Genomic DNA, 70,952 nt, shown 5'->3' on the forward strand with positions numbered 1-70,952 from the left:
TTTGAAGGAAAATGTTTTTCTGTTTGTAAGGAAAAGGATTTTTTTTTTTTTTTTTTTGGCAGACGACGGATGAAAAGATTGGAAAGGTCTGCTGCGGCCTGGTCGCTGGTGTCACCGCCCACAGAAGTAGATTCAAAGCGTGGAATCATGCCCGGCAAGACACCCCATTCCGGTTTTGCTATAATTTTTTTTTTTTTTTTAAAAAAGAGGGGATTCCAAGATGCAGGCACGTGGAGATAAATAAATAAATCATGAAAAAAAAAAAAAAGAACGAAAGAAAGAAACAAACGAAGGATAAAAAAAAATAGAAAAGGACGAAAAAGAGAGAGAGAGAAATAATAAGAAGAGAAAAAATAGAAAAAATAAAAAGATTAATGGGAAAATAAAAAAAATATTTAAAAATAAAGGGAAAAAAAAAGAATGATAAGGATCAAAAAGAAAGAAAATAAATAAAAAAATAAATGAAAAAAAAAATACATGTATCTAGAAAGACACCCGATTAAGATGGTTGTGATAATAGGGGGATGGAGGGTCCATTTCATGGAGAGATTAAGATATTTCTATCTTGTGAAATTTAAAATCTTACTCTATTGAAATTAAAAATCTATATATCAAACTATTGTGTGGCATCTCCATCTCTATTTTAGGTTTAGAAAATTATTTTTTGTGAATCCAATTGCTGTGTTAGATAACGATAATAAAGAGAATTATGTCAAATAAAAGATTTTTTATTGAAAAATAATTGGTATATGTTTGGATTCTATAAGATAGCTTTAGTGATAATATCTTTTGTATATTATTCGATCTCGAAAAAAATATAAATTCTATATATTATTTTACTTTTTCAAATAAATCTTACCATTGTAATAGTAAACTCTACCTTAGTTTTTGACTTCACTATATTTTAATAATAAATCATTGATAAAGTTCTACAATACTAAACAAAAAGAAAAAATTTATTTAACCTGCTCAACTTCAAATTAAAAAAAAAATAGTGAAAGTATGGTCCAAGTCTCTTTACTTTTATTGATTTTTTCATTATCCATAAATAGCAATACATACTATGGGTAGAATGTAAATCTTATGCTCTTTATTTTCATTTTCTTTTTTTAAGTTTTGGCTAGTGGAAAGAACAGAATTTGCCGTCTGCTTTCACTTCATCTACTTCTATTTTTTAAAATCATGATATATCTTCTATTTATCGTAGTGAGATCCTTTTAACTTAAGTTAAAGTATTTTCTAATTAAAGAAGAAGAAATTGCAAGTAATTTACTATTTTATAGAGGTTCAGTTAGATTTCTTTTCTAATTAGAAAGGGATAATTTTTTTCCTTTATGCTAGTAAAGTCATGCCCAAATTGGATTGGCTTCCTCTTTTGGTTAGAAAGAATACAAAATATAAAAATGAAAAGTATTTTTAAAATTTTTATTTTGGATGAAAGGGAGGATGTGACTTCTTATTAACTTTGCCTTTAGTTGCATCATTATATTTTTTTCCAATTACAAGTCATGACTTCTCAAAATTTTGGTACTTGGTTGAGTCTAAATATAATGGAACTTATTCCCATACCCACTTCAAACTTACCCATAATAGCCGAAATGATTTATTGTTAGAAACGGAGATAGTTGTATGCATGAATTTCAAAAAAAATTTTGAATGCAGCGGAAACTAGATTAAACCCCTTTAATCCTATCATGTATCAGATCAAATCTAAGAACTATCCGTGCCTGGATATATGATATACATAAACTGAAAAAGAAATATATAGATCATATCTATGTAGCAGATCATATCTACTATATGATTAAGATCAGATCTCACCTTACGTGAGTCGAAATACACCGCAACCAATGATCAATGGATTTGATGAGATTTTTCGAGCCACGCAAAATATCCGGCCTCTATAGGTATCCACACAAGATTCGTTGTCCGATCAGAGATCTGTTGAAGTCTCCAGGATGCTAACTCCCTTGCAAACTTTTTTCCCTTGATTGTTGATCTGAAGTCTTCTTCAGATCTTGTAGACGCTCTAGAGTTGAAGAAAAAATGAAGAAGAAATGATGGAAAATAAGAGAATTCTTTCTCTTACAAAACCCCCATGCCTAGGTCTAGAAACCCTAAAACTTTCTCACATGTCACGGATAAGAGCCCCACTCAAAGCCTCACGCCTAACCAGCCCCTCTTTCTCTCTTTTTCGATAGTGTAGCAGGTTACATGCACAAAAAGATAAGAGCACTTATGGTTGGCATTAAGGGTGGTTAAGATGAGATCATAACTCATCAAAATAAGACTTGGTTTTAAACTTGAATTCAAAATCAATTTGAATTCAAATTAAAATCCAGCTCTATCCATATCTAGAAGGGGCGACAAGGGGCTTTTGGCGTGGATATTTCCTCATGCAAAAGTAAATTAGCATGAAGAGTAATTAGCATGGGAGTAAGGTGGTGCATGGAGAGATGTCCAACTCATTATGGACTCTTAGGTTGTTTCAATTTAGACTCTATCCAAATCTTATTTGGTTAAGCCCTACTAGATTAGTGAACCCAATCATATAAGGCTCCCAAACTCTCAATTAATTCTAATCAAATCAAAAATTAATTGAGCCCAATTTTTAATCAAATCAGGAATTAATCTTCCTTAGCAATTAGGTTTTCTCATAACCTAATTAGGTCAAACTTAATTAAATCCAATTCAATTAGACTTAATCCGAATCTCATCGCTCAATCAATTTGAGTCAATTAGTAATCCAATTGCTAATTAATCCTTCAATGATTTACTAACTATAAACAAATAATTTTATTATAATTTTTGTATAAGGTTAATCATCAATCAAATTGATGATTTTATCCTTTAACGATTCATAATCATTAATCAGCTATCTAATCAAACAGAAACTTCTTTTGTATGTGATTCCGTCAGTTTTATTCTATCTAGTAATGAGATATATTGTGATCTCTATCATAATATCATCGAAATTTCTTTCGATGGATTGAAACAATTTTGACTTTGTCCTTCGAGGATCATTGATCATCAAGACGACACTCGACAAGTCTCACAATCCACTAGTGACACCTAACAGTATGCAGGGACAATCCAGCAGAATAAAAATATTGAACCTTTAGATGCAGTTACCATGTGATTCAGTCCTTCTATCATGAGTCATCATGAAGAACTCGTCAAACTCCAACATCAGTCATATGCTAGATTGGCTCAACTCAAGTTCACTTGTAATTTTCATGAAAATTCTTTTCCGCCATTCATACTTGCTTCAGTCGAAGACTTCCTGAACTCAGTTTTGCGAATCGCATAGGACTACTCTTTTTCTACTAAGATCGATAGATTTCATCTAAGTGTATCCTATTTCTAACAGCGAACTTGAACCCACTGAAGCCAACATATATCGCAAAGATCTGAATGGATAGGGATCAAGTTTAGGTGTAGTCAAACCCAGAGCCTCACTACGAATAGCGAATGCACCGCAGGTCAAAGGATCATTTTCACCACTGTAGCATCGAGAAGATCACTAACGAGTGATAGACATCCAAGTAATTTCTCGTATTGGTCATGCTTAGTGGAAGTTATTTTTTAACAACCACCTGCACCCTAATTTTAGTGTCTCTATACCGCATACTCGAGATTCATTTATCCAGAAAGGAGGTGATCCATACATCGATCTTAAATAGATTGATCACTATCTTCCGTGATGATCTTTCGATCGAGAGCATTTAAAAACTAACTACTAATAATGTATGTCTCAAATTTTCAATATTTTGAGAATATATAAAATCATCTTTGTTAATTTCAAAGATAAATTATGGATACATAAATATGAATAAAAATAAAATATTTTTTATGAATAATAAATATTTTATAAGTACAAGAATAGATCCTGCAATTACAAAATGTGTCAGCCAACAATTAGCTTTTAGAGCACACATCTAATATTTATATCAAGTTTATTGATGCCCCTGAATCAAGTACATCTTTTGTTTTCTTTTTGGTATTGTGGACTATTTTCAAGTCATAGACATTGCACATATGTAATACTTGTGTTGGCTAAAATTGGAGAAAAATAAAAGCCCTAACCTCTCAACCTTCTGAAGTATTTATGAGAAGCATGTTATGTAGCTAGATTACTAATTTGGGATTTGTTTTGACTAGAAGAGAAATGTTTGTAGACACTATTCATATCATAGGGTACACTTGTTTGGAAGTTCGTCCAATGCAAAGTAGAATAAGATATAAACAAATATATCATAATAAATCATGTTTTGTTTTGATGACCCTTTTATTGTCACGTAGCATAGAAGCTTTTAGATCCAACTTAGTGCGGCATCTGATATTATCATGTTTTTCTGATCTAAATCAAGGGACATGCACCTCTTAACACATCCACTTACTCTCTTCTCTATTATGGTTACTCCTATATATCTCCAGTAACTGCATCTCTTGACACATCTACTTACTCTTTTCTCTATTATAGTTTCTCCTCTCCCGAGTAACTACAACGCAATTCATTTGTTTCTTGATCTAGAGCAGAGAAAAATATGTTTTGTAAAATTCCAGAAGTATCTTTATAAAGATATATGAATCATAGCAAGTGTTCTTCAATTCGATAAAGAATTGTATTGGTTCATACTTCCTCTCATGTACATCTTTTGTGCCAACTTTTGCAAAATTCATGATCTTCTTATTTATAATTGTTGCGGCCAATCGCCTCATCGCCCGATCGCCGGGAAGCGTGCACCTGCAAAAGGAAGTCCGCACTGACCGGAGGGGGCTCCGACGGGGACCCTCCGACGGTCAAGTCAGAGAGGTGACTGGGCAACAGTGAAATGCAGACGGAGAGCTCTGAGAAAGAGGGAGAGAGAGAGAGGAGCGAGCCTGCGTATGTGGGAGAGACGGGCGGATCGCTGGGCATTCATGAGGCGTCTGACATCGGATCATCCGACAGTACGGTCGGATCTACACATGCGACAAATCCACTCCCAGTCGTCCGGGATTGCTGCCCGAATGGAAGCCTTGGCCAGCCCGCCACCCGACTTAGGAGTGGAGGGGGGCAACTGTTGGGGAATACCCGCTGTCCGACCGACTGCCGGAGGGCCCGACCGACCGGGGGGCCCGACCGACTGCCGTAGGGCCCGACATACTGCCGGGAGGCCCGACCGACCGGAAGGCCCGATCGACCGGAGGGCCCGACCGACCGGAGGGCCCGACCGACTGCCGTAGGGCCCGACATAATGCCGGGAGGCCCGACCGACCGGAAGGCCCGACCGACCGGAGGGCCCGACCGACCGGACGGCCCGACCGCCCGACCGCCTGGCGGCCTGACCGCCTCCGTTGGACGACTCCGACTGGCCGATAGGCCGACTGATCGTCGGTCGGGGCGACCGACTGACGGGAGCCATCAGCGGCTAACCGCCGGCCGTCCAACGGCCCGTCGCCAACTGGGGGTATGTCGGGCGTGTCCATCCCGACCGACCGAACCCTGAGGTTCGATGGCCGACTTACATGATGCTCGCCGACCAATGGAGGGGCCCGACACCACTTATCTGGCTACCGACTTTGGGTCGGTCGGCTCCTCCAACCACCGTACAGCCGCCAGACGTTGTCAGCTCTGACACGGACATGCGGCACAGTTACCTAGGGACATTGTCCCGCCGAGAGCCGGGTCAACCCTGGTGATTAGATGGCTACACGGCGACATGACGTTTTCACGGCGGCTCTGACAGTCCACAGTGAGTTGACAGTTCCTCACTTGTCTGCGCCATTAATGAAGGCGCCATACCTAGCTCCACTATATATACCGGGGAAGGCAACAGTGCAAGGGATCGATCCGCCCGTCTCTCCCACATACGCAGGCTCGCTCCTCTCTCTCTCTCCCTCTTTCTCAGAGCTCTCCGTCTGCATTTCACTGTTGCCCAGTCACCTCTCTGACTTGACCGTCGGAGGGTCCCCGCCGGAGCCCCCTCCGGTCAGTGCGGACTTCCTTTTGCAGGTGCACGCTTCCCGACGATCAGGCGACGAGGCGATTGGCCGCAACAGATTGGCGCGCCAGGTAGGGGAAGCATGATAAAGACAAGAGCTCAACGATCGAGAGTCACTGGGTCGGCCAGGCGCTCTTCCCGCCGGGAAGAAGCCTCCCCGCCCCCGCCGGCGGCGGAGCCTAGCTCTCCGCACCCTGCAGTGACCACGGAGGCCCAGATTGCGGCCATCGTGCGGCAGATGACCGTACTAACCGATGCAGTCAAAAGCCTCCAGCAACAACCGGCGGCCCGACCTATGCCTTCCAGGAGCAGCCGCCGACGGCCGCGCCGACCCCTGTCGCCTCCATGCGAGCGCTCCCGACAGCGCTCCCACAGAGAGGAGGAGGGGCGACCACGGCGCGACGACCGACGGTCCCAGCGGTCCTCTCCTTCCCCGTTGGAACGGGCAAGGAAGGAAAAGCGGCCGCGCACACTGTCGGCCTCCCTCTCAGAATCTTCCGGAGGCTCCACCCCTGGGGTCTCCCAGCGTCGACGAGCGGACGACTACGAGCGACGGTTCGAGGAAATCGACCGCCGACTCGCCCAACTGCAGATGGACGGTCAGAGGTCTTCGAACGACGTTGACTTCCAGACCGCCCAACCTCTCTCCCGACTGGTCCTCGACGAGCCGATTTCCAGTCGGTTCAAAATGCCGAACGTGGAGCCATACGACGGCTCCACCGACCCAGTCGACCACCTCGAGAGCTATAAAGCTCTCATGACGATTCAAGGGGCAACCGACGCTCTTTTTTGCATCGGCTTCCCCGCCACACTTCGCAAGGCTGCCAGGGCTTGGTACTCCGATCTTCGATCGGGCAGTATCCATTCCTTTGCACAGCTCGAGCACTCGTTCGTGGCCCATTTCAGCACTAGCCGAAAGCCGCCGCGAACGTCGGACAGCCTTTTCTCCCTCAAGCAGGGGGAAAACGAGACGCTCCGACACTTCGTGGCGCGATTCAACGCGGCCACGCTCGAGGTCCGGGACCTCAACGAAGACATGGCTGTCTCAGCCATGAAGCGGGGCCTGAGGTCGTCCCGATTTACTTATTCTCTGGACAAGACCCTCCCCCGAACATATGCGGAGCTACTGGAGCGCGCATACAAGTATATGCGCGCGGACGAAGGAGCGTCCGATCGACGCTTGGTCGAGCCCAGAGGTCCGAAGGAGAAGCGGAGAAAAGGTCGGGAACCCACCGAACCCAGCAAGCCCCCGACCCATAGTCGGCTTTCTCCACCCCGACAGATCCAAAAATCGCCCCGTCGACAGACTCCGAGGCCGGTGCGTCCCAGGTATGACTCCTACACTCCTCTCTCCGCTCTCCGTGCGCAGATCCTGATGGAGATCGAAGGGGAAGAATACCTGCGACGGCCCCCGCCTCTGAAGGCAAAGGGCCTCGACCATCGGAAGTACTGCCGGTTCCATCGGAGCCACGGCCACGACACCGAGCGGTGCATCCAGTTGAAGGATGAGATCGAAAATCTCATCCGCCGGGGGTATCTCGGCAAATTTCGGAGGGGTCCGTCGGCCCAACCGGTTGCCGATCGACGCTCCCAGCCGACTGAAGAGGCGCCGACTAACCAGCCGACGGCCGGAGTCATCAGCATGATCTCCAAGCGGCTGGGATCGGGGACGTCAGCAGGGGGGAGCCGACGAAAAGGCCACGCCCGGACGACGTAATCACTTTCACAGAAGACGACGTTCGGGGCATCCAGACTCCCCACGACGATACTGTTGTTGTGTCGGCGACAATAGCCAATTATGATGTAAAACGAATTTTTGTTGATAATGAAAGTTCGACAAATGTTTTGTTTTACTCGACCTTCTCCCGAATGCGACTGTCAACTGACCGACTTAGGAGGATCCCTGTGCCCCTGATCGGCTTTGCCGGAGACACCGTCACGACAGAGGGAGAAATTACCCTGCCCGTGACGGTCGGCACCGAACCACGGCAAAACACGGTCTCCCTCACTTTCGCGGTCGCCCAAGTTCCTTCGGCCTACAACGCCATACTCGGACGACCCGGATTGAACGTCCTCAAGGCGATCGTCTCGACATACCATCTCCTTGTTCGATTCCCGACCAAGAACGGAGTCGGGGAGATGCGCGGGGATCAACAGCTCGCTCGCCGATGCTTCCAAATCTCCGCTCAAAGCGACGGGACGAAGGATCCTCTGACAATCGACAAACTGGACCAAAGGGAGGAGGAAGAACGGGGTTCGCCCGCCGAGCAGCTCGAGGCAATCCCGATTGGAGAAAATCCCGACAGAAAAGTTTGGGTCGGGTCTCAATTGCCCGACACCGAACGTCACCGACTGGCGGAGCTGCTGACGGCCAATGCCGACATATTCGCTTGGTCGGCAGCAGATATGTCGGGCATCCCTCCAGAAACAATTACTCACCGACTCAACATCGACCCGACAATGAAGCCGGTGAGGCAGAAGAAAAGGTCCTTCGCCCCAGAAAGGCAGAAGGCCATCGACGAGGAAGTGGACAAGCTGCTCGAAGCAGGCTTCATTCGGGAATCTACGTATCCCGACTGGCTCGCCAATGTCGTCATGGTCAAGAAAGCCAACGGGAAGTGGAGGATCTGCATCGACTATACCGACCTCAACCGAGCCTGCTCGAAAGATAGCTTCCCACTTCCGAAGATCGACCAGCTGGTGGATGCGACGTCCGGATTTCGACTGCTCAGCTTCATGGACGCCTTTGCCGGGTACAACCAGATCCGGATGGCGCCTGAAGACGAGGAGCACACCGCGTTCGTGACTCCCAAGGGCCTCTACTGTTATCGGGTGATGCCCTTCGGATTAAAGAATACCGGCGCCACCTACCAGCGACTCGTCAATAAGGTCTTCAAAGACCAGATCGGGTGTAACATGGAGGTGTACGTGGACGACATGCTGGTAAAGAGCACGCAGATCCCGGACCATGTTCAGGATCTCGAGGAGACCTTCCGCACCCTTCGACGACACCGAATGAAGCTCAACCCGACCAAATGTGCTTTCGGGGTGACCTCAGGGAAGTTCCTCGGATTCCTCGTTTCTCAAAGAGGGATCGAGGCCAACCCTGAGAAGATAAAGGCAATCCTCGACATGCATCATCCGAACACCAAGAAGGAGGTCCAACAGCTGAACGGAAGAATCGTCGCTCTTAGCCGATTCATTTCCCGATCAGCTGAAAGGTGCCTCCCGTTCTTCAAGACCCTGCGCCAGGCGAACGGTTTTTCTTGGTCGGATGAGTGCGAACAGGCCTTTGAAGACCTGAAAAGGTACTTGGCTTCCCCGCCGCTGATCGTAAAGCCGCAAGTCGGGGAGACCTTGTATCTCTACTTGGCCACATCTTCCGAGGCGATCAGTTCGGTGCTTGTTCGGGAAAACGAGTGCCGGACTCATCAGCCCGTCTACTACACCAGCAAAGTGCTCCACGGCGCCGAAGCCAGATACTCGGAGACGGAAAAGATGGTTTTTGCCCTGACCGTCTCCGCGCAACGGCTCCGACCATACTTCCAGGCCCACGCCATTGTGGTACTCACCGACCGGCCCCTGAGGGCCATAATGCGCCGACCCGACACATCCGGACGACTCGCTAAGTGGGCGATGAAGCTTAGCGAGTTCGACATTCAGTACCGGCCAAGGCCTGCCTTGAAGGCCCAGGTCTTGGCCGACTTCGTCGCCGAATGCCCGACGACCGACCGAGGGTCGGGAGCTGAAGGCCCGGGATGAGATTCGGTCTCTGAGCCAGACCCGATCTCCACCTGGGTACTCCACATCGACGGAGCCTCCAACGCTCAGGGAAGCGGGGCCGGGCTCCTGCTCACGAATTCGGATGGGGTAGTCGTCGAATACGCCCTCCGGTTCGATTTCAAGGCCTCCAACAATCAAGCCGAATACGAGGCACTCCTCGCGGGCTTGAGGATGGCGAAGGAGCTGCGCATCGACAGTCTCCGGACATTCTCCGACTCTCAGCTGATCGTGGGGCAGGTCAAGGGCAACTTCGAGGCGCGAGATCCGACCATGATCAAGTATCTTCAGAAGGTAAAGGACCTCGTGGCCCGCCTCGAGTATTTCGAGATCTCCCACATCCCCAGGACGAAGAACGCCCGCGCCGATGCTCTCTCCAGGTTGGCAACGTCGGCCTATGATTCTTTGGGTCAGACGTTCGTCGAAAACCTCCAGCAGCCGAGCATCGATCGGGTCGAAGAAGTGCAGCAGCTAACGTCCGAACCAAGCTGGATGGACCCGATCATCCGGTACCTGTCCGACGGGATCGGTCTCGAAGATCCCGCGGAGGCCAAGCGACTCCGATGGTCGGCGTCGCAATATGTGATCATGGACGGCCGACTCTACAAGAGGTCGTTCTCCCTCCCTCTGCTCAGGTGCTTGGGACCAACCGACGCCGACTACGCTCTCCGAGAGGTTCACGAAGGAATTTGTGGGAATCACTTGGGGGGCAAGTCCTTAGCCTTCAAGGTCTTGCGACAAGGCTACTACTGGCCGACTATGAAGAAGGATGCGGCAGAGTTGGTCTGAAGGTGCGAGTCATGCCAAAAGTATGCCAATATTCAGCACCGACCGGCCAGCCAAATCGCTCCTATTGTCGCTCCGTGGCCCTTCGCTCAGTGGGGAGTCGATATTCTCGGCCCATTCCCACCGGCGTCGGGCCAGAGGAAGTTCATCGTTGTCGCCATCGACTACTTCACGAAGTGGGTCGAGGCCGAGCCCTTGGCGCAGATCACCGAGCGGAAGATGGAGGACTTCATCCAAAAGTCCATCATCTTCAGGTTCGGATTGCCGCACACCATCATCACCGATAACGGACGGCAATTCGACAACCAAGACTTCAGAGACTTCTGCACCAGGTTCCACATCCGCCACCGACTAACTTCAGTCGGGCACCCACAGTCCAACGGTGAGGTTGAGGTGACCAACCGAACCTTACTCCATGGACTCAAGACCCGACTGAACGAAGCCAAAGGTCTCTGGGTCGACGAGCTGGGCTCCGTTCTGTGGGCTTACCGAACGACCCCCCGCGTCCCGACCGGGGAGTCGCCGTTCAGTTTAGCTTACGGGACAGAAGCTATGATCCCGCTCGAGATTGGCCTGCCATCTTCAAGGATCGAGCAGTACCAAGAGTCGGACAACTCCGAAAGTCGGAGGGCCGACCTAGACCTCCTCCCCGAGCTGCGAGACGAGGCTCAGATTCGAATGGCCTCGTACCGACAGAAGGTCGCCCGGTACTACAACGCCAAGGTCAGACCAAAGCTCTTCAGGCCTGGCGACCTAGTCTTGAGGAAGGCAGAAGTGTCGAAACCCTTGGACCAAGGAAAGCTGGCTCCCAACTGGGAAGGACCCTACAAGGTTGCTGACACCTTCGGGCCGAGAGCCTATCGACTGGAGACCCTTGAGGGGAAGCCCATTCTCCGGACTTGGAACGCTGACAACTTAAAGCTGTATTACCAGTGAATTCTGTAATTCGATTGTCGGAATACAAGTTCAGTTTGAAAAATCGAAGTTCTAACTCTTCAGCTACTGGTCGGCGCTCAGCCCCGACGCATCGACGCGGACCTGGCACCGACGACACATCGGGCCCTTACACGGACCGATGCATCTACAATAACGGGAGTCAATACCCCTTCGACGACTCGTCGGACCTTCATAAGGGCCGATGGACTCTTATGAACGGGAGTTACCCTCCTTCGACTTTCGGCAACACATCCGCCCCTGACAAAGGCCGATGCAGCTGTTGCGACGGGAGTTCATACTCCTTCTACGGTCGAGTTTTCGGACAGAATCCATCGGCCGACAGGCCGATCGGGCCCCGATCGAGGAAAGGCTAAAAGCCCACGCGACTATTGTCGCGACTTCCGACCAGGCTACGGCCGGTCAAGGGATATTCGGCTTACCACCGTCTATCACACGATGCGACCTTAGTCGCACCCACTACTTGCCGACCGACTTCCGGCCGGCTGAACGACATTCGGCTTGCTAACCGTCTGTCGGAGGATACAGGACCCGACGCAGGAGAGTGGGGACCCGACTTACTATCGTTCCCCGACATTGCGACGCAAATGACCGACTAAACGCATCTACGGAAGTCCGACTCCCCAACTTTTACCAGGTTCGGTCGGCTCCCGACTCAACAGATGGACCCAACTGACAACTTCGACTACCCGAAGCTGACCTAAAGTCGGGACGCTTTCTACCTTCGGGGCTGCACAAATTGTCGAAGTCCTATCGACTTACGAAAGTTGGCGACTTGCTTAAGTTAGTCACTAAGGTTCCACATCGCAGCAATGGTCGGCATTACAAACAGGAAGGAAAAGAAGAAAACTTCATTCATTGATGAAAGGAAATTACAAAGTCAGGGTCGAAGCCCGATTACATGTATTTTCAAAAAGAAACAAAAAGGAAAGACGGTCGGCTGGGCCGATCATTCGTCCTAGTCGATCTCTTCAACCGACGGAGGATCGGGAATGATCGGCGTCTCGACTGAGAGCAGCGCTGGGTCAACGGCAGAAGGATGTCCTTCAGTCGGCAAAGGAGCTTCGGTCGGCCCCTGCTCCGAGACAGCTTCCTCCGCTAGGATGACGCCTCCCGACTACTGGTCGGCTTCTTCTTCGGCTCCTTCCTCGACGAACGGTGGGACGACGCGGCTGACGTCCACCTTCGGGTACAAGGCATGGACGGCGTCCCGACCATCCTCGAACCCGACCCGGTATGAGGCGAAGCCCGATTCGAGCATCTCCTCCCGGTATCGGTCGGAGGACCGGAAGTCCTCCACCGCCCGTTCGGCCGACTCCCTCGCCGACATCGCCTTGTCCTCGGCTCGGGCGAGCTCCTCCCTCGCCGACTCCGCCTCGACCTTCGCCATTTCGGCGTCGATCTGGGCGATGGACAGCTCCTCTTCGGCTTCCGCGAGCTTCTCCAGGCTGACCCGAAGTTGCTCGCGTTCTCCTTTGAGTTCGGCAGTTGCACCATCCCGTTCACGTCGAAGGCGACGTACGGCCCGACCTTTGTGCTTGGCCTCCTTCTTGGCCGACTGTAGTTCGGACCCAAGCCGGGAGACCTCGTCGACTAACTTGGCCTCCCGGTCGGCCGACTCCAGGAGTTGTTCGGCCAACATCGCCCTCTCAGCTTCAGCCGCCGCCGACTTCTCCTTGAAGGCTGCCCGGACGTTGCCGAACCTTCGGTACCCGACCTCAAGTTCGGACATTGTGAAGATCAGCTGCCGATTAGAAAGCTTCGTCAGAATCGCATGATAAGCAAAAATTCCTAAGGAAAATTTTTGAGGAAGAGAGGACCCGAAGCTTACCTCGACCATCGCCGGGTAGAACCGAGACAACATCTCGGACACCTGTCGAGTTCGCAGCAACCCCACGTCGGTTGGGAGGAGGATTCCTTGGCACAACCTCCTCGCAAGATCGTGGTCGGCCAACGCCGACGCACCCTCGGGGTAGTAGGCATTTGGGGGCATCGACCGGCCCCCCGACCTATCCTCCTCCGCGGGCTCCATCGGGGCTTTCCCCCGATCAGCTGCCCCGACTGACGGGACTGGCAGCGACGGGACACTGGAGTTTGACCCGGTGCCTCCCGTCGCGCCAACGGATGCCGTCGGACGATGTTCGGTTTCCCGAACGTCATCCGGCTCCACCCGCGTAGGCAAAGACACCGATACTCCTTCGACCGCCTCCTCAGTCGGCCTCTCCTCGACTTGGACCGTCGGAGCCGCAAGAGCTATGACTGGCTCCGACTGGTCGGTTGCCGACGACTCGACGATCGGCGGGGCTGGGGTTGGCTTCTTTGCAGGACGCGAAGGGCCGGCCCCCGATGCTGGCCTCTTCCTCTTGGCGAACTGCCGAATCTCGGCATCCGTCGGCCTCATCCTCGGTGGTGTCCCTGCAATACCGACAAGAGAGTTAATGGCTGGACCAAAAGCCGACCAAAAGATGGACAAAAAGAAAAGCCGGAGGATCGGGCGATACCTATTCGGGGGACCAGACTCAAGCCGGCGTCATAGAGAGCTTGTTCGGTAACAAGCTCCCTCTGCTTCGGTACCGACATGTCCTTCAGTCGGTGGAAGTCCTCCCGGTCGTCCGCATCCACCCGACTGTTGTCGTTGGCCTCTGTTCGGGGTGTACCCCAACGAGAAGGAAAGCCCCAAGAAGAGGAGGAGGAAACAAAGAAAAACTGGTTCTTCCATCCATGAATGGACGATGGAAGACCAGTTATGAAAGCAAGACCCTTCCGGGGGTTGAAGAGCCACCACCCTCGGGCTTTAGGGTGGGGTCGGAGCACAAAGAAGGCCCGGAAGAGGAAAACGCGGGGGTTGGTCGGCAAGAGCTGACACAACAGTGCGAAAGAAATGATTAGCCGAACAGAGTTCGGCGCCAGTTGCGCCGGACAGAGTCCGTAGTAATCAAGCAGATTCCGGACGAACTCCGGAATCGAAAGTCGAAGACCCGCGCGAAAGTCTTCAACGTACAGCGCCAGATCGCCAGGCGGAGGGTTGTTGACCCGACCGCCGGCCCCTGGAGCGGAGAGCCGAAACTGCTCCGGGATGCGATAGTGCTCCCGAAGCTGATCGACGTTCGGCCCCGAAAGCGAGGAGGCCTCATCTTCCGGAGCCGATCGGGAGTCGTCGGTCGGGTTCCCCGACCGAGCTCCTTGAGTCGGTTTCCTGGTCATTATGCAGGGACCGAAAGAGAAGAAAGGAAGGAAAAAGGAGAAGGGGGACCACGAACCGGATGGACCCTCCGCAGGCGAAGAAGAGCTCTGCCCGCGATGACTGAAAAATCGCCCGGACAGAGTTTCCCCAGCGAAATGTTGCAAATGTGGGTCAGGGTCCGGGAGGTCCTATATATATAGGGCCGACCGACGGTCGAGATCCTTCCGCGCCGACCGAAGACCTGCAGATGCGCGACGCGTGGCGCCCCCCGGTTGGCGGAAGATTCGGCGCGCCCCACCCCGGGACGGCCGCACCGCCCGCATTAAATGTCGGAGGGGGCGCCGGCCAACCACCTTGACACGCGGCACGCGGGGCGCGGCCCTGCATTCACGCGTCCGCGCCGGTTCGCGTTCCCGATGGGACGCCTGACAGCGGCCCTCTCTCCCGCAATCGGCGCCGAATATCCGATCGACTGACGCCGTATCGTCCGGCGCCCGATCACCTGACGCCGACGTGACCTCTGACATCGACTGGACGTCCGGATCGCTGGGCATTCATGAGGCGTCTGACATCGGATCATCCGACAGTACGGTCGGATCTACACATGCGACAAATCCACTCCCAGTCGTCCGAGATTGCTGCCCGAATGGAAGCCTCAGCCAGCCCGCCACCCGACTTAGGAGTGGAGGGGGGCAACTGTTGGGGAATACCCGCTGCCCGACCGACTGCCGGAGGGCCCGACCGACCAGATGGCCCGACCGACTGCCGTAGGGCCCGACATACTGCCGGGAGGCCCGACCGACCGGAGGGCCCGACCGACCGGAGGGCCCGACCGACTGCCGTAGGGCCCGACATACTGCCGGGAGGCCCGACCGACCGGAGGGCCCGACCGACCGGACGGCCCGACCGCCCGACCGCCTGGCGGTCTGACCGCCTCCGTTGGACGACTCCAACTGGCCGATAGGCCGACCGATCGTCGGTCGGGGCGACCGACTGACGGGAGCCATCAGCGGCTAACCGCCGGCCGTCCAACGGCCCGTCGCCGACTGGGGGTATGTCGGGCGTGTCCATCCCGACCGACCGAACCCCGAGGTTCGATGGCCGACTTACATGATGCTCGCCGACCAATGGAGGGGCCCGACACCACTTATCTGGCTACCGACTTTGGGTCGGTCGGCTCCTCCAACCGCCGTACAGCCGCCAGACGTTGTCAGCTCTGACACGGACATGCGGCACAGTTACCTAGGGGCATTGTCCCGCCGAGAGCCGGGTCAACCCTGGTGATTAGACGGCTACACGGCGACATGACGTTTTCACGGCGGCTCTGACAGTCCACAGTGAGTTGACAGTTCCTCACTTGTCCGCGCCATTAATGACGGCGCCATACCTAGCTCCACTATATATACCGGGGAAGGCAACAGTGCAAGGGATCGATCCGTCCGTCTCTCCCACATACGCAGGCTCGCTCCTCTCTCTCTCTCCCTCTTTCTCAGAGCTCTCTGTCTGCATTTCACTGTTGCCCAGTCACCTCTCTGACTTGACCGTCGGAGGGTCCCCGCCGGAGCCCCCTCCGGTCAGTGCGGACTTCCTTTTGCAGGTGCACGCTTCCCGGCGATCGGGCGACGAGGCGATTGGCCGCAACAATAATACATGCTGAGAAAATTAGAAAGTTATTGGTAAATATTTTAGAGATGCTTTAATGGTTTTTTTTTGTTGCATAATAAGGCCTTATTTTCTAATGATTTGAAGGAAAGGAGAAAATAGCTTATAACCATCCCCACAACATCACACCTTGGTAACATTTATACATGCACCCTAATTTTATTATATAGTAGAAAGTTGTAATCATAATTATCCATGAAATAGTTATCTCACACCGGTGGTCTACATGTTCCATGCCTTAAAACATTACATTAATCAGACCTTTCTCTCAAATTGCAAGCAATTAGTCATGAGTTCTTTTCTCACTTAGCTAGGCATACACAACAATTATTTAAGCATCATTTTCTTTACAATAAAATAAGAAGGATAAACCCCTTGCAAAATATCAAAAATGGGGAGCCTCAAGCACTAGCTTGACCATCTTTTACCATCTTAATTTCAAAGAAAAGCCAAAAGTTTATGTAACCTAGAATTATTAGGCCTGTCAGCTTTTCAAATGCACATGATCAATGCCTAAAACATTGTCTTTAATCATAAATCCAGAATTCTTTTGTTTAATTTACAAATAATCATGCATTGTACATCCATATAATATTTATTCTGAATTTTTAAAATAGTTGTAAAATCTTATGTTGTATTTTTTTGATCCGAAATATACAAAAATATTTCATCGACTCTGATAGGACAATCCAAAAATCATAAAATATTAAGAAGACGTATGCAACCAAATGTAACATATTTCTCTAATTGATCATAAATTTTTAAGAATTCATGCAAAAAATAAGTAAAAATGAAATCAAATGAAAGTTGCAGAACCTATAATAATAATAGATAACAGTAATAATAATAATTTATAATTACAAATATATTGTTAAATATGAATTCATGATTTGTATTTGTATATATTTTTAAATGTGCAATAGACATTCTTTATTTTTTTTTAAAAAAAGAAATAGATAAAAAGGACAAAGTTTTGGCTTTTTCATTGTCTGGCAAGAGATCGGCATGTCAAAACTCACAACGGAGAGAGAGGCGATGCGCGAGTTGATGCATCTGCAAAACCCAACCAAAGCTCGTTCAATTCACCCATCCCTCTTCGCTGGGCGCCCGCCCGTTTACGCTGCCAAAACGCGACCAGAGTCTACCCTATCGAGGAACGAAAAAGACACTAACCCTTTCTTGCCCAGTCTCCCCTTATTTCCTCCCTCCCTGATCCCATTTCTCCCATCTCCAAGTCCATTTCTCCTTCGACCCCTCCCATTAGGGTTTCTCCTCCCCCCAAGCAAACCCTAACCCCATCCATGGAGCAATCCAAGAGGAAGAGGGGCCGCAAGCCCAAGAAGCCCGTCGCCGAGACCATGGATCTCCAGAAGCCCAACACAGCCGCCTCCGCGCTCGACGAGGCTGAGGCCCCGGAGGAGCGCCCCAGCCCCCAGCGCGGCAGGGGCCGGCCACGCAAGGTCCAGCGCCAGGACACATCCAAGGATGTCGTCGCCGAGAAAGGTTCTTCGTCCCCTCTATGGCGGGGCTCCCAGGTGGTGGCGAGCAACGGGGATTACAGCGACCCTCTTACGCATAACCTAGCGACGGTGGCCGTGGATCCGCCCGCGCCGACGTGGGACCAGGTGGTGAAGGTGGTGCCCTCGATGGATGCTGTTGTCAAGGTTTTCTGCGTGCATACGGAGCCAAATTTTTCGCTTCCGTGGCAGCGAAAACGGCAGTATAGCTCGAGCAGCAGCGGGTTCATCATCAGCGGGAGACGGGTTCTGACCAATGCCCACTCGGTTGAGCACTACACCCAGGTCAAGCTCAAGAAGCGTGGGTCGGACACCAAGTACGTGGCGACTGTGCTGGCCATTGGGACCGAGTGTGATATTGGTAAAGATTTAATGTTGGATTTTCATTCATGACATTGTTTGGAGGCTTGATTTAGTTTCAAAGTTATCTTGAATTTTGAATTCTAGTCCTGCCATGTAACAGTAGCTAAAATACCTGCACTAAGATCGCACTTGGAGCTTCTTTTTTCTTTTTTCTCACAGGAGAGTGAACACTTGCATAGAGGTGTATGTTTTGTAGTACAATTAATTAAAAAGCCCATTTTGGTTTGTTGGAAAATAATCAGCTGTTCAGGTGATTTTTCAGGTACATGATTGTAACAATTTTAGCAATCTGTAATTTGGTGATTTTTTCTTAGTGATTTGATGGATAAGACTTGTAGCTAATGAAAAATTAGATGACCTTGATGGGGTGGGTGATCCACTTTGAACCACATAGGTACTTGGTATAGGAGGCTAGCATTGAATCCATGTATTAGTGGTGAATTCAGTAGAAATCAGTTCTAACATATCACCTAGTTGTTATGACCATGGTCACCGGCAAAGTTTAATTTTAATGATATCCATTAGATTTCTTGGATGTTGCATATTATTTGCCTTGGAGAACGAGAGTGATACTTTTGCAAAGTCACACAGCGATTTGCCTACATCTCTAGATGATGGTGGTGAACATGACAATGGTTATGAAAGGGGCTATGGGGCTATGGGGCACTTACAGTGCCACCTTGCGATTGAATCTTGCTTTTTAAGTTGGTCATACAAAAGAAGCAAGTGCAGTAACATGTCTCAGAATGTAAACAAAGAATTCTTTGGATTGGTTAATACGGGATTCTAGTTTATATTGGTAAGATGGTGACATGTCTCATGATGTAAACAAAGAAATATTTGGATTGGGCCCGGACGTTCGGGTTTGGCGGTCTTCGTGCACTTCTAAGGCTATTTCCAGAGAGCTCTATGAGATTTACAGAGGTGAGCCGAGGAGGACGATGGATGGTGCGTGGATCTGGAGGCTCCGGATTCATCCTAGGGTGTGCCTTTTTCTTTGGAAGATTGCTTGGCGTTGGCTACCTACCAGAGCTTTGCTGAGTGCCAGAGGGATGGACATTCCGACTGCATGCCGTTGCTGCGAGTTAGAAGTTGAGACCTTGGAGTATACGCTTTTTTAGTGCCTCAGAGCGTGGCAGGTGTGACAGCTGGCTACCTCCCCCATTCTGGATACTTTTTGTGGAGCAGCCTACCCAGGCTTTTTCAGAGGATCTGAGATGGAGCACGGAGTCTGAGGCTACTAGACTTGTTGCCACTAGAACATCTTATATTGCTTGTCATATCTGGCTTGCTCGGAATGTTAGTGTCTTTGAGGAAACTTGACAGTTGACAAGGGTGGTTTTTGAGAGGGCTATGACCCAAGCTGTGGAGATTATGGATGCTGTGCCTTCTGATTTGACCTTCAGGACTCGGGACACCTAGAACTCCCTTTCTTCTCCTAGAGTGCGTAGGAGAGTCTTCCTTTCCTGGAAGCCCCTACCCCCGTCATTTTTGAAGGTCAATTTTGATGGTAGTGTGGCCGATAGGAGAGGTGTCGGCTTTGTGATCCGTGGTCCCGACTCTCGGTTCATCGTGGCTGGAGGTGTTCAGCTTGTGGATACTATGGTGCCCACTGCAGAGTTGAGGGCGGCTTAGGAAGGCATCGTCTGTGCGAGGATGATTCTTGAGGCCGACCAGTTGGTTGTGGAGGGGGGCTCACTGACAGTTGTGGCTTGGATGCAAGGGCCTCATGATCGCACTGCTACTTGTAACCTCCTAGTGTGTGATATCTAGTGTCTGATGCGGGGATGTCTCTCTTACGACATTCGGCATACCTATCGCGAGGCGAATAGTGCGGCGGACTGGGTGGTCTTGTTTGTTGCGTAGCATTCTGGTGGAGTCTGGAGTGAAGTCTCCCTTTTGTTGATGTGCTTTTGGGACATTCTCTTTTCTGATTTCTTGGGTTGTACTCATATGAGAGTAGTATGAAGTGACCGTCTTACCAAAAAAAAAAAAAAGAAGAAGAAATATTTGGATTGATTAACGTGGGAATGTGTACTTTATATGTTAAGTTCTGGAGTTTTGGCTGAAATATATTGATTTTGGTTAGAACAACGCCAAAACTGAACCCCAAAATTCATTTTGGCTATTTTTCAGAAATTTGACCAAAAACCCATCATTTTTAAGCTTTAGTTTGGTGCATATTGGATCATTTCTTAATTTATATAAATACATTAGCTACATAATGTTAATCTTTTGGTCCTTTTTAAACACTTATTTATAGTTAAGAAAGATGCTTACTCACATTTGACAAATATGATGTCTAGGACCTATTTGTTGCTTGAGTAAGTTATCTGTGGGATCGATATAATAATATAGGTGGCCATGAGAGGAAGGTAAGCAATATGGGGAATGAGAATTACTATTGCTGGGCCAAGTAAGGGATGGGAGAATCCTTAAAAGCAGGGATGCTGTAAATAACCTTAAAAGCATATACATAATCCCAACTTGTTCATGATATCATGCTTGGTGGCTTCCCTAGATGTGATGCCCCTTTTTGGGTAAGATCGAGCAGTTTTATCCATGGAATAGCTTGTGTAGGCATCCAAACAGACACTAAGAAGTATTCAATTAAAATTGAATTTGGATTTTTTTTTGCCGCATTTTAGAAAATCAGAAGCACCTGGAAGTTGGCTATTAGAAAATTTATAGAAAAGTAGCCTTTCCCAGATTTAGACAACTTTTTTGGGTTTTGAGAGAGGTTTTAAAGGCAGAGAAGAGGAATGTGTATGTTATAGATCCCCTGGAATAGTGTATTCACAAGATGTAGCTAGATGTTTGCTCATATAAGAAGCATTTAGATGAGGCATATCTAATTTATTTTTATTTTCATATCGTGTGGATCATATTTGCAACCTAGTACTTGACAGGATCATGATCATTTTATTTAGTTGATGTTTATGTACAATATGAACTTGCATCTTACCTTTAAAGATTTTGTTAGGTGTTTAGATAATTAAATTGTTACCAAACGATTGACTATGGCATAATTTTTTTCAATAATTTTATTGGTGTTTTAAAGATTCTTACAAAAATATTTAATCACAAGCTTTCAGCTTGTATATACTATACATAAAACCAAATACTACGAATTGTACAATATACTTTAAATATGTGTGGCATCTTTCCTTTCCTATTTTATTTTTTCTAGGATTCTTTATTTTTGCATAATTTTTTTGATGAAACTCTGATAGTGATAAACAAAACTAAGATAACATCTAATAATTTCTAAACTCGGTGTTAGATCTAGAAAGTACAAAACTGGACAGCTGCTCAAACTTGAATCCTTCTTTGAGAGTCATGTTGGCATAACCTATAGGTGGACTACTGCAAATAATGATTTTATGAATGGCAAAATCTCTAAATTTCACTGAAGTTGACCTTAAGCCCTCAATCATTGAGCACTTCACTGTTGATCTAGTTATTAAAGGTTGATTAAGAAATCAAACTTCTTCTTGCATTCACATTGCTTGGAACTGAGTTGTTGTGGCTCTTGGTTCTAAACAACACATTCATAAGCTCTTAATTTAACTGCTACTGCTTTCTCAGTTGTGACTATTTGTTGTGAAGATCTTGTTCATAAGCTTTTTATTTGTGCTGCTGCTTTCTCTTCATTATGCATTGGTCTTTTATGTTTTACCAAGTCCCCTGCTTGTCAAACACAGTTTTCACCAATCAGATTAGCCTGTTAACCATGTCTCTTTCTAACTAAATAAATAATGGTTTATGCTGCCATCACTCCAGTAAAACATTGAATTTCTAACTAGCTAACTGGAATAATGTGACTAGACATGCCTAGAAGTATATCTGTTTTAACTCAGAAATTCTGCCAAATTAAAACAACTCTGCCTCTCCAAGAATTACTTTTAAGCTTGACGATGCTTGATTCATATTCATGGTGTATGTTTAATAGGCATGTCTACTATATTATTTTTGGATTTTACTTCAAAAACAATGCTTGGTGCAATTATGAGGCATCCATCCTATTACATATGTTTGCATGTAGAAGCAAGAAATGCATGTCTTACCATGTGTACAGATATTGCTTCCATTAGCAGTTTTAGACATACGGAAATTTGAATGGATTATTTAGTGGAAAGAGCAAATCAAACAGGAGTTGGGTTGTAAACCTATGAAGTAACCTTAAATATAGCTTTGGCAATGTGGATTTACTCAAACAATTGTAAACATGTAACCCATTGATTTCAAAATTTGTTCTTTTATTGTGCTCTCACCAAAAAATTATTTTAATAACTGACTAGTGAAATGGTTGAATGAACCATGCCATCTGATGGCGCCAGCATTCTATGTGCACTTTCCAGTACATGCATGTGACTGTATAATAGTCCATAAGAAACCATCAGATCAGATCAGCTCTGTAATCATTTTTTTTTTCTATCATGTGGGCTCCACGTTTATCAGCTTCAGATTGTAACTGCTCACTTATGATTTTTTGCCCCAGCCATGTTGACTGTTAGTGATGATGAATTTTGGGCGGGTGTTTCTCCTGTGGAGTTTGGTTCTCTACCTGCACTCCAGGATGCTGTTACTGTTGTTGGTTACCCAATTGGAGGAGACACAATTTCTGTGACAAGTGGCGTTGTGTCACGAATAGAGATACTATCATATGTCCATGGCTCCACAGAGCTCTTAGGCCTGCAGGTTTGGAAACTAAAATCAATCCTCCCCTCATGTTCCGTCAATCAAGTTTGTTTACATTATGAGTGGAATGTCTTACTGTACTTTCCCCTCTTAGTCTGATATACAATGTGAAATTTCTCCTGCATGACTACTATCTTTGCTGTCTTGACTCTTGAGCTTGTCTTTGTATCACTGTATCTAATATAGTTTTGTATTGACAGATAGATGCGGCGATAAACTCAGGCAATTCTGGTGGACCTGCTTTTAATGATAAGGGCAAATGTGTGGGTATTGCATTTCAGTCCCTGAAACATGAAGATGTAGAAAATATAGGCTATGTGATACCAACACCTGTTATTTTGCACTTTATTCATGATTATGAGAAGTCAGGAGAATATACAGGTAAATGCTGCAACTGTGGAAATTTTCAGCCATTCTTCATGCGCATTTTTCTTGTGCTGGATGTAGTCGATATATTGGGTTGCATATTGATGTATCAGCTGCATATGTGTATCTTGCATGTTCATAAAATGCTTGTGTTATTACTTATTAGTCTTTATATCTGATTTTACTATATATTGGCTATCATTCTCTTCAATGATTTATTAGTACTGCTGTACTATTTGAACCTTTGGAAACTTGCACACATCCAGCCCAGATAGTATGAAATCTCTAGAAGTTGTCCTCCCATGCTTGTAAGGGCTCCAAAAACATGCACTGAGAGATTAAATCATCCATTGCTGATGAGTGCTGTCATATGTGGCTGTCTTCGTGGCATTGAGTCCTCCAAGCAGTGCATCCTTGTAGATCAGTGCTTCAAGAAAAGTGCGGACATCTGATTCCTTTTTAGGGCCACATTCCCATATCATTTTTGCTAGAAAGTTTAAGATCATATTTTGTAGGGGTGTTGGAGATTTATGAGATTCTTGCCACGGCGCTTAAGAATATGGCATTGGTTGGAGCAGTTTTCTTTTTTGACTTGGAATGGAGATTATTATTGTGCTTGTCTAGTTACCCTATCTATAAGATGTATGTGAAGAAAACCTAGATTTGTAGTCATCTTTTTGAGGCTTAAAACTAAAGCCTCTTGGACTTTTCTACCCTTTATAGTGTATCTGCCTGGATAATGCCATATGCAAACTCAATTGGATTCTTATGCTTAATTTGAGAATTCTTGTTCGCCGTTCTTGAGTGAGAGTTACTGAGAAATATCATGACCGTGGCATCCTCATTCGGCATTCATTTCCCAGTATATCAATGTTCTTATGTTACCTAAGGACATGATCATTTCTGGCATTGATGCTGTCACTTTCTACGTGGCAGCATCTCTAACACATGCTTGCAAAGGCATCCGACTCCTTTTATACATCCTTGGTCACCAGTTGCATTCTTATCAAGATTAAGTTGCTGCATATGCCTTTCACTTGGACATATGCATTCACTGACAATTTGATGGAGCTTCTTTGAAGTTCTGACGCTTTGGTTGTGCCCTGCAAGTTCGTACTTGTTATTGTTGGTGGATTTTCTTTCCTACTTGACCATCTCATCTTAAATTAATTGTGGTGATTGTAGATAGCTAATGTGTCGGGGTTTCTTGCATAGTTCAAATTGCAATTCTTCTGCATACTCTGCTAGCTGATCCTGGGCCTCTATGATTCTGAACTGAGCTGGTAAGTTAACAAGTCGACACATGGCTGCTAGCTTCTTATATTTCTTGGAGGTCACAATATCAGATGTAAAGATTATTAGTTAAATGAGAAAATATCTGACTAACGTTAGTTCCATAAGCTGAAGAAAATAAAACAAGAGGGAGAGCTAGTCAAGTCTTTCTCCTACAGCAAATTTTCAAAGTGAAAATTCACAAACTAGCAAAAACATGGGGATACACCTTATAAAAATAAAATAATAAATTTTAGTTATGTTCTGTTCAATATATAAAAAAAACCCATGAAAGAGGTCAAGCAGCTGCTTATCTTCTATATGATCATGAGGCCGCATATCTGTTTAATGCCCCCTTTTTGAAACAAACTTGCATCGATGCTTTAGATTCACCTTTGTTCTGCCTGTTCGACTTCATTGCTCTCTCCAGTGGGGTTCTTCTCTTTGATCTTCCTACTTGTATGTTCTTTGATGATAGAAGTGCCACTCAAATACTTAATTGCTCTGTTTTTCATGAGTCTATGAATTGCATTTAGATTGATTAGTAGTTTCTTTTTGGCTTTTGCTACTTCTGTCCTCATACCTGATCACTTCTTGATGTCTGGTCTACTGAGAAATGAGCAATATATTTGCCTCTTTAGGTAGAACTACATACCTTCAGTTATCTGGTTTGCTAACTTTAAATACATCTACTTAATATGTTCATGTATACTATACACATTATAATATAAGGTACTAGGCCTATCACATTTGTATCCTATGTTGTTGTTCCCTTGAATGGATTATTTTTTTTAATCTTCATAAACATTTATGTCTATCTTCGTTCAATATTTCTTAGTTTGTATTTACAACTTGACATGAGGATGAAAATGTGTCACTTTGTTCCAACACCTGCACCAGACATCCAAGCTTTTTCTTTCCCCTCACTGTCTTTTATATCAACTGGAGTTCTCAGCAGACTTTCATTTTGATTGCATGATTTTACTCCTATCGCAGGATTCCCTATACTTGGGATTGAGTGGCAGAAAATGGAAAATCCTGATCTGCGGAAAGCATTGGGAATGTCACCTGACCAGAAGGGTGTGCGTGTTAGGAGAGTAGAGCCTACTGCACCAGAATCTGACTTTCTTAAACCATCTGATATTATCCTCAGCTTTGATGGTGTCGATATTGCTAATGATGGAACTGGTAATCACAGCATTGTGTCACTATTAAAATTTTATTTAAGTTCGAAGAAAAGCTTTGAACTTTATATTTAATGATTTTTCCTACTTAGAAGGTGAGTCTTGATGCAATAGTAAGGTTGCTCCATTGTGATACGGAGGTCATGGGTTTGAAACATAGAGACAACCCCTCTGCACATGGGTGTAAGGCTGTGTACATCACCCTCCTCAAATCCTGCAATGGTGGGAACTTTTGTGCGCTAGCTGCCTTTTTTAATGATTTTTTGATTTGCTCCCAACATGGAAACCTATGGTCTTTGACATGATATATTCTTCATGTAATGGTTGCAAGGATTAACTCCTTGCTCCTTTCTCTGAATATTATCAGTTGCCAGCTAATACGTGATGGCAACTTATAATTGTGCCCCTTTTTAGTGTCTATTAGTGGTATTGGTGGCGGTGGCATGTTATTGCACTTAATAAAAATTTTCTATCTGAATAGTGTAAAAGAAAGGGATTTTATACTGCAATTTTTTTTTCCACTTATTATCTCTCAATCTCTCTGTTTATCCTCTTGTGAGTGCAGACATGTAAGTATGCATGTATATGCATTTATGCGTATGTCCAGATTACTTAGAACCCTGAGGACTGCATCAGTTGGAAAAGAATTGTTAGTTTGTCACACTTTACTGATTTAAATTATCAAATCAGTCTCAGTAGTATGTTGACTGTAATTATTGCAGCTGTCAAGTCTTGACTTGCATTGTATCTATATTCCATAATCCATATTAAAACAAGGGACTGATAAAATGCTCTCCATTTCAATCCTCTCATGTTGATCTGAAATGTTATCTAGATTCATGGGGGTCACAAATTGTTCAAAAAGTAGTCCATTACTCGTTCATTTTAGATTCTGTGGTGGTTGACAGACTTTAGAGATGGGGAAGTTGCTCCCTGGGGCTTGTGTAATAAGATAGGCAGAGAGTAATTGAAAGTCAATAAATGAGTTGGTTAATTCAAAAATGTAACCTTGTCTTTTTTCTGCTTTCAACTTGATCTAGGGCTTACTTTTAGCTGCATCTGTTATAAATATATTTGAATTTTCCATCAAGTGCCATGTTGAAATACACAAAGCCCATGGACCAATCTGTTGAAAGTATGGTCTATCTTCCCTGTTCCAAAATCAAGTAGCCTTTGTCATTTTCATTGACGTGCTACATTTGTGATCGCTCTTTTAAATGTAGATTTACAATATACATTCAATAAATATCCTCTTTATTGAGAACCAAATAGTTTGGCGTTTTACCTTCCTCTGTTCCAACAATGTTTTATGTGCAAGTTTCCTTTGTTTGTGGGAAAAATTTTCGTTGACTGCATTAGTGAGTAATTTTAGTCTATGCTCTATTAGCCTTTCTGCATTGTTACATTTTCATTAGATATAAGCCTCAATTTTTTTTTTTTTTTAAGGCAATTCGCCCATCATCTGTTACCTTTCACCCAATGTGTGTGCATCACAGTTTCCCTTTTTTTAAATAATCATGATGCATCTTGTATTCTTAATTAACAAAACACTTGCGTACAACTCTGAGCTTTTATTTTGGGTCTATGCATGCAAATTAATCTCTAAATGTAAAGGATAATGATAGAGAGGCTCCTCTCACAAACTATCTAACTCTTACCTATATTTGTACTTACGGGTTTTTGTTGTCATCTTTAGTTCCTTTCAGGCATGGAGAACGCATTGGGTTTAGTTACCTTGTTTCTCAGAAGTACACTGGGGAGAATGCCATGGTTAAAGTTTTACGTGAAAAGAAAGTTTATGAGTTTAACGTAAAACTTGCAACTCACAAGAGGCTTGTTCCCGCTCACATCAAGGGGAAGCCTCCGTCATATTACATAATTGCAGGTCTTGTCTTCGCTGCAATATCTGTTCCATATCTTCGCTCAGAGGTACACATTTAACTCTAGAAATATAGCTTCTTCCATATTGTTACATTTTTCACGAACAAAAAAATGAGTGGAATAAATATATATATTGTCTCTCAATGCAAGGTTGCTTATATTATCATACGTTCTGCCAAACATATATGGTTGCTTATATTTCAAAAACTAATCTTTTTTCTAAAAAAAAAAGATTTCAAGGGGGGTGTGTGTATTCAAATTATGTGCTGGTATAGTTTCAATAACTGTATTCCTTTCTTTCCAAATTGTATTTAACAATGTTAAAGTATTATTTAGATAACACTAAGGTGGCATTTGGCATGGGGTGATGACTGCAAGATCAAAGATGACGTGGGTTGAGGTGATGAGATCACCATGTTTGGTTGCACCCTAATGGTCCTAGATGGCAGCGATCTCAAATTACCCCCACTAAAATCACTGCTCAACCTAATGATGTTAAACCTATCCTTGAGGATAGGCTTCCAAGACCACTCCAGGGTAGGGATGTTGAGCTGAAATTTGGGGACAAAAATGTCTTTTAGTTTGGTTGGAATTTTTTTCTCCAAAAATGCCAATCTTTGGAAAAAGATTCTTCTAGTTGGGAAGGGTTCGATTATCCCTTAAAAGAAGTTTTAATTGAAGGTTCGATAATCCCCTAGAGTTATTTTGATAGGTTTTGATTAATTTTTGGTCTTGTTGAATTGTTTTGGAATGATAAGTTTTGATAATTTGGTTTATGTTCATGTGTATTTTCCTATGATTTATTCGAGAATGTTGTTCAATAGTCGCAAAATATATGGAATATATTAGGGGTAGTTTTGTAACTTTTGTTATTATATGGTTAGTGGTCTTATATTCTCATGGCTTACTGAATAGGTTAATCATAGGTACCTGGGGATCTTCAATCACTGGAACATAGCATACGAAACACAGAGATCTTAGATCATCGAAAATCAGATTACCTTGGGATGAGGATCATAGGTGATCTAAGATTATCATAGTGATCCTACTTGGGTCACCAAATGCTACCAGACTTGCGACCAAACAGAGAGTTTAATCTAGCAGTTCAGCTGTTGCATCTTTTAACCCTCTTTTCAAATTTCAACTGCAATTTCAGAAACGTGTGTAGTTTCTAGTTATGTACATCAGCTTGACCATATGCATTGTTTGTCCATTTATTATTTATAACATGTAATAAGTTTCCCAAAGAACTAAAATAACATGTGCCACTACTGCTCCTGTTGTTCGCTTCTTTCAGCCCCAGTATTATTCGGATGTTCATTGTGTTGATGGTAATACATCTGAGTTAAATGTTGATGGCAAAATGTCAAAATCTGGTAAATTTTTGGGAGTACATCAAAATATGTGATATTTGAAATACTTCTAAAAAAAGAAAAATTGTTCATTGAAAGTCATCAGAAGTTTAATGTTATTTTTCCACCATTTCAACAGGGAAAAAAATTATAAGAAGTTGAAAAATGATGGAAGAATTTCTAGTAAACTGGAGAGTATTATTAGTAGGATTGGACATAATGAATGCTCATCTTACGTACTACCATGGGGTTGAGAAATTATGTAGTGATTTCATGTAGAACTTCTATGTGCTATCTTGTATTGTTTTCATGCCTAGACACTTGCAACACATGCATTGTTTATCTTTTGGCAATTCTTGACAGCGACTTTGGTTTCATGTAGCAGTTTTATGCATTATCATGTATTGGGCTTATTCCTAGATGCATGCAACACATGCATAGGTTATCTTGTATCACTGCTTTACAGTGACATCTTCAATGAATTAGATGTTCCCAAAATGCAGCCTTCTGCTGTACTTACTAAAATTTATTATTCTTCAGTATGGAAAGGATTATGAATATGATGCACCTGTAAAATTGTTGGACAAACATTTACATGCAATGGCGCAAGCACATGATGAGCAACTTGTGGTGATCTCCCAGGTTTATAGCTTCTTTCTATGCTATTTATTTTCCTCAGCAAAGTCTAGTTCACTCTTGTGCAATTTATATTCAAATATACATTATTTTCTTGCTATGATAGCTTAGTACCTAAATCCCGCTGTCCTGTTGAACTTTACAGGTGCTTGTGGCAGATATTAATATTGGTTATGAAGATATTGTCAACACTCAGGTGATAATTTTTTAGAGAACAGAAACTGACATTAGTATATACTTTTTGAGTTCTTGAGGTTGGCTTAGTGGTGTGTGAGTGCATTTTTGAAAAAAAAAAATATTGAAGAGATCTTTTCTCTAGCCAAACTTCATCTTGATTAATGGTTTTGCATATATCGGTTGTTGTTCTAAGATTTTAGTTGTAAGCTCCTGACTTATATGGCCATATTTACAGGTGCTTTCTTTCAATGGTAAACCAGTCAAGAATCTGAAAAGCTTGGCATCCATGGTAGAGAACTGTGATGAGGAATTTTTGCAGTTTGATTTAGAGTACCAGCAGGTCTCTCTCTCTATTCCCCGCCCCCCCCCCCCCCTCCCTCCCCCAACACCCAAAAAAAAGAAAAAGAAAAAAAATCTGTGTTTGTGTTCATGCACGTGCACTGTTGCACATGTGAGTAAGCACTTAAGGCTCCTAGCCCTTGTGTTAGCTGTCTGGTGCTGCTCGGAAGATCACCATCAGCCACCACCTCTCTTTTTTTCCCTGCAATCACTTTGCCATGGCACTAATTATTTAATGAGGAATTTGGTGGATATATAAAGAGGACTCAATTAAATGAATTCGGTTCACATGTTCCCTACCATATAAAGAGGACTCAATTAAATGAATTCAGTTCACATGTTCCCTACCATATCATTTCTTGTGGAGTTGTGGTGGTCCTGTAGGATGGTGAAAAGCTGGAAGCTTTTCGTGGCAATGGGAAAAAAGAATGTTGATTTGTTTCCTATGTTTTATGTGACTGGTCTTGGAGCCTTTCTTGTCAAAGAAAGCACAAACCAAAGTATTGTTATAATATTGGTATCTGTTGGGATAATGAACACTAACAATCTTTTGTTTCCACTGACAGATTGTAGTCCTCAAGACGAGGACTGCAAAGGCTGCCACGAAGGACATCCTCCTCACACATTGTATACCTTCGGCAATGTCCGGTGATTTGAAGACATGAAGAGGAAGCACAATGGAGATGAAAGCATTATGCAGGCTTTTGCAGGTTTCTTTTGGAAGAAGTCCCAAGTAAGCTAAGCTATCGGTTGGTAAGATGATAGAAAAGAAGTTTCATATTTCTCAGATATCAGGGGCTTGCTGTCTATTATTTGCATGCCTCTACTTATAGTGTAGCTATATTATTCTTGACATGTTTTCTTATGTCATGCCAAGTTACTCCTTGCAGTCTAGACACTGCTGGGTACTATGAGAAGTGAATTATCTCGATAGGGATTTTTTGTCTGATCCCAAGAGATGAAGATAAAGTGAGACTGGAGTTTCATGGAATGTTAAAGTTATTTATTTTGTTTTAAACTTTTAATTCTCGTGCCTGTTGGCCATGGTTTATTTATAAGGTCACATAGAAGATGTGTGGATTATGCATCTATGCCTGAACTGCATCCATGAATGATTCACGTGCCAGGATCTCCCGCACAGGAAGACCTTCCAAGGGATCCAGTTTCCCTGAGCTGGGTTATTACCCTTCATTTTTGCTTTCCCGGAGCTGGGTGTTATTACCCTTCATTTTTGCGTGGCTCATGTGGTGGTTGACTTTCGTGTGAGATGCTATGCGTTGCACTTGGGCCTATGCATGCCCAGTGCTCTCATCTCCAAATTTGCTACTAGTATCAAACACCCAGCTGCTTGTTATTTGACTGGAGTCACCTATATAATTTCACTTGGATTTTGTTTACCATAAGCAGTTGTGCCTGTGCTTCGGAGTTTCATCCAAGCAAATATGAAACATGTTGCCACTTTCGACTTGTTCCATGAAATGAGAAGTCGCGGTACCCATTTCCTCTTAAATATGGCCGAAAGATGCTTTTGACCGTTAGAAGATGAAGATTGAAGAAGACTCGGTGGGAGGGGGAGAATCCAGAATAGGGAAAATATGTCTCAGGGTTGGATTGTGGTCGTAGTTGTATCCTTCGCGCGAAAAAACGGATTCGCCTTCCATCGGGCGAATCCACCGTTGGATCTGCAGGTCGAGGAGAAGGTGGGGTGTGAGAGAGTGAGAGAAGAAGGAGCGGTGCCAGCTAGAGGTTCGATTTCAACATGTATATTAGGTTGTTTTATCAAAAATAATAATAATAATAATTATTATATATATATTAGATTGTGTCTGATGCATCATTGAAAGGTACTGTAGATTGTCTTCAAGATAGATTATCATCGTTAAATTATCAGTAATGTTGATTACTGTGTTTAGTATACGCATATAATATTACAATAAAATTATTAAAAATTTTAATTGATATATTTGGTATAAGAATCAGATTATCGATAATATAAAATTTAATTTTTAAAATATTTTTAATAAATTTTTTTGATATTTTTTTTAATATTAATTGATGAATAAGTACTTCCATCAATCATAAAGAAGTTGACTATCGATAGGTTACAATGCTGTGTTGGATCTTCCTTTTATCGATCTAGATCCTAAACTTCTTTTTCGGATTTGGCATCAGAAAAGATGTCGGTGGTGGTGATGAGCGGGGAGGGGGGGGGGGGGGAAGAGAAGATGAAGGTGGTGGATCATGTGAGCATAGTGGACTAATGGATGAGTGCATGTTGGGAAATATTGTGCGGATGTAGGAGTGATATGCGGGATGGTGGGTGTGCGAGCTTTGTGGGGAGGCGGTGGAGGATGCATCACCTCTGGATCAAAAAAGGGTGGCCATGGGGGTGGTAGTGACGAGTGTGGAGCTGTGGGGAGGGGCAATGGGATGAGGGTGGAATCGCGGATTTTATATGATTTTTTTGAGGGATAATTTTATCCAATTTTTTTTTACAATATTGTTAAAGATGTAATAATCTGGATAATCACCCATTTTCAAGACTATCCAGATTGCCAAGACAATCTAGATTGCTATTCAAAAAATATATCAAATATGATAATCCGATGGGCCCACTTTAAATTACCAGCAATCTGGATAGATTGTCAACTATCAAACTCAACCTTAAAAAAATAAATAAAATAAAAAATAATATATTATTTATAATATATAATAAATTAAATATATAAATATAAATTGTATTATTAGGTTATGCTGACTTTGCACACATCAAAAAATGATTTTAACATGCTAGTTTAATTATTTATGAGGATATTAAAAACTGTTTGATATATAACCAAAAAATTATGAACCAGAGATCCCCTAAATTTAGATGGCATCGTATACAGTAGATTTGAATATCCTTTATTTTGTAATTTTGTCAAATGCGAAATTCTTTGCACACCACTTGTGGTATAGAAAATTCGATGTAGAGTGCACCATCTCATCTCGTCTAATTAGATTAAGTAGCGATCGCTTTCCACCACGTATTTAATATTCATAGTTTTATTTTTTTTCATTTAAAATTTTGAATAACGAAAATATTTTTTTCTTTTTGAAAAAATTATGACACCGATATTATAATATCCTATGTTGAAATTATAACTTCCTTCACAGAATGTCATAATTTTTATCGGATGTTATAATTTTAATAGAAATATTTTCGTTATTTAAAAATTTCATAAATTTTTCAATGAAAAAATATCTCTCACTTTTTATGACATCCTATGAAAAAATTATGACATCTTGTGCAATCAGAAAGTCATAATTTTAATACAGAATGTCGTAATATTGGTACATAATGTAATAATTTTTTTAAAAGAAGAGGAGTATTTTCGTCATTCAAAATTTTAAATGAAAAAGTATAACTACGAGTAATAAAAATGTGCGTTAGAAAAAGATGGCTTCGGAGTACAATCGGATGAGATGGTGCGCTTCACATCAAATTTTTTACACCACGGGCGGTGTGCAAGAATTACGCATTATCAAATACGACCATTTGGAAAGAGAATAGGGCATACAACCAAGGCTCCTCCATGCTGGGGTTTCTTGAGTGCTCAGTTTCTATCTTCATCGGCCTGCTTTCCAAGTGAATTTTTGATGGCATTGGGTTCTCACGACCCCCTTATCACCGCACTTGTTTCGGCTATCCCTTTGTTTTGAAGCGATAATCTGGATATTCTTCCTGCCCTAAAAAAAGCAGTCCTCGCAACATGAACCATATCCAAGTACTCGTAAGTTTCTTGGTGGTAATTTATCCTTGTTGTCTATTGGCAACCTTTCCTCTAGGTTAATGATTCTGTTCACGAATAGCATCAGTACGCTTCCTGATGATTTTAGTGCAGGAACGGATCTCTGCAGATCTCAGGGCCGGCCCTGGGGCAGATCAAACTGGGCGACCGCCCCAGGCCCCAGGCCTAGATCTTGTATTGATGTTCCAATAGGGTGCAAGGATGGCTTTCTACAATATTATAACAAAAAAAATAATTAAATAGGTTAATGATGGGTTTTATATACTGCTTAATGAATATATCTATAGAAAATTATTGCATGTAGATTAATTTTTCAATGATAATTAATATTTAAAGTATGTTAATTTTTAATAGAGAAGGTCCCATTTTTTATTTAGTCCTAGGTCTAAAAAATATCAGGACCAGCTCTGGCAGACCTGCTTTTGCCATTTGGAGCGAAGTCGGTCAATTCAATGATGTCTACGCTCTTAGCTAAGTATCTTATGTTCGTCCACTATTTATAGGGACTCCATTTTTTTGGCGGGTGGGTGGGTGGGGATAAGGGGGATGATGCCAGACACACTAGGCATCATATTTTACTAGGACCTACATGAATGGAGACGATAATTACCACTAAGTGTCACTATGACGTCTTAAATTGGCTCATTGATTTATTATTGCGATAGAAGAAAGCTCACATAACATGGCCTCGGCCTAAAGGCCAAGCAATTTGTGTGGTTCGAACACTTACAAGACTCACTTAGCTCATAAATGGTGACGTTTGAACTGCGCATAACTACACGATCTGCACTAAGAGTGGCCTCCTGGAGTTGCGCAAATTAGAACTAAGATGGCAGAATTAGACGCGTATGATTTGCAGCAACACAGGAAATTAAGCCCTCGAGTTTGAAACTTTTTAACTCCCTCGAGGCGTGCGGTAACTTGGCCATCAACGTCACTACGTGCGCTAGTCCTTCGAGAACGTGGCAGGCGCGGATACACTAAGCCAGCGACTAATCCGTTTGCTATTACCTGTCCATATACCACTTGCACTCTCTCTCTCTCTTGTCCACTCCCTCTCAGGCGCCAAGGCCAATGCAAGCGACGGCCAAACAGAAACGAGGACTCTCCTCCTCGTCTTTGGACTCACTGGTCCAGGGAAGAGCAGGGAGGTGCATAAGACACAGAGAGAACCCCATCTCTATATCTCTATGGGCAGCAAAAAAAAAAATAAAGCTATGGGCTGGGAGAATCATGTGCGTCTAACATCCCCTCGTCCCCTTTCCAAAAGCGGCTCGGCCCCTCTCTGTTTCCTTCTTTCGCATTCCTTTTCCCTTTCTCCTCCCCTTCCATTTTTTCTTCTTCTCCTCTTCACTCCTCCTTCCTCTTCTCTTCTTGGGTTTAAGCAAAGAAGATGGCGTCCGGCGCTCCCCGGTTCATCAAATGCGTGACGGTTGGCGATGGTGCTGTCGGGAAGACCTGCATGCTTATCTGCTACACCAGCAACAAGTTCCCGACCGTAATCTTCTCTCTTTTTCCTCCCTCTTCGAAGGAAGAAATCTTTTCTTGGTTTTGGTCCCTCTTCTGCTTTCTCTCTCAAAAAAATAGTTTTTTTTTTTTTTTTTTTTTGATTGGATTTCTCTCACCTGTTCGGCTTCTGTTTTTGATCTTTCCTAGGACTACATTCCGACGGTGTTCGATAACTTCAGCGCCAATGTCGTTGTTGATGGAACCACCGTGAATTTAGGCCTCTGGGACACTGCTGGTAAAGATTTTCTTTCGCAAATTCTGTTTCCGTTTTTTGTTGCTTGATTGTCGGACGGAAATGTCGAATTGAGCGAATCTTGATTTCATTGGAATTGAATTTTTGATAGGGCAAGAGGATTACAATAGATTGAGGCCGTTGAGCTATCGAGGGGCGGATGTTTTTGTGCTGGCTTTCTCGCTGGTGAGCCGAGCGAGCTATGAAAATGTTCTGAAGAAGGTGCCCATAAGATCATGGATTTGTGGTTGTCGTTTTGTATTTGTTTAATCTCAAAGTTGGCTAAAATATCGAGGCTTTTGGTTGTTTTTGTTATGATTTTTAGTGGATACCCGAGCTTCAGCATTATGCACCGGGAGTCCCCGTGGTGCTGGTCGGCACCAAATTGGGTAAAGTGAAATTGGAAAAAAAGCATCCATTCATGTGCCTTACTGCAGTCAATTTGATAGTTTTCCATGCCTCCCCAGCTATTATTCAGTGTTGACTCTGTAACTAATTTAATGTCTTTCAACTGTGCTGGCTTCCAGAAAGAACATTTATGGTTCCACATTAACTGATACAATCCATATTATTGTTATTGTTATTATTATTATTATCCCTTTGATACTAGTGATGCATCTGAGCTCCTTTGGCCAGGAAGTACATTCATATGTATGAAGAGTACACTACATTGTTAAAGAAAGAAAACAAATTGTCAGTACTATTTTCTTCAGCTTCATAATTGGAAAGTTTTTAGTCCCAGTTTGTGTTCTGTTTAATAAAAAATAATTGACGGGATATGCTAGGACTATTTCCACATTGTGGTGATTGCTTAGTAATATGCTATTGCCATTTCTTCTTTTCATTTAGAACTTTCTGAGGAGCTAAGCTCTGAATCGTGTAAGGACATTATGTGATTGAATCTGTGCAAATAGTTAGCCTCATTTCATATCTGATTAATTGAATATATACTCTTATGTGAAAAAGGTTCGACATAGAAATTCCATAGTTGACACGTGGATAGAAGGCATCCAATTGAATCAGACTCATTAATGACATGCATGTGATTTACTTCGATGCTTATAGAACTTGGGTCTGGTTTGCGAAACTTGCTTCTTAGCTTGAAGCATGACAACAACTTAAACTTATCATTTTGCCTGCATTTACATTTCTGTTTGCAAATTATTCCTTTTCCCTTCACCTATGCATAACCTTTTTCTGTGCATTTGATTCGTTTTGTATTTTAAAGTAAATGTCATCACAAAGTAAATGTCATCATGTAAGATGCCAAAACAAGATCTTGTGCTCCTGTTGCTTATGATTACCAAAAAAATTGTTCAATGCTCTTGGGTTGGGAAGGAGCTTCATCTTTTGGTGGTTGATTATAACCATCCTTTGATAGAAAATGATAACCATCATTTTAGATAATTATTCTATGCTAGCTACAAATAGGCTTTGCTGTCTCCAAATTTCCTCTAGACCAGGAAAAAGTCTAGAAGATGAAAGGAAATGGTAAGATTCGATATTGTGGAGTTGCACTATCTTCAATACAGATTAGAAATATAAAGCCAAATTGACAAATTGCTCCCAACTAATAAACAAAACTAGTGTTGAATCACTAGGCAAAACATTTCTTGAGAAGTGCTGTAGGCAAGTCAGTTCACTTAGTTACTTGGAGATTAATTTGTTGTTGAATCACACCTCTCATGCATAAAATGACGTAGCAAATCCATTTCTTGCCCACATTTACCTCTGTCCCATCACATATCTAAGCTTTAATGGATGATATCTTTGAAGTCCAACAAAATTATTTTAACCATTTGGACGTGAAGATACAGCTCTACCATATCTTTTTATGATTAGGAGTTGAACTGATTAAGAATAAAGTGCTTGAAAAGTAATTGATGTGGTACGGTTTTGCTAGCAATTGTGAGAGAAGGCCTCGAAAAGGAGAGAGAGTTTTATACTTGTTTGCAAATGTTGAAAAAAAAAACTGAGAGAATGAGAATTCTTTCACAGTTTTTGCTTTGAAATGAGAAGCAGCCTTGTTAGGAGAAAATTGGATTGAATATGCTTGTTGAAAAGGAAGACCATGAAGAATAATCAAAAACAATGAAGAAAAAATGGAGATGGCTTATCATATCTGTGCTATCTATATACATGCTTACGATGCATTTACATTGGATTTCCTTTTATGACTATTTATTTAATTCAAGTTTGCATTAATATTGTCTGCAGATCTTCGTGAAGATAAATATTTCCTATCAGACCATCCTGGTATTATGCCTGTTACCACTGCTCAGGTATCATATCGACTTCATTGCGAGGCATGTGACTTAATATTACTTTAATCTTCTTTATCATACAAACATGAATAATTAGTATTTTAATGGTCATGCTTCTTGATGTCAGGGAGAGGAACTCCGAAAGCAAATAGGTGCTGCGTATTATATAGAGTGTAGCTCAAAAACACAACAGGTGATTCTTCATTTGTTTTCTTATAACTTTAGTCATCTGTTTCTTTCTTATTAAAATACTGAGGTTACAAATTTTACAAATTATAGAAACATAGCTTAGAATACAAAAGCAGATCAGATTTAGTAATCTCTGCCCATCAAATATGTTCTTATTCAACTGAGTAGTGTTAGATTTGTTTGTCAATTTGCAGAATGTCAAAGCAGTGTTTGATGCTGCCATCAAGGTAGTTATTCAGCCTCCAAAAAAACAGAAGGAGAAGAAGAAGAAAAAGCCACAGCGTGGATGTTCACTATTGTCAGTAACTGTGTTCCTTGTTCGTGAAAATGAATCATCTCAATCTTAAATTATATTCATATTGGTTATCTTACAAGATTGCTGCATATACTATCTAAATTAGATTGCATGATCTGTAATTAAGCAGGTATTGACTGTTGCTTTTAATTAGTAATAATTTTTATTATAATCTGACTTAGATTGCTAGTTTTGCTTATCGAGATTTTCTAAGTTTTTCACTGTGATTCATCCATTTGCTTCATGACCTTGTCAACATATCACACTCTTTCCTTTATCCTGACCTGAAATATAAATATCTATATACTCTCTCTCTATCTATCTATCTCATAGATTCTTGACTCAAAGAGAGTTTCTGCTTAAGTATTCATCATAGAATTGTCTGATAATTGATCTTCAAGATGAGTTGTTATGGTATTTTGGCTTTTGGGAGTTCTTAGAGCTACCTGCATCTTTTTTTCCCCGTACCCGTGACATTCTAGATTGCTGTAGTCATATTGCAAGTTAGAGTGTGTGTGTGTGTGTAGAGTAGAGTTACTATGTAAGTGGCCGCACAATAGACCTAGTAAGGCCGGTCTCGACCGGACGATCAATGGTCTAACCATAGATGATCCATGCTGTTAGATGTGATCTACTATTTACTGCTTACTATCAAAAAATTATATGATTTGGAGATTCTTAGCCTATCCATTGCCTATATATCTAGTGGTCAAAAATAAATCATTTAAAAAATATGAAACAATGTGTATCTTTTGACCACTAGATGCATAAACTAGGGATCTCCAAAATACGTCATTTTCTGACAATAAGCAGTTTAGAGAGTGTTTGTTGCTCTTCTCCCTAAAAAAACCATTAAAAAAATTGATGGTTAAAGAAGAATAAGTCAATCAGTGGAGATGTTTTAGCTGCTTATGGTAAAGATTTTATACCAAATAAGGAAACTAGTATCCTGGTATCACACACACACACATACACACACACACACACACATATACATATATATGCATGGAATATAGGGACTCATGGAAGTATCATTAAACCTCCTATTCATTGGCCGCTTAGGTGATCTACTTCTTTTTTTTTTTTTTTTCAGTAGAGCAGATGTATTATGTTAAGCTAAACATGAATAAATACATCTCCGAGAATCAGAAAATAAAATATCTAAAAACTGAACAGGAAGATCAACCATAGAGTCCCAAAGAATTGATCCTAAATGCTCCACCACAAAGGAAGCCATCAAGTCAGCAGCACTATTGGCCTCCTGAAAAACATGTGAAACTTCAAAAGTGACTGAAGATCTCAACATTCTCCAATAGTCCTGTAATAATGGATGCTGTCTCTTATCATCCAACTGTGGATTAGGGATGTGATCAACTTCTTTGCTGAGCTTACTCAGATACACCTAGGTTCTTTGAGAATTGTCACCTAGGAAAAATGCCTCCTTACTATCTTTTCCATCCAAGAAATCCCTGAAGAAATCTAGATATTTTTCTATGAGAAGAACCTAGATAAATCTCTTGTGATCTAATGGAGCAAATAGCATGATTTATTGAAGAAATTCCATAGACACCAGTCCATCACATTACCAAACTTGCTTGAAAAAAATTCAAGCTGACACTAGGTGAGGTTTTTTTATGGCTATGTTGGAGTTGATTAAGGAGTCCAATGTGCGAAACTCAGGTCAGGAAGTTGTTTGTCTAATAATAATTTATATTTTTGATGTTAGATATATTGGCAGCCTTCGCAAAAACATTTTAACTTGAATTTTTCTATGATTATAATGAAAATTCATTTCCCATAGTGGCTTGCACAAATCCTAATTCGAATTCCTCAGAGATTGTGCTTCTTGTTTGTGTTAGATGATGCCCTTCTTTGGACTCTGTCTAGAGCCCTATGTGCGGCTGTCACTTTGAAAGCATGTTTGGTAAGATAAAACCTTGAGGACTTGGAAGCAGAATGAGAACTAGCACAACTCTTAATCAAGAGAGGTTTCAGGTTTCATCAGTCTCTGAAATGTTTATGTTTCATGATATGGCCATGCAGAATAGATTTCTAAGTTGCTTCCGGGATTCGATACTGATTTTGTGAGAATGAACATTGCAAAACCTTTTAAGTATCTTTCAAAGGATTTGCATTGAAAAAAATTTCATGTTGTGACTGCAGGAATATCCTTTATGGGAGGAAGCTTATGTGCTTTAAATAAAAGCACGACCGGTATCACATTGTAGAGTTCCCTTGCAGAAAATGCTATGCTGACATCTGGCCCTCGAGTGCATTTGAGTTAATGGTTCCGTTCCTCTTGGAATCTGTGAAGTGACTGCCAGCTGTATCAGAAGTAAATGAATCAGTTTGTTCACAATGAAACAAGAAAATATATATGTTCTTTTGTGGACAGGAGATGTTTGTTCTTAATGCCATGTTCGTTCAGTATCAACTTTGTTTGAATCAAGAAGCTTAACCAAGGCAAATAAATGACTAGTGTGTTTTTTGAGTAATGGTCACATTGCAACTATAATGTAAAGATAAAGGGAATTAGCAAGAAGCCTTCTCTACTTGACCATGTGATGTACAAAACTGCTTCTTTGGTGCTTTGTTGCTGCTACGTGTTACGCTATCATGGATCTTTTGCTTAGAGAATTGGATGTGTACACTCAGGCTTGCTTTTGATGCACAAAGAAATAGAGGGACTAATTCATCTCCTTTGTGGTGGTAGGTGTCTCCTACATTAAATTTCTCCATGACGGTAATGTGCAAAAACCTTAAATAGCTTTCTTTTGTGAATCTGCTAGTTTAGCAGAACACATCTGTTAGTTTTTCAGGCACCTGCAGCGGCTAAACTTTAAGATGGCGGTAATCCTTCTTCTTCTTCTTCTTCTTCTTCTTTTTAATTTGGTAATTGTCGAGAAAAACTGTCTACAACTATTACTGTGCTTTCAAGGGAGGCTAGTATGCCTTCCTACAATAAACTAATTTGTTTTCTTCAATGAACCTAGCTTGTAAGCGACGTATGCCACTCTACATGGAGAGTTTCGAGGTCTCATTATCTCCACCATATTGGATTGTTGCTTTGCAATTTGCATCTCCATCATCTGCACTAGAGAATTCATGTGATACAGGAACGGCTTGTGGAATTCTTCACAATTTCTGTGAGGCCACTCAGTGTGTAATGGATATTGTTGATATCCTGGATGATTAGAGGTGGAGTGCAGCCACCATTTGATCAAGGGTGCCGTAGCTTTGTGCCCAATTTTCTCTGAAATTACTTTGCTATGGCTCTTTAAAGTAAAGATTTTTTTTTAAAAAAAAAAATAACTTTTCATTCTCTGAAATTACTGAGATTTTAATTTTAAAGTAATTTTTCATTCTCCACTTTGAAGACTAACCCTTGCTTACTGACCTCCCTCAGTAAGATCATAGTTTAGTTACATTGAATAGGTGTACCTGATGATCACAAGGTGCAGAGCATATCTTTCATGCGAAGCGAGAGAATGATTGATGTTTTTTCACAATACAGACTATTGGATGGCACACTGTATAGATCTCAAAGCATTCCAATCATCCATCTGCCCAGCTCTTGAAGTGACCATCCAATGGTGGATTTGTGCCCAGCTCTTGAAGTGACCATCCAATGGTGGATTTGTGTGAAGGAAGGTGAATCCGTCTTTGGTGCAAAAAATACAAACCCAAACAATGATAACAACCTGAAACTTACCTGTGCCCTATCATATCATGTCATCATGTGTCAGACCATCACCAGCATTGCATTTTAGGCTATCCCTTGCTTACAGTTGCGGGAATCAAGATTTTGCTCGGCAGGAATCCAAAGTTTGGTTGCTGATATTTAATAAGAAAAAAGCGACAGATAATTCATTGATGTTAACCGTATAGAGAGAAGCACGGCTACCACCAACTACCCATAAGCTACAAGAGCGTTCAACAAGTCATGGTATCATAAAGACGTCCCAACTACGTTCACTCTTTTTCCAACACAGCCAACACATCAAATAGCTAAACTCGGACATTTCAGTTCTGGAGGAGGTAAGCGTCCAAGTCTTTGAAGGTCTGAGCTGCTGTCTCCTGGATGATGTCCGGCTGAGGGAACTCTTCATTTACTTTCTCGTACTCAAGGCACCACTTCACCAGTCCACCTTCACCCTTTGGAACCACTTGAAGAGATGCCTTGAAGGGTTTGTAGAAGCTCACTAGCTCCCCATCTATCACGCTATATGAGACCTGCTTGTTTGCATCGTCTGCCACCTCGATCCTCTCCTTGGAGAACGTGAGAATTGGAAACCCTGCCAAAACCCACACATGATGTCAGACCAATTAACTTGCAAGCCTAATTTCATCTATGTGTCAGTGTTATGAATCAAAGATGATCTCTTAAAATCCGAGCAACTCTTGTTCATAGAATTGAAAGAAAAATTTTAATTTGGTGCCTAATGAAAAGGCCTGGAAGATGGAATAAAATTCATGGTTTAGGATCTCTAGTGATGCTACCTTCAGTATATTTCAGAAGCCTGATGGAGCCGGCACTCTTTCCATCACCCTCGACGATCTCGATGCTCTTGTACTGCTCAGGGAAGATCTTGGGGAAGAGATCTGTGGAGTCCCTTAAAGCTCCCCAAAACTTGTCTGCAGAAGACTTCACCTCCACTTCCATCTCAGCCTTGGAGGCCATCAATGACACTGCTCTCTATTGCACAACTTGATAGAAATGCTTGATGGCATGAATCCTAAACGAGGTGACCTTGCGTATATAGTGTTCGTTTACATGCAACTCCCAACTACCTGCATTCGCCATTAAAGTGGTTTCTTAATGGCCATCTAATCCAGGCTATATTATTTATTTCCTGTCGATGCGACATGTCAAATTTCTAGCTGGGGGAAGAACGGAGTTAAATAATTTGGATACTGAGTTATCCAAAAAGAACAGATCCTCTGCGGTACTCAAAAAATATCATAAATAGTATATATATATTTAGACATCTATTAAAAAAAAAGACAGTTACGTGATGTTTATCTAAACTATTTAAATATTTTTAAAATTTATCTAATTTTTTTTAATATTTTAATTTATGCACACGCAGCCACCTATCTTTTATGATACTTTTTAAGTACCGCAGAAGATCCATTCCTTATCCAAACTGAAGACTTTAGCAAACTGTAAGCAAGAGGTTGAGTCTCTAGAACAAAAATCATATGGGGCAGGCACTATAAAAGATCATATGGGACGAGCTTCATAATGTATCACGTATTTTTTAATACTAATCTATAAATTTAAAAGTCAATAATTTTTTTTATTGATGGAGTTATTAGTCTCATGATTAAAATATTCTCTTTCTTCCTCATTTTCGGCATATAGCAATATATAGTATAAGATTATATAATACACATTAAATATATAACTAGGTGATACATACTGTAAGTTTTTTTGATACACATCCAGTAACGATCTAATACACATCTACAGCTAAATGGATACATAATTTATCATTCATCAGTACATAGTATATGACTAGTTGATACACATCTAGCAAAATATTCATCCAACATCCCAATACACATCTCTAGATAAAGCGATATATTATTTTCAAAATATAGCATTTTTAGTACACAGTGTATGAGAAAATGATACACACTAGATAGCTTATTAATACACACTATAAGATTTTTTGATATATACCCAGCAATGATCCAACACATACCTCGAAGCTCTTTCTCCTTTTTCAAATCCCTCTTCTTTTCTAAGATCTTTACATCTAAAAGTTTACGAAAATTGTGTATCATTTTATCGAGAGGTGTGTATTGGGATATTGGTTGAATATTTTGCTAAGTGTATATCAACTGACCATATATTGTATATTAGTGAATACTAAATTTGATAAATTATGTATCAATATATCTGTAGGTGTGTATTAGACCGTTACTGGATATGTATCAAATAAGCTTTCAGTATATATCGCCGTCTAATATGTATCATTTGTTGATGTACTGTGTATTAATGAATACTATATTTTAAAAACTATGTATCCCTTTATCTAAAGGTGTATATTGGGATGTTGGATGAATATTTTTCTAGATATGTATCAATTAATTATATACTCTGTATTGATGAAACGAAATTCGATAAACTGTGTATCAATTTAGCTGTAGGTGTGTATTAGATTGTTGTTGAGTATGTATCGAAAAAACTTACAGTATGTAACACCTAGTTATATATTTAGTGTGTATCATATGGTCATATAGTATGTATTGTTATGTGCTAACAATGAGGAAGAAAGAGAATGCTTTAATCATGAAACTAATAATTCCATCGGTAGAAAAAATCTTTGACTTTAAGATTCATATTTTAAAATTAGTATTAAGAGATATGTGGCATGTTGTGAAGCCTGCCCCATATGATGTTTTATAGTGCTCACCCCATATAATTTTTGTTCGAGCCTCTGGGTGGAGTTTCCTTCAAGTTCTGACATCCAAGTATGGACCTCTTAACTACTAACATTATTGCTTCAAATTCCCTCTTTAATGCAATGGGCAATACATGGAAATAGTCAGTGGTATCCTCCCTAATTCGTGCATGGTCTGGAGAGGGTCGATACCCCAACCATGATCGTCGGCAGCCATGATTGGATAGACCCTATCAACTTACTCCCCCATGTATGATATGTAACTCATTTAAAAACTACATGTACTGACATACTATTGTATCAAAGAGATAGCAAGAGTTAATTATACATAACAATTTTAAAAACACGATAATGAATTTCAACACAAATTCATTGATGCGGGATAATCCTAAAGAAGAGAGAAAAAAAAATCAATCTTAATGATCAAGCTCTCTTCTGTTCATTAACAACAAATCACGTCCAGCCAGGGGCTCATTATTTCCAGGACAGACAGTATAGTTGCCTATACTCTGCTCAGGAGACGTGATTGATTGATACGAAATTAAAGCGAGATCAATCTAAATGATACAGATAAATGCCATTCGAGAAATCAGTAAACAACTAGTAATAGAGAATTTCATAAACAGATAGCAGAAATTAAACATGCTCACGAGTAAATGCAAAAAAAAAAAAGAATGGAACGAGAGAAAATAAAACATTAAACCCATGAGAAAATCCAAGAAGATGATAAAAATCCGGATCGTAGTAGTTAAGAAACTACTCTGATTATGGCTCTTAATCTTTTAACCAAACAGATCCATCGATAAAGAACTAGGTCTTTACCAACATCGGATTAAAAAAAATCAAAGATCAACTGTTAAGGAACGAAGGTCCTTGACAGCATATGATCTGTAGAATAAGAAATCACTCCTTCTCTCAACACGACAGATGAAAATTCTGGAGGAGACAGATCTTCTTTTGACGGAATAGGCTTGCGTGGGTAGATGGTGGAGTCGATCAGAGTCGCAAGAACACTGAATCTTAAGTAGAAGGAATAGGATAGAAAGTGGGCCTCACACCCTCCCCTTGTGGGGCGATTTTGGATCTCACACCCTCTCCCTCTCGGAGCAATTGACACAAGTATTTGTGAAGTTTGTAAAATCATTCATTGTTTTCTTTCATGAAAGATACAAGGATTTATATAGGACTCTAAGGATCCTGTTTGTTTAGGAATCTCTTATCTTTACAAGGAAGAAATCAATCCTCCACAAAAAAGTAAAGCATTATAATCTACCATAGGAAAGAAATCAGCCTTCAACAAAATAAGTAAATAGCCAAGAACTCTTAAGAAATTCTCAGGAAGAAATGGAACTCCATGTGGGTGCTTGATGCTTGACACAACTTGGCATGAGCACGACACATGCTGGCATGCATATTTCTTCTCTTGGCATGTGGAGAGTGGTGGCTCCAAAGGTGACGTGGACAAATCTAAGTATGGCCCTATGGACCCAAAGCCAAATGTATTAAAAATTTATTGACTGAAAATAAATAACTGAAGTAGAATCAATTTAATGAGGCTTCTTCGATCCAAATCGAACTTAAATCATGTTGCTGATTTTTGATGGCTCTGATGTCCACACCACTCATCCCAAGCCAAGGAGAGGCGCAACTACTGGATCTAGCCTAATTCTCAATATCTTGGGCTTTTTGACATAAAATATCTTTTACTAATTTGGTTGCATGCCATTTGATAATTTATTTCTTTATTTAACATATATATATAATTTTTATTTTTTCTCCTCTTTTTAGACATATAATTATTTTTTTATGTTATGTTTTCTCTCCAAATATTATTTATTCTTGTTCTATTTGCTAATCAACTTGGATCAATGGAGAGTATGGTGACTTAGTTTCAAGATTACATTGGCATTTGCAATTGTTCTAATATCAGTAAGATGATCAAGCATCCTCTGCAATGTGCAAATTGCACCACAAAGTGCTATGCTATGCTCGATAACCACCTATTGTAGAAGATTTCTGACTGCATACAGATACGGTTGGAATAAACTAGGGACCGTCGGAGCGACGTTCCTACAAAATAAGTCCTGATCGAAATTGGCTTCGACGAGAATCCTCTGATGGTCAAGTCAGAAATTTGGTACAACAGAGAAGAAGGAGAAAGAATTACAGAACAGCACAAGGTGCATTGAGCATACGCGGGGCATATATGAGAGTCTCCTTTTTTTATCTCTATTTATTGGGGGATTAGTAACGATGAGCTGTATAGATTGCATCACATGTATCGTTGATAGGTGGATTTTTGTCTGATGTGTTGCCGGCAGGGAAAGAGATGTGACTTGGGTTGAATAGATCTGCGGAGGTGAGTGAGATGACGATGATGTGTTCTGACTTGATGCTCTTTAACCAAAAGTCACAAGTGACCCTTCGACTTGCCTTCAAGAGAATTGGTTGATGTCCGATGTCCGATCCCCCCTCTGATGCCGAAGTCTGGGGACTATCAGAGATCCATTATTTAAAAAAATCGGTTAGAGGGAAGCCAACCACCTCATCCGGGTTCGCCAACCCATAGGCCGATGGAGATCGGGTTCAGCAGTAGGAGTGCGGGCATTGAAGGGTTCACTACGGAGTTTTATTTGGAGGGTTAGTATAGTAGGGGCCAGCCTTCTCGGAAAAGTAAGTTATAATAGTAAAGGATCCTTGGTATGATTAGAAGTACGAATTGGCCAAGAATTTTTGAGAATAACGCCGCCATCAAGCTTTCCTTAGCCTCAAACCTGATATCCAGGTGATTACTTTAGAGTGGATCGGTTGGCACATGGACCGGTAGGGTACCTAAATCGATCAATGAGATAGGGATCGGTGCCGCAACTTTATTAATGCTCCTCCAGAAAAAGAAAGAGACTAAAGTCAAGGTTGAAAGGACAAGGGGGCACTTCCGCAGTGTCCCATCATATCGGACTGTAGAGGATATACATAAATACTTCTGACATTGATCATAAACTCGCTCGGTGCGTAGTGGGCTGTGAAAGAGACGGTGAGGCGACGTGGTGTATAGCTGATGAGTGGAGTAACACGACTAGATGGTAAGGCCTATCAGGCCTACAGGAAGATCGTCTGACATCCCTCAACTTGAGCCTCGGATGGAGATCGGAGCAGGCATAATACCGCCGAACTCCTGGAGAGATCGGCTTCATCCAACGATTGACGAAGGTGGGCTTCAGCATTAAAAGAGATTTTTTCCCCGAACAATGAATATTATTTCAATTTTTTCTTCTTATAAGTGCTCCTTTGGAATGCCCAGTCAGCTGATTTTCAGATCAATCATCAAAAAAATTCAAACAGTATTTAAAATACATCACAACTTTCTTCGTCATTCTACGATGATCAAGATGTTACCCCCCGGCACCACCGCTAGAAAATGATGGCTATCAATACTAATGCAGTGTGTGAAATATAAAAATATCTTATATGAAAGCTATCCATTTTCCGACGATAGCTATCGAGCACTCCGCATGGTGCAATGGATCTGTTCTCCGATAAGATTGATTATTCTTATAAATTGGTGCGGAATGCTACGCTACCGTGCTATGATTTCCCACACCATCTTAGTCGGCGGACATGGTTAATATTTGGAAGTGATCTCCCAGAAAGCAGGTTCCTGAAGAGGACATCACTAGACAAATGTCACACTCCTCTCAACTAACAATTGCAAGAGTTCGAGGCTGGCCAACCTAGAGAATTTATTGAATCAGTTTTATAGCTGGCTGGCCAACCTCCGGAATTTATTGAGTCCATTTTATAGCTGGCTGGTCCAAACAATGGGACTCATTTTTAGCTAAGTTTGTGATCACGACCCTAGGATAAGGGGTGTTTGTTGATTGGTTCTGATGGAAGGATGCCTTTTTCTTGCATGTACCTCCAAAATCAGTTTCCTGTAATATGCGTGCTAGATCAGATTAAACGTCTCCTCTGGAATATGTTGCAGACAAGCCAGAAGCAAAATTTAGAGGCACATACAATCAACTGTGGACACTGGTCGACATAAAACCACTGTAAAAATCTACTGAGACCATAGAGTAATATTGCGACTCACCTTTGTCCTTGTTGATTCCTTTCCTTCTCTTTCCTCGTCATTTTCTAACTCGTAACACTAGATGTGCTTATGGCGTCTTCTAACCATTGAACACTCCAAAATAACATATCAGGTGGCTTTTCACCAATGCCATCAAGTTCTTACATTGCATCCTTTGATGGATGTGATTTGATGAATCCGTGAAGTATTTATTTCTTTTTTGTTAGTTTTGTTTTCATTGTCGTTTTTGTTGTTCGCGATCCTATCAAACTCCTATCTACGTTGAGTTACTCCTATCTATGGTCCACAACATAGGTTAATTGAACCCATTGAAGATACTTTTTACACAACCGTTGGCAACATAGCTGTCCTCGATATGTATGACAGTATGGGGTACCTTATAACTTGAACATTATAAAGCAACACACTAGTAGGTCCTGTTGAGATTGCTGCCTCATTTAAAAAGCCTTGCAACTAAAAAGAATAATCTTCTAGCCAGATTTTTCTGGATGACTTCCATTCATATAATTGTTCATCATGGTAATCATGATTTAACATCTATCTTTCTACGAAAAAGTTTCTATTATATAATTTGTGTATATTATATTACAATTCTAAAACCTGGCACTATCTTTGACGTCCTGTCGGTTGACCTTCGTTTGCGATGCTCCTGCCTTTCTAAAATACGACTTACCAGCTTTTAGTTTTTGTTTTTTTTGGCAAGGAGCTTTTAGTTGAGTTGCTTGGGAGAAACATAAAAAGTGTCCGGTCGGGAGAGGGAGAAAAAGTGTATCAAGATAAATCTTTAAGATCCTGTTTTTTTTTTTTTTTGGATAAAAAAATTATCTAAAAATCTATATTTATCTAGATAAATAATTTATAGATAATATTTAAATAAAAAAATAATTTATCTATATTTTTTTATGTATGAAAAAGTGATTTCGAAATCTATTATTTATGTTCTTTTATATTATTATTTTTTAAATAAATTTCTAAAATTTATCTATATTTTTCATAATATCCTCCATGCTTTTTAGATTTAAAAAAAATAGACAACTGAGTTATTGGATATTGAATGCTAAAGGCTTTGAAAATGAGGACGGACATCTTAGGAATAAAATTAAATATTTACTGACCGATGAAAAAATGATTTAGTCATCTCCTAGATAAATAAGTTTTTTTTTTCATTTCATGAATAAATACCATCCATAAAAAAATAAACTATTTATTTTGAAAAGTATAAGAATATAGATAAGTTGGCCAATAAAAAAGTTGACTAACTTTTCTATAATATTTATTTATAAAAAAATAAAATTTTAATATTAGATAATAATATAAAAATATAATATATATTTTTTGAACCATAATTTATAAATCTTCTTTTACAATTGCCTCCCAAAATTGGAGATCTCTCTCTCTTTTGAGACCAACACCATGATGCCATAGAGATTATAATTTGTGGTAGAATTCAACTGGATTAGCCTCATAATAAAAAAAAAAAAAGCCAAATAAAGGGTTAATATATATTTTTTCGTTTTATCAAAGCAACAGATTAATGGTGGCGGCTGTGAAAAAGCTTGAGATGTGTATACATGAAAACTGGGTGCCTTAGAACTAATTTAAAATTCAGAGTCTATTTTGGCAATTCAGTAAAATTGAGCTGAAATTCTTGCTAGGTTTGTGAATTAGGCTGCTCAAATAAGTATGGTTCTATCACCAAATACCTTTTGATTCAAATTTGGTAGGATGGAAAAAAATATCTTCGTTAGCATCTGTTTGGATGGTTAGAGCAAATTTTATAGGATTCGTGAGTTGAGCTAATATGGCCATCAAATATTAAAATTATAAATGAAACTAGATTTATGTTTACAAATATTCAAGACTATTTTTTGAGTAGATTGGTCTGAATCCCATAATCTCGTAGGATTTGAGCTAGTCCATTCAAAAGATAGTGATTATAAATCAAATATAAATCAAATGATGTTAGTGGTTATGCTAGTCCAATCCACAAATCCTATAATATTTTTGGCCCAACTGTTCAAATAGATCATTATTCTTTCCTCTTCCATACAGCTGCTTAAAGTCTGGAATTTAAGCTGGGATTTGCACAAATCCTAAAAGATACCATTAGATGGGTCAACATGCTTTATTTCTTCTTCAGAATTTTTAATTCAATCCTATGGGAATATCCGTACAAGGTTCGGAACTGATGGCCATCAATTAAATCTAATAACTCGTCGGATTCGCCACCACTTTATTCGTTAACGGTCGCATGTGTGGCGAGGAATCTGGAAGGTGACCTCACCCTAACGGCTTCCAAAATCTAAAACCGCGTGCTGGGCTGGGGGTTCCTTTCTTGGTTCACCGCGTAATTTCTCTCAAATCCGGGGTTGCTTTCTTTATAAGCAAACCTGTTACCGTGGGGACGTCCCCATCCCCCGTATTAAAAAGGGCAACCACCCCGTACTCACTTCCGCTCGAAATCATCATCACCTCCTCCGTCTCCACTCCCCCGGTTGGTGGTCTCGAAGAATCACACGCACACACACAGATTAAATTGCCTCAGCTTAGTGCAAATAGTAAATTTATTATGCTCCAATGGAACTCAAGTTATAGCAATGCTAGCTTCATTTACCTCAATTCCTTAGAATTGTCCATTGGTATCCATCTGCTTGTCCACCTTATGGCTGGTTATGACATCCAAAAACTTCAGACATTGAAGGACATGCTGCTCCAAATAGGTTTTTTGAAGGTTTGCATAGTTTTGCCAATATGATCTAGGTTGTCTACTGCTCAGTTAGCTTCATTAAAATGTATTCTGATCACTTGTTACAGTTCATGAACCACTACCCAAAAACATCAAGTGGAATGCTTTGCATCCGGTATTCAGTTGTTGAGGTCAGCATGGTTGGTGTCATCATTCATATGGTTGTTCTTCGACCCTCTTCGGTGGATCCTTTATGATCTCTCCTATATATAGGCTGCAAGTGGGTTTGGCGAGATCCCAGTCTACCTTGATGAACCTAACAGAGCTGATTTGGGTCCAAGAGTGAGACCTGAAGTTTGAGCCCTCGTCAGATGGGTTGGGTCTAATTTTGAGAGACGAGAACTAATTTATATCAGCTTTGTTTTTGGCCCGGCTGGTACTCCTCTGCACTAAATTTGATAACTGATCTCCTATGAACCCCAGTTTGGAATGTCGAAAGCTGGCCGGCTACCAAGGAAACGGGAAGGGTGGGCTCCTACTCCCAATACACTTGGCTCCTTTGCTCCATTTTTTTTTTATTTTTGGTAAAGGCTCCTTTGCTCCATTTCATCGTTGGCATTGCGAACTTATTTCTTTCATGATGTCAGGACTACGTAATTAGTTGCTTTCCGTGACTGCTGGTTATGCGCGAATAGTTTCTTTTATTTATTAATTCTTTTAATTTTTTTTATTACCATTCTTTTTTGGTTTGAAGGTGCTTTACGCTGATTTGAAGATACGATGATAGTCAAAAAGACATCTGAATTGCAGATTTGTATGTTTAAACATGTTAGATTTGATTCTACCCGCGAAAAACCACGTTAGATATGATGGTGAAGGTGAGGTCCAAAGTAGAAGCCGACCTTATGACCAGACTGGATTGGATACTGCGGTGTCGGAAAGATAAATTTTTACCATTTGAATTTATGGCCAATGGAATCCGGCAGGATCTATTCCCCGGCCCTTTACCCTCAAAAAGTAATCATATTATATCCCACAGTCCGCTTCTTTCATGTTGCTCGCAGCAATTAGTTAGCTGGAGATAGACCAGCCTTTTAGACAACAAGCAGCTTTTGAAGCAGTGAGGTGTTTGCATATTTCAATATTCCAGTTACAGCTATTGCTCTCTCTCTCTCTCAATCTCTGTATCCCGGAAACTGAGAGGGTTCTAACACTGCCCGCTACTCTATATCTACCCTCTCCATTGAAGATCATGCCCTAGCTTCTCTATCTAAATCAGGAGGACTAAGCATAGCACTCGTGGATCTCATTGTGGATACAAATGTCCTTCTTGGTGACTCACTCTTTGAGGAAAGATGACCTATTTGCTAGCCTCTTGATGGACCAATTGAGCACTCGTTGATCATTCTGACCTTGACTGATCTATCCACTGGAAAGTTGGAAGGGGAGAAGTCTAATTATAAATACCAAGATTGGCTCATTTTTTGATTCCAAAATAGTCCGTTCTACAGTGTTCTCTAGATATATATGTGGATTATGGACCGTGTTGGCTTTAATGTCATTTATAATGACTTGCACGTTCTCTTCTCTTTCTCTTCTCTTTTTCAGGTCGGTGGAGATTCCAACTTCACATGCTATTGTATACCCGAAACCTAGGCCCTAAAGCGGCCCAAGTTATAAGACACAAAGTAAACGGGACAACAAAGAGAATGATGCTCTGTGAAATCAAACCCTTGCCCATCGCTAAAGAACTAAAAGATTGGCCTCAATGGATCAATAGGACCTCTACTGGATCTTTTTGATCATGAGCTGTAATTTGTCAATTTGGAAGTTGGAAGGAAAGAGTTTTATTATAAATACCATGATGGGCTCATGATCAATTTCAGAAAAACCCACCCTGCAATTCTCTGTAATTAATGGACTACATTGGCTATTTGGCTTTGATAAGTCATGTTTGGTCGTCAACAATAGCAAGGTCCTAACTAAAATCGGATAAATGCAAAAAGTTTTTTTGTTTTTGCGCAAAACAGTGAGTCAAGCCACCCGAAAATAAATATAATATTGGTAAATAGATGAACAACAAATAAAATAACTAATAGATATCGTATTAATAGTTAATATAAAAAGAATGTTACATACATCATGCGCACGTATACATGTGCATATGAGCATGAAAGATTTGCATGCAGGAATTAATGGAAATTGTCAATCAAAAGTCGAGATGGATCACATTATCTAAATTAATTATCGAGCTTTAGTGAAAAAACATGTGAAATGAATCAAGAGCAAGCTCGAGCATCTTTCCTCTCTGCGACACAACCGCCCTCCCTCCCCATCCCCAAAATCCTTTTCTTCAATGCAAGCAGGAGGCAAAGAATAACGGTCACACGATGTAATCTTTTTACCCAAAAGGTGATCACCAGCCGAAAGCCCAAGTGCCCAGAGAACCAAATTCTCTTCTTCTCAGCAGCACCCAGGCCACTTTCAAAAAATGCACTACTTACATCCCCCACGTACCCTCCCCCCAATTCCCAGACCAACTCGATCGACTCAATGGCGTCTCCCTCCACCTCCCTCTCCCTCCAGGGATCCCTCCCGCCCTACCTAAAGCACATGATCCGCTGCTTCCCTCCCCCACCACCAACTTGTACCCATCCAACCTGCGCCATCCGTGCGCCTTCTCCCCCGCAGAGACCCTCCGTCGAACGTGGTACCCTCGAGTCCCGCCGCCAAATCCTCGAAACGTTCCGCTACACCCGCCAGATCGCCCAGGGATGGCTGGAGATCCACCATGTGAAAGACGACAAGGAGCTGGAGGCCGCCGCCCTCCTCCTTGCCGAGCCATATAGCAGGGCCATGCACCTGTCGGACGGCACCATGCCCGTCGCCGCCTTTGTGTTGAAGCAAGATATGGCCGAGCGGCGGGTTCTGGTTCCGCATGTGGCGTTGCTCGTCGGGTTCTATTACAAGGACAGGGATGGGGAAGAGGCGGAGTTGGCTTGCACTGCCGATATCTCTTTTGACGCCATCGGGGCGCATCCTTCTCCCGGCACGCCTCGCCCCCCTAAGGAATATCCATACATTGGCAACGTCGCTGTGAAGAAGACGCTTCGGAGGTATGCGTCTATTTATTTGGCAGTTAATTTGCTTCCTACTAGCCTCTCTCTTTCTGTTAGAATTAATTGCTGTCGCTCGTTTCTTGCCATTCTTGCGGATCGGTTATGCATCTACACACCGATGGATTGCTTATTTTCTCTATGTCGATCGAGTTTCACCGACATTGGTTTTGGAATCTTTGGCCTGCAAGCTACCAGCTCACGTAATCGGATTTGGCTTCTATTCCCCTTCATCGTGGGTTACGTAGAGAATGGGAATTGCTCTTTCTGGAAACCTGCCACTGCCGCGCTGTATAACAGTGGCAATGGCCATGCGAGAACTCGTGCAGGTGCATTTAGTCCTATATCAGCTATGTACCACTTATATCTTGAATAGGTTAAATAATGCAAGTGATATTTTTAGATTAATCTTTTCTGATAAGAACCTAAGTTATTACAAATAATATTAAAATAAATTCAAACTGAGATCTATACGAATAAGTGGATACTATAACATGAACTAATTTGAACTGGTTAGGAGTTGATCATGATATTTGCAATTGAATTTATGGTATTTGTGGTTGAATTTGAATGAATTTGGATCTTTAATCTGATGAGAACACCAAGCTTTAAATGGAAGAAGCATGTGAAAATTTTTATAGGATATATTTAGTTCCATATCGACTATATATTAAATAGATATTTGATATTTATATAAGATCAATAAACTTAAAAAATATCTTCAGATTAATCTTTTTGGGTGAAGTCCCGTGAATTGTTACAGGCCATATTTAATACACTTAAGTTTGTTCGAACTGATTATGGGCTACGAGGATTTGAATATAAAACTGATTCATCACTGGCATCTATGTTAGTATAGACAGAAATTGTTTTTATTAAATCCTTAATTGGATACACCAATTTTATATTCAAATTAGAACAAGGAAAACCTGGAGCATAACAAGATGACACTAGAAGAACAACGGAGAACCGGATAAAGGAGAGGAGAATGAGCTTTGTTTTGGTACAGATCCAACCATATAACAGTATGAATTTCAGAGTTTCATTTTATTGCAAGTCTCTACCATATCATAGAAAGGGGAAAAAGAAACAGATTGTAGGTAGTGAAAGGAACTGGACTGTCCACATCTTTAGATTTATTCAAAGTGATCGTCAAGGCCCGATTGTTATTAAGGAAGTGCCATAGCTGCTATAAACGTTTTTGTTGGGTGGATGACTGGCCAGGACACCACCTTCCAAGATCCTTTCAGTACCACACGATGCAGCAGGAAGAAAGAAGAAACAAAACAAAAGGAAAAACAATCAAAATACGTGGATCAGCCATAAAAGGGCTCGCCTCCACGGGGCATGCAAACTTCACTATGAAAAAGAAATTTTACAAGAGGAGACCTCACCCTCAACCCTTGTACACCCAATTCTCTCTCATCTGAAGTTCTCCTCACAAAAGCTCTCTCTCTCTTGGAGACCCCCCTGAACCCCTGAAGAGCCTGGCGACCGCTGTCCAGGAGCCTCCTGCTCCTTCTCTCTCAGCGCCCTAGCCTCTCTCTCTCCTCTGGTTCGTACGGCGGCGAGAAAACCCGAGCCCCCTTCTCTGTTTCACGCACAGCCCTTTTAAAGGCTTAAACGAGACTTTAAACCTTGATTAGAGAGGGTTTAGGAGTCCTAAACAAAGCCAAGAAACCCCCTGACCGTCGGATCAAGACCAGGAGCCCTTTGGGCCGTTGGATCGCGCTCCGGTCCACGGAATAGTGCCGTGGACCACGAGAAATGCGTGGGAAACGCCCACGCGGTCCACAGACCGCGCCGTGGACCACCCGGTCCACGGTGGACCGGAGCAAGGGGCCAGCAGGCCTGGGTCGCGCGTCCCGCGCGGGCCTGGGTCCCGCGTCCCACGCGGGCCTGGGATGCGCGTCCCGCGCGCAGCCGCCGGTCGCCGGCGGTCCTCCGTCGCCTCGATTCTCGTGCCGACTTCAAAAGCTCGTATCTCCTCCATCCGAGCTCCGATTCAGGTGATCTTGGTCTCGTTGGACTCCGTTTTTCGCCGCGAACCTCGCTGTGAGCTCAATGTGGGCTGAATCTCGAGGCGTCAAATCCTAACAGTTTTCAACTTTAATTGTTTCATTTTTTGTCTTGAAAGCGCACATTGGAAAACAGGAATTGGCTACATAAGGGGCTTATAACTTATATTTACCACCGTTATTTCTCTTGCTTATGATGAAACGATAAATATTTGTGAGAATATTTGAAGACTTGTTCACGATATGTTGGGCACAAAGTGCTAATTGCTCTAACATTTTCTGAAGCCTAATACTAGTAACCCACAAGGTTATCTTTATCCTTTAAAATCCTTTTTGCTTGCACTATTTTATTGTTTGTTGATGTAACTTTGTAAACTTGCTTTCAGACCATTATCATAATTTCTATATGAATTGATGATACTTGTTTCTCCATCAACTGGATGGTGGTTGGGCGGGTGGGGGTGGTGGGGTGTGGGTGTGTGGGCCATGAACTGTTTCTTTAGGATGCGTTTACTGCTCCTGGTGATGCCTTCTGTCTCCCTGCTTATATTGGGCCACAACAATGTATAACTCGAGTGTTTTTACTTCTAAATTCTCAAATTTTAAGTAATCAAGAGGCTACTATGCTGCATGCATTCATACATGATTTCTGTTGAGAGATTCTGCAGTATATGATTTGTCCTTATTTTCTATGTTAGAAAAGGGATTGGTTCGCAACTTATAAAGGCATGTGAAGAACTGATAATTCAGATGAAGGCTGAAAGAAAAGTATACCTTCATTGCAGAGTGACTGATACAGGTCCACTCAGATTGTACGAGAAAACTGGCTATAAGGTTGTCAAGACAGACAGCATCTTGGTTTGGCTGCGCTGTAAACCGCGCAGGTACTTGATGTCCAAAGAATTGCCGCTGAACACGGATGAGAAGCAGTCTGATGCCTCGGATTGCAAACATTGTCCCATCTGATTACCTACATGTGGTGCCTGCCACGACCGGCGGATAACTTTGTATGCTAAAGTTTCTATTTTTCGATGAGGATGTTCATGTATACCCGTATCTGATATTAATGTGCGACAAGTTCTCTTGATGAATGGAGTAAGCCATCAAATATATATGCTGATGGTTGTTTGCGATGTTCCTATAGGTTGTTTCATGCTCTTTATAATATGCTGCAAAAAAAAAAGATGGTCCATTTTGATGCATCAACCTGTCGTAGGTAATTAGGACTTCATGAGTAAGGTCAGATGTTGGAACAGCTAGATATTTAATCTCTTCTCTACCTTTATCTCAAGGTATTCACTTAACTGATAGAGAATCTTGGTCGACTTGAAGCATCGGGTGACGATAGGAAAACCAGCAACAGAACTGGCAGTGGGAGCCTGCCCTCCCTGCATTAATTATTTCAGTGGCTGGGCGACTGGGTTCTAATTAACATTGGTGGAAGGTTCTTCAGTCGTGACCTAAGGATGATTGCAATGCAAGTATTTCGGTCAGACCCAACGCAGACCTGATAAAAAAAAAATTAGAACAGTCTTGCAGATTTAGAGCCAATGCAATCGATCAATGGTATTATGGATATTTCCTAGATCTGAATTCAGCTATGTAGGATGATCGATCAAGCTGAACCATGATTTCGTGCAGCCAGCTTACAACTTAGTAGGAGGGATCACAAGGATCCACAACCGAAGAGGGACCGGTGAACCAATCGATGAATGATAGCATGACCAAACAATTGTATATCGGAGGCAGACCACTCCTCTTAACTAGAAGATATTTCAAAGTGGATGTAAAATAACTCAAGTCATGGGGCACCATAACTTCTACTGGCTGTTACAATCCAATGTATAATGATAGCCTACTTTTGGAAACATTACTTCTAAATTTATGGACAAATAATTGCTTTAAGCATTTAAACAAGGGCAAAAGTTGATGATTATGATAAATTATAACTAAAACAGTATGTTATGATAAATAATATAATATAATATAATATATAATTTGTTTGTTTATATTTTTTGCTTAATGAAGCTAAAATTGAAGGTAAATCTCAAACTCAAATGATTTATTATTGTGCAAGCTCTTAACAAGCTAAACATTAGGTGCTCGTTAGTGGCTCTCCTCGGCAGCTCTAGCCTCCTCTCTCCTTTAAATACTTGCAATATTAAGACTTTTTATTGGGGGTGAAAATATTGAGAGATAGAAACCCTCAAAATTGAACCCTTAACCTCTTGCCGAAGATGTGGGAGGGTGTACCACCAAGCTACATGCATCCGCGGTAATTCATACTGACATCTCTCATTGCTCTCACTTTTAGACTTTGTTTGAGTATTCCTACATGATTAGATTAAAAATTTTATAGGATTTATGAAATAGATAGTTTATTTAAGCATAACCTTATATCAACCAAATATTATCCAGCCCAAATTCTATGGGAAATTTTTTTTGCCTGTAGCTCAAAAGCTAGGATTTGGACTAGCTTTGAGTAGGTTCTTATAAAGTGCAAGATGGATGGGCCAATTGGGCCAATGTTTATAAGACTTTGAGCCCACTTCCATAGAAATATCTAATTAAGCCCTTAAAGAACTCAACATCCATGATTGAATCAGGTCAGCACGAATCTAGTCTCGTTCAAAACATTCAGATCCAACTGGGATCCATGTTAGGTCGAGGCCTATGGTCAAGTTAGATATGTGTTAAAGATTATAACTCAACCTTGAAATGCATTCATGCCTTTTCTTTGAGAAAAGGGATGGGACTAACCCCCAAGGTCCTCAAGCAGCTTTAAGTTCGCGTATTGCATCGAAGGCAAACCCACCAATTTCAACCATCTTATGTCTCTTTCCTCTTTTCTTTTGGTAAAGAAACGGGAGAGCCGTTGCAGGCCCACCTCTTATCCCATCCCTGCAACCGCCTCCACCTGGACCTAAACCCAGGTCCACGGGCTAACCAAGCCTATCACGAAATTGTAAGTCTAAATTTTCACCTGATTAAAACTAATTTTTATTTTACAAATTATATATTCTATCACGAAATTGTAAGTCTAAATTCTCACCTGATTAAAACTAATTTTTATTTTACAAATTATAGAAAATATATTTTTTGGGCAATACCAAGCACGCCCTGATCTAAATCCTCATCCAATTCCGCCTACGGCCTACAGCCTGCTGGACTACCGGCAAAAATCTTATCGGGCTACGACAAAATCTAGGTCAAGATCCGACTCAACAATAGGTCGCACCTGAAGTCCGCAACAGATCAGAGGTCAAACGGCTCTTTTTATCCGCAACGCCAGTTCTGCAACCCTTCCGCCCAACCCAACGGGAATCCGGCCGCGATGTCCCAGTGGTGCCATACCCCCCCCGACCCCATCTGATCTCCTACCTCCGCATCTCCTCTCTTGACTCCTGCTTTCCCTTCTCTACTCTGTGATCTCCATCTGTTGCTCTCTCTCTCTCTCTCTCTCTTTCTCCGAGTCTGTTATAAGCCCAAGATACTTCCTTTATTGAGGTAGAAAAGGTGCAACGCCCCTGGTGAGTAGGCGGAGGAGGGATGTCGCAGGGTGCAACGCCGCCAGCGACGGTGGCGCAGCTGGGGTACGCGGTGGAGCTATACTTTGATCCGGCGCTGGAGAACCAGGTGCTGAAGGCATGGAACGTGCTGGCCCGGCGGCAGATCAGCACCCAGCTTATCGAGATGGCCGCCCGGCCCCACCTCACTCTCCTCTCCTCCCCCTCCCTCGACCCCCTCAAGCTCCATTCCGCCCTCCGCTCCCTCGCCTCCCGCCTCGACCCCCTCCCCCTCTCCCTCTCCTCCGTTGGTGCCTTTCCTTCCTCTTCCTCCTCCAATATAGCCGCAGGCGGCGGCGGCGGCGGCGGCGGAGTCCTCTTCCTCGCTCCCACCCCGTCATCTGCCCTCCTCCACGTCCACTCCCAGCTTTGCGACGCCCTCAAGAAGGAAGGGGTGGAGTTGCCTGAGGAGTTCCGGCCCGATGCCTGGGTCCCCCACTGCTCCGTGGCCCAGGACGTCCCCAGGAGCCGGATGGCTGAGGCCTTCTGCATCCTCCGCGACCTCAAGCTCCCCGTTTCTGGCTACGCCATGGATATTGGCGTCGTGGAATTCTCGCCCGTCCGGGAGATCTTCTCCTTTCCTCTCGGAAGCGCCCTCGATGCCTAGGTAGACCATCAGATTTAGATTGTCTTGGAAATTTTGTTCCATGTGGATTGTTTGATTGTATTGTGGTGTCAAAATCTCATCTTTATGTTGTTGTACAAAGTTGAATGGTTTTGACGCAAGACTGCCTGAAGTTTATTGGATTTTCTTCTTATTGCACTAGTATTTGTAGGGTCAAAATCTCATCTTGATGATAATTGCTCAACGCACCTTTCCTTCGAATGCTTGGATGGTTTTGAATTCATCGCCTTTTCATATGACCGGTTCATTGACTGAATGGCTATGGAAAATCTTTGGTTGGGATGTTTCCGATGATCATGGGGGCTGATAAACATCAAGGACATGGTGTTTTTCTCAATATCGATGGCTTTTTCTAGTAAAAATCAAAGTCCTAATTTGTTAAGATAGGACTGCTACCGGCTTGCTATTCTTTAATGTCTTGGTGTAACCTTGTTGAAAATCATACCTTTGCATTTTTTATTCTTTATCAACTTTCCATTGGCACTGACATTATAAGTGATTCTTCATGTTAATAAGATATCAGATGGCTATTTAGGATCCTCATATCATAAGCCAGGATAGAGACAATGTGTACGGCCAGAACCTTAACCATAAACCTTGTTAAAACAATTTGGTCCAGCTTTACAAATTTTTGTCTTTCCTAGTCATTCTTTAAAAAGAAAACCTCAGTGCTACTGAAATCGTCTATATTAATTTATGTTTTCCTCCCCATTCAAAACTAGGTTGAGTAGCTTAGTTTTCCAAGGCTTTTGATTTTTATTTTGAAGACCATATCATTATAATCAGTTCTGTAAGTATTTCTCTTCATTATTTACAAATATTGCAGGATTCCGGTTTTATCATTCTTCCCATCTTAACCATTCTCATCTTTATTTTGTTTGTTCCCTGATGCCAGAGACTCCACTATGGGTTTGCAACTCGATTAGATTTTTTCTTAGGTATACCCCTAAAGCATATCTCCATTTTTAAATCCAAGTTTATGGTATGGTATTTTCCCCATCATTTGAGTTTAGCACTTAAGCTTATCCATGTCTTCTAAATTGCCAATAATTCATGATGCATCTTTTCGAATGAACTAAAATTCATATATAATCTATATTAAAAGTTCTAGGCTTGTGCTAACCATTCGCATATGCCCATGTGACTAAAAGTGCACTTTATGTTGGCACAAGTACTTGTAGCATCTGCCACTAGCTCAACAAACATGTCCTTGTTATTCTGTATACCATATGCATACACCTTTCTTTTAAATGCCTATGAAAGTACTTTTTCTGGTCCTCTATCATTTGCTACTTCCATGTGTTGATTCTTCACGTCAAATCTTTTAAAGCAATAAGACTGTACGTTATGCATAAGTAGTTGATGGCTTGGAAGTATTCTTATTTAGTTATCATTCTTTATAATTTGCTGGCCTATTGATGAATTGCATATGTTTGCACTGAAAGTGTCAAATTCTAGTTTAATAATTGTCATTCATTGTAAGTAACAAGACTCTTTGCACTCCTGAAGTTGGGAGATCCCATGTCACACTCTGATCTCTATAGATGTTAATGAGAGCTTAGCTAGGTCGGGTTTTGGAAATCAGTCAGTGGATAAAATGAATGTGTGTAAATAGAGGTCACCACAGCCAAGGTCCTTAGTTGAGATAAAAGATTAAAAACATCACAGGTGTTGAACCAAGGTTTGTTATGCAGCAAAGATGATACCAATGCCCCTCCTTTTAGTCTTGAACTGCTTAGATGCTATGGGATAGGATTGTGTGATAACAATATCCTCAAAGACAAATTTGTTGTGGAAAAAGATTAGAGTTACAGGTACATTGAATAAAGTCCAGGAATTAACTGTTGTCAGGCTATGTTTAGCATGTTTTGATATTCGTAAGTTTAGGGAAAAGTGAGGGGAGGGTGTTTGGCCTCTTCAATACTGCTAGTGAACCTTTTAATGCCGGGCTGTTTCTCCAACAGTTGATCTGTTCTAGTTATTTGGTTGTTTGCATTAGACTGCTGCAGTGACACCTTGTACTGCTGCTGTTTGATGTTCTTAGTGGTTTCAACATTATACCAGAGTAAAGAGAATGTGAGAGCAAATTAAGGTGTTTCATGTTAATGCCCTTGGATAAAATAAATTGGCTAGAATCTTCTTTACTGCAAGTTGGTTATCTAGCAATAAATTATACGGACATCAATTTTTTAGAATGATTGAAAGAGTACCTAATTATTAGCGATTTGAATGGTGGGAAGTTGAGAGTTAATCTCCTAAAAGAGAATTTCAGTTATCGAATGATGCAATGTCTATCAGGTGTTCTGTTCTGTAGGTTTTAAACTAGTCTGGGGAGTGTACATAATCTAAGAATTTCTTGTAAAAGGGACTCAAACAAGGTTGATGAGAATGTTGCAAAATGGGAGCTTTTCTTGCCCATCCAAAAAAGGAAGGAGGCAAGGATGTTCAGGATACAAAAATGCTGCCATGATCAGTCTCACATTTGAATTTTCTGGCAGCAGAAATTCCGTGTAGGTGCGTTGGCTATAACCTGAATTTCAAAGGAAATGATTTCAGAGATGATACTTGTAAAGGCGCTTCATGCACTTTTCCATCTCTTGTATGTTTTGTCGCTTGATTTGGCTATCAAGCGTTTATTGAATGATGGCAAGAAGAATATGTTAAATGTCATCCATTATTATCACATTAAAGACTTTAAGTATGAAACATATTATTTCTTGATGAGCTTAGAGCAAGAAATTGCTTTGTTAGACAGTCTTAATAGGCACTGAATTAAAACCTTCCTCAGAATTTTTGACAAACTAATTTTCTTAGATAGGAAATTTGCAGGGCCCTTAGAATCATCAACAGGCAGCAAAGTCTGTAGTCTAGATTAAAGCTCCTAAGCTTAAACAAAAACTACAGTCCAACAAGACAAAGTTGAAAAGGTTTGTGATGGTGTATGCCAATCTGAATGAGCATAAAACACATGTTTTCTGAAAGGCTATGCTTCTTGATGAGTTGCAGAGGTCAATGATATGCAAAGTAGAAGTCTCAGCAAAGGAGAGAAGTCAAAACAAGAAGAGAAGACTTGGACAAGAAAGAGGTATCAATGCTTATGCTTAGGTACCAGATATAAACGAAAAGCATATAGATGCTGACATGCTGTTGTCAGCTATTTATGCAGGGAGATATAAGACCAGAACAGCAGAAAACTGTGCGGTATAAATTCCTATGTCATAGACTCTCTCGCTTTCATGTTTGTGTTTTGATGATTTCTAGGCAGATGTCAAGGTCAAAGAAACTTGTTTATGTGACATTTTTGCATAGGTTATGGTTTTCTTAGTTATCCCTTGGTTAATTCACTTATTATAGGTAGGTTTTTGGCTTTCATATGATCTAAACTGTTTGAGATACCTGAAGGCATATCAGTCAGGTTGTATTTGAATGGCTATCATGATTAGCAGAGTGTATGCTGTGTGACTCTTAGTTGTATGAGTTTCTTGGAGCGAGAAGCTGTTGCACAATTAGTTCTGTGACTTCTGTCCAGTAAGTTCAGAAGATGGTGAGAGTCCACATTTTCCACTCTAGTTATTTGCATTAAATCCTTTGTCATTGTGGAAATTTTAAAATCCTCCACTTTAAAATAACTTAGTAAGAACAGGCAAGTTGCATCATGTCAAATGTCAGTTTTGTATTAGAGCAGCAATCTCTTGCAGCAAACAAATTCATCTTTAAACAGTTGAAGAATTGGAAAGATGACATTCTTCATCTCGTTACCTTGGCGAGTGCACAAAAGCATGGACTAATTTCTCAACTCTCAAAGAATGTCAGTTATGTGTGCTTAGGTCTTCTAGTAACAGCTTTGCAAGAAGTATGTTGGCCTTATAAAAGGGAGTGCTTAAATCCAAAGTTGGTAAGGCAGTCTTGGAAAGAAGATAAAATTCATTGGAAGGGCTATCTGATCTCGATGATTTAAATGCAAAGCTGAGGAAGTTTACGCAAAAGACAAGTCTGATTGAGTGGTTGAAATGGGGAACTCTATGTTGAATCAAGTTTAATATTGATCTATGATAATCTTTGACTTTCCTTGTATTCAATTTAATGGTCATTATTCTAGGAGGCTATAATGATTATCTTTTCTTCTAAAGGATAGTTTGACATCTTATTTTAATTTTTGTATAGATTATTTTATAATCATTGGAAGGTAAATGATGGGTATCTTTGTCATTATTGCTTAAGTTATCATTTGCATTAGTTGTTCCTAGTTAAGTCATATCTTAGGGGTCTTTACCTTTTTGGGGATTTCCCCGCAAAAGAAGTTTGAAGAAGTGCAAAACAGATCTAGAATTGTATTTTGACTGCCTTCATGAATCAATGGCTGTTGGCTGTACCTAAGTAGGTTTAGGCAGAAACCTTCCATCTTTTTCCTCTATCTTTTCCAGATCTGCATAGCAGATCTTCGATTAATCTGCATGAAAGCATAGAAGCACATTCAGAACTTTGGAATGTATTTTATCAGCTATGGCATGTGACTCTTATTTACATCAACTGGTTAATGGCTGAATTGTTGCTTACCCCACAAGTAGATGTAAGGAATGTATAGTTACTAAACTGAGCAATGCGAGATGTCCTGAGTTGCAGAGGAATTGCTAGCTGTATCAATGACTTGTCCTCATGTTTCCTTCTGGATTCCAGAAGGAAATGTGATATAAACCAATGACTAGTGTATTCAGATTGCGGAAATGATGACATACATGTTCTGTCTTCATGTTAATAACTTTGTAATAAATTCTAATTCTTTTTTTTGGGTTTCCTATGTTTCATGTAGGAGTAGGATAGGTGGGTCAGCTTTTGGTTCTCACCGACTTGAAGAGGGTAACTGGCCAAGCATGCGTTGATTTGATGAGTTTTAGTTCATTTGAGATGCTGGAGTTTTTTTATCATGTGGTATATATTGTTTGTATCAGGATATCACCTAAGATATGACTGCTTGCCTGCAAAAGGAGCACAACAAATACATACTAGGTTGATACATGATTAACCTAAGAATGTGCATTTTGCAAATTGGAAGGATGACTTTAGAAACCGAAGAAATGGTGAAAGAGTGTCACTCTTATAATTTAATCACCTTCAGAATGTATCATGACCATAGCTCCCACTGGGCACCAAGGTTAGAAATTTTGACTGAAATGGACTGGTTTCAGCTTAGTCTAAACCAAAAAATTCTCTGGTATTGAGTTTTAGCCAAATTTAGTCATCTGGTTCCAATTAGAATGGATCCAGGTTTTAAATCTCATGAAATGGTGGTATCTTAGTTTCTCCATAAAACGGGATGCCTCGCCATTCCAACACTGATCAAGCGTCTTGATAGATATCCTCTGCCTCTCCCCTTCTTCTTGCTTTGCTTTTTCTTCTTTCTTTCCATCCATCCTTTCTTTTCCTTCAATTTTTCTTTTTTCCTTTTTCTTCTTTTTTCTTACCCCTTTCTTTCTTTTATTTTCCTTTTTCTTCTTCTTTCTCTTTCTTTTCCTCCTCCTTTCCTTTTCTTTCTTTTTCTTCTCCCTCCCTCTCTTTCTTTCCTTTTTCTTCTTCTTTTTTCCTTTCATTTTTTTCCTTTCGTTGTATTTCCTTTCTTGCTTTCCTCTTTCTTCTTCTCTCCCACCCCACATCGATGGGTTTCGAAGTCCCAACCTTGTCCCAATCCCATTTGCTTATAGAAGCGGGATGAGATGGAAGGATGGCTGGGATGCCTCCTATCCCACCCGGACTTAAAACCTTGATTTTGATCAATTTTGGCAGGCCCCCCTTTTAAAAAAAGAAAAAAAAAATCTATAGTTATTATTCTATAAATTCAGGCTTGGGTTTCTACCGCCACCGCCCCGCCCCCCCCCCCCACCCCCACCAACACATAAATGGGCTTTTACACTAGTTCATGGGACAGGCTGCAGCCTATGGGATGACCCCCTTCACCAGAGACTAATGTGAACATTGGATATAATTCACCATTGAATACAAGAATAACATGCTTATTTTTGATATAAAATGTATAATATCCTATAAATCTAATTAAATATTCACATAACCTCTGGAATATGAAAAGGATATGCCCAAATTCAAGATGTTTGTCATTTCTTCTCAATTTTTTTTTTTAACATAACAAATTTTTTGAACAATTGAAGTTCCGTGAGAGAGAGAGAGGGAGAGAGAAACTATTGTTAGTATAGTCAAATGAGTTTTGCTTATATGGACTACTGATTTCAGCTTAGAATCACTAAAATTGTATAAATAAAGTTTCAATGTAACACAAAATGCCAATTGTGTTTTAGAACATTGATCGGCTTCTCTTACTTTTCCTATGTCTTCTATTTTCTAATTTTCTTGAGTAAAATTGCTGAAATAGCTGTATCTGCCAAAACTGAAACTTGAAAAGCTTGATCGAAGTCGAAACCAAGTTCAAACCAGTGTTTTTTGATGTAAATGTGTTTCAGATCTAAAGTCAAAGATTAAATACATCGTATAAACCTTTTCTGTTGATGTAAAGGAAAACATTAAATGTCATATTCATGTCTCTCCATTTTTTCCTCTTCAGTACTGCAATTGATGTTGGAAACAGATGAAAATAGAGCATCTTTAAGCAATGCAAGAAAAGAGACCTTCTTATCTCCAAGTTTTCTTTGATTTTTTCCTCTTTCTACTTAATAACCAATCCACATCCATGTCCATATTCCATCTCTTTTCTTTATGTACTGCTGAAAGAATCCATATTTTGTATTAGCCTTTTATAAGAAAATAAGTCTTTAAATTGGAGTATGTAATTAAGGAATTTAGATGCATTATTAAAAAGCCTGATTGCTGCTCTACAGCTGCGAAATAACTATAAAGGAGAGGGAGGTTATTAAGGCTTTTAAGCTGTCAAAGTGTGCGCTTGATCTTTTTAATTTGTTAAAGCACCCTTGCACCAGAGAGATACCTTTTGCCTTGACCACTGCCACTGCTATGCTGAATAATAGGCATCTGGGCATTTTGAGCTTGTTTGGATGATAGAAATTGCTATCTGCTGAAAACTCTGGATTGGTGGTATTTCCCCTTTACAGAGGTAGAGGATGAAAGGAAGAAAAAATGGATCAAGCGATTCAAGCCAGCTCATGTAAATTTCCTCATTTTCTGGAACAACAATATCCAGTTCCAAGGTGATTTTTAGAATTGGAAATCAATGGTTGCCCTTATCTCCTTCTTTTCCTCACCTCTGGGCAGAAGCTGCAACCTGTCAGATGTTATCTGTGGAAAGTGGCTTCTGTCATCCAAATAGTGCCTCAATGTACAAGTTATCTACATTGTCCAATAGTGTGTAAAGTTATATAAGTCTCAACTAGGGGAAGTATGGTGTGATGAGGTCTTAGACAAGTCCCACTTCAATTGTTAGTTGTTGGAAGCACAACATTTTCAGCAGGGGGCACTGAATTTCTAGCAAGTTTATCTCAAGTACCTTTGGAGTAACATTAAGAAGAACTTGTAGACAAATTTTCTTTTTTCTTATTGTAAGAGCGAAATATCCATTTGCATATACTGGAAAGGCTTTTAAACAAGATTGGATTTTCATAGGAATTGGATATGTTAATAATTTATTTTTGAAGGATAAACTTTCAGATGGAACCAACAAAATCCTCCATAAGGTTTAAAAAGAAGAATGAAAAATCTGGAAAGTCAGGAAAGAAAAGTCAAATCATTAAAAAATTTCTTTATGCTGGAAAAACTAAATTGGTTCAAGAAGCCTAGCAGGCTTCATCTGGAAATTCATTAAAAATCGATATCTTTTGAATGGTAGAAGACAAGCGATATGTGTAAAAAGTGAATACTGATCATACCCAGAGCTTTGATATGGCCTGTATTAGTCCCATCTTCATTTTGTCCAAGGATTTTTGCTATATTTGTGTTAAGAATTGGTGCTGCCTAAAGCGTGGAGTTACCAACATACCTAAAGAATTTACACTATCTTCGCAAAGAATGAGATTTCTATCTGAAAATTGGTGTGGAACGTAATATTTTGATGGATCCCAATAAGACATCTCTTGCTAAATTATGTGGTATGGGGAGTAAAAATTTAATGTCTGATATTCCTTAAGCTTGTGAATCTTTAAGTACACCAGTTAATAAGCAAATGGAATTCTGGAAAACTAATTTAGACAGTATACCTGGACTTTTATAGACTAAAAAAACCTCAGATCTCAGCACATAGTTGAGATATATTTTTAACAGTTAGATATATTTTTAACATTTTTGATTGATTTGAATATAGAGATAAAGTTTACTATTTAATTATAGCTATATGAATCTGGTTTTCAATTATTTCCAGCTGCAATTCTGAATTAGCAAGCAAATGAAAAAGGTGCATTATTTATCTAGTGAGCTAATTCACTAATTTAAGGCAACATTCTAATTTTGGTTTCTGTTTCTGTTTTACATTGATAACTGAGATATCCATCTGTATTTTGCTGTTAAGTCACTGACTCACTAATCAATCATAATTGGCAGGTAGTATTTGCTGAAGCATCGAAAATTTCCAATGGAAACACAAAACTACATCTTAGTAGGTGTCTTGTATGGAAGCAGACTTGTTACATCTGTTAATCAAAATTCCTTCTACCTCAAACTAATGACAAGAAAGGAGGTCTACATTCTTAACCTTTCTGAGCAAGATATTACTAGTAGCAAGCTTTTATCCCCATGGGATAAAAAGCTTCCTCTAAATTATGGACGCTTCAGCATGTGTTGTGCAAAATTTCTTATTTGTAAGTGATACTGATTAAATGACTTTTATGGCTAGTTCTTTTTTTGACATGCATGTGAAACTAGTAATATTATTCTGAGAATCATATCTCGATCTTGCCATTTTTTGGTGAAGGAAAAGAACTCTTCATACCTTTGCTGCTCCTTGTTAACTTTGTGGCACCTGTCATGCAAAATTTTAGCCTATTTCAGCCTAGATGGTCTGGTGGGCACATATGAGGTTCTCTAAATTTAGTTTCAAATTTGGGCCAATGTCAGGACACTAAAAAAAATTGAGTTATCATTATCATTGTAGAAGTTCGGCCACTTGATGAGTACTAAGGTGTTTCTTCCTTCAACACTGCAAACAACAGATCGTTCCACATGTCAATTGGCCCTGGAAGGCACCAATGCAAACAATCATTGTAGCCCCTCATCCATTGATTGTTCCAATGTGTCCCAGGGTGTGCATCAGGCCGCATCATCATAGCTTCAGTGACATCCAAAAGCATGAAACGTTTTGCTCCTTTTTGCTTTTCCACTTGCAATTTCTTCACCTCCTCCACTTGAACATTTCTAAGTTCCCAATCGGTCCCGCTGAAGCTCACATCCCCTTCATTCACTGGTCTAGTCCTTCTGCAATTCCCTCCGTCATTCCAAGTGCCATTCTCGAAATGTGCTGGTGTAAAAGTACGTAAGAAGGTAAGTAGCCCCTCACATTTTTCACATTTACTTAGATATTCAAGTGTTGTTCTGAAGGCCCTCTGTACAGTATAGTTGATTCCTAGATCTGTAAGATTTGCCTCTGAGCAGAACATGCACCCAATGAGCTTGCCTCCCTCGTACAGATAGTTTTTCCTGAAGAACCAATGACCATCAGATATGACAAGATAGTTGATCAAAGGAAGTTTCTCGGTCCATTTGGTGTCGATCCTGTCTAAGTGCAAGTCAAACAATCCAGAGGCTGATCCATTGATCTGTCTTTCTGTTTCTTCCACTAAAAATCTGGTCCACAGCTTCATGATGGTGAAGTCATAAGATTTGAAGTACCAGGTCCGGAATTTGTCTTCAGCGTCCTTGTGCACATCTAATGGAGTCTCCACCTGTAAATTCATTCAAGAATTATCCTTAGTTATATTGCATTTGCTCTAGTTTCTTTGTTAGTGGAATCTAAGGGCATTTCAACTGAGCTGATCAATTCAGTTATAGGTCCTATTCAACTTGCATTTTGTTGCTACCCTTGGTCATTGAATGAATTGAATGAAAGAG

At 41.3% G+C, this 70,952-nt stretch overlaps 6 protein-coding genes across 8 annotated transcripts in view; 4 read left to right on the forward strand and 2 right to left on the reverse strand.

The window, feature by feature from the left end:
• Positions 1–17,348: 17,348 nt before the first annotated feature.
• LOC105050312 (protease Do-like 9) lies at positions 17,349–31,166 on the forward strand. Of its 2 annotated transcripts, XM_010930278.4 has the most exons (9): positions 17,351–18,231; positions 22,735–22,934; positions 23,135–23,315; positions 25,569–25,760; positions 27,453–27,685; positions 29,530–29,631; positions 29,771–29,821; positions 30,038–30,142; positions 30,708–31,166. In XM_010930278.4, exons 1-9 carry the CDS (start codon positions 17,655–17,657, stop codon positions 30,804–30,806), a joined length of 1,740 nt encoding a protein of 579 aa, XP_010928580.1. In that variant the 5' UTR covers positions 17,351–17,654; the 3' UTR covers positions 30,807–31,166. The 2 variants fall into 2 exon arrangements, with proteins under 2 accessions (XP_073117928.1, XP_010928580.1); XM_073261827.1 differs by lacking the exon at positions 25,569–25,760 and having other exon boundaries at positions 17,349–18,231.
• Positions 31,167–34,977: 3,811 nt separating this feature from the next.
• LOC105050311 (rac-like GTP-binding protein 3) lies at positions 34,978–40,973 on the forward strand. The gene is made up of 8 exons (XM_010930276.4): positions 34,978–35,430; positions 35,589–35,676; positions 35,786–35,895; positions 35,999–36,062; positions 37,891–37,955; positions 38,065–38,130; positions 38,321–38,424; positions 40,585–40,973. The coding sequence occupies exons 1-8, from the start codon at positions 35,326–35,328 to the stop codon at positions 40,622–40,624; spliced, it is 642 nt and encodes a 213-aa protein (XP_010928578.3). The 5' UTR covers positions 34,978–35,325; the 3' UTR covers positions 40,625–40,973.
• A 1,251-nt stretch (positions 40,974–42,224) lies between these two features.
• Positions 42,225–43,158, reverse strand: LOC105050310 (MLP-like protein 423). The gene is made up of 2 exons (XM_010930274.3): positions 42,922–43,158; positions 42,225–42,716 (listed from the first exon to the last, which is right to left on the reverse strand). The coding sequence occupies exons 1-2, from the start codon at positions 43,100–43,102 to the stop codon at positions 42,445–42,447; spliced, it is 453 nt and encodes a 150-aa protein (XP_010928576.1). The 5' UTR covers positions 43,103–43,158; the 3' UTR covers positions 42,225–42,444.
• Positions 43,159–54,065: 10,907 nt separating this feature from the next.
• LOC105050575 (GCN5-related N-acetyltransferase 5, chloroplastic-like) lies at positions 54,066–57,834 on the forward strand. The gene is made up of 2 exons (XM_010930661.4): positions 54,066–54,726; positions 57,443–57,834. The coding sequence occupies exons 1-2, from the start codon at positions 54,164–54,166 to the stop codon at positions 57,708–57,710; spliced, it is 831 nt and encodes a 276-aa protein (XP_010928963.1). The 5' UTR covers positions 54,066–54,163; the 3' UTR covers positions 57,711–57,834.
• Positions 57,835–60,012: 2,178 nt separating this feature from the next.
• LOC105050309 (uncharacterized) lies at positions 60,013–69,759 on the forward strand. 2 transcript variants are annotated; one of them, XM_010930273.3, is made up of 3 exons: positions 60,013–60,917; positions 61,831–61,873; positions 69,450–69,759. In XM_010930273.3, the coding sequence occupies exon 1, from the start codon at positions 60,294–60,296 to the stop codon at positions 60,915–60,917; it is 624 nt and encodes a 207-aa protein (XP_010928575.1). In that variant the 5' UTR covers positions 60,013–60,293; the 3' UTR covers positions 61,831–61,873; positions 69,450–69,759. The 2 variants fall into 2 exon arrangements, with proteins under 2 accessions (XP_010928575.1, XP_010928574.1); XM_010930272.3 differs by lacking the exon at positions 61,831–61,873 and having other exon boundaries at positions 60,016–60,917.
• A 199-nt stretch (positions 69,760–69,958) lies between these two features.
• LOC105050308 (xyloglucan O-acetyltransferase 3) overlaps positions 69,959–70,952 on the reverse strand; it is a 7,037-nt gene continuing 6,043 nt past the window's right edge. Inside the window, exon 3 of the mRNA XM_010930271.4 lies at positions 69,959–70,786. Within this exon, the coding sequence (XP_010928573.2) occupies positions 70,022–70,786 (765 nt within the window). The 3' untranslated portion in view covers positions 69,959–70,021. The remainder of the gene's footprint in view (positions 70,787–70,952) is intronic.

This window comes from Elaeis guineensis, chromosome 8 (assembly GCF_000442705.2).
Source record: "Elaeis guineensis isolate ETL-2024a chromosome 8, EG11, whole genome shotgun sequence".
Taxonomy (NCBI): Eukaryota; Viridiplantae; Streptophyta; class Magnoliopsida; order Arecales; family Arecaceae; genus Elaeis; species Elaeis guineensis.

Bases quoted from the DNA above. Each gene is read 5' to 3' on its own strand.
- LOC105050310 (XM_010930274.3), bottom strand. From the start codon at position 43,102: ATGGCCTCCAAGGCTGAGATGGAAGTGGAGGTGAAGTCTTCTGCAGAC. The intron at 42,717-42,921 runs GTAGCATCACTA...GGGTTTTGGCAG, and splicing joins GCTTCTGAAATATACTGAAG to GGTTTCCAATTCTCACGTTC.
- LOC105050575 (XM_010930661.4), top strand. From the start codon at position 54,164: ATGGCGTCTCCCTCCACCTCCCTCTCCCTCCAGGGATCCCTCCCGCCC. The intron at 54,727-57,442 runs GTATGCGTCTAT...TTTCTATGTTAG, and splicing joins GTGAAGAAGACGCTTCGGAG to AAAAGGGATTGGTTCGCAAC.
- LOC105050311 (XM_010930276.4), top strand. From the start codon at position 35,326: ATGGCGTCCGGCGCTCCCCGGTTCATCAAATGCGTGACGGTTGGCGAT. The intron at 35,677-35,785 runs GTAAAGATTTTC...AATTTTTGATAG, and splicing joins AGGCCTCTGGGACACTGCTG to GGCAAGAGGATTACAATAGA. The intron at 38,425-40,584 runs GTCAGTAACTGT...TTGTGACTGCAG, and splicing joins CAGCGTGGATGTTCACTATT to GAATATCCTTTATGGGAGGA.
- LOC105050309 (XM_010930273.3), top strand. From the start codon at position 60,294: ATGTCGCAGGGTGCAACGCCGCCAGCGACGGTGGCGCAGCTGGGGTAC.
- LOC105050312 (XM_010930278.4), top strand. From the start codon at position 17,655: ATGGAGCAATCCAAGAGGAAGAGGGGCCGCAAGCCCAAGAAGCCCGTC. The intron at 22,935-23,134 runs GTTTGGAAACTA...TTGTATTGACAG, and splicing joins CAGAGCTCTTAGGCCTGCAG to ATAGATGCGGCGATAAACTC. The intron at 30,143-30,707 runs GTCTCTCTCTCT...TTCCACTGACAG, and splicing joins TTGATTTAGAGTACCAGCAG to ATTGTAGTCCTCAAGACGAG.